Source organism: Ictidomys tridecemlineatus, chromosome Y (assembly GCF_052094955.1).
Source record: "Ictidomys tridecemlineatus isolate mIctTri1 chromosome Y, mIctTri1.hap1, whole genome shotgun sequence".
Lineage (NCBI taxonomy): Eukaryota > Metazoa > Chordata > Mammalia > Rodentia > Sciuridae > Ictidomys > Ictidomys tridecemlineatus.
This window is the reverse complement of record NC_135494.1, coordinates 14,572,842-14,644,930: the sequence shown is the minus strand read 5'-3', so window position 1 is coordinate 14,644,930 and position 72,089 is coordinate 14,572,842. Positions and strand designations below refer to the sequence as shown.

The 72,089-nt window shown below is 37.3% G+C and overlaps 1 long non-coding RNA gene and 1 pseudogene across 2 annotated transcripts; both read right to left on the bottom strand.

Annotated features, from left to right (window-relative positions):
- Nucleotides 1-28,662: 28,662 nt before the first annotated feature.
- On the bottom strand, nt 28,663-30,068 carry LOC144371840 (mitochondrial fission regulator 1 pseudogene; annotated as a pseudogene).
- A 7,920-nt stretch (nt 30,069-37,988) lies between these two features.
- LOC144371839 (uncharacterized) lies at nt 37,989-65,849 on the bottom strand. 2 transcript variants are annotated; one of them, XR_013431943.1, is made up of 4 exons: nt 65,789-65,849; nt 42,684-42,765; nt 41,960-42,048; nt 37,989-38,426 (listed from the first exon to the last, which is right to left on the bottom strand). It is a non-coding gene; the product is annotated as an uncharacterized LOC144371839 (long non-coding RNA). The 2 variants fall into 2 exon arrangements; XR_013431942.1 differs by lacking the exon at nt 41,960-42,048.
- Nucleotides 65,850-72,089: the final 6,240 nt, after the last annotated feature.

Genomic DNA, 72,089 nt, shown 5'->3' with positions numbered 1-72,089 from the left:
AAAGGAAAAGAACACTGTTTAAAAACTTCAATGACAATTTGTAGTTCTAACCATTGTGGATTTCCAGGAGCAAATTGATGCTGGACAGGGGGAGAGTCATTAATCACATAAGCTCCCATTCCAGACTTAGAGCCATCAGTAAAAATATTAACAGCCCCCGGAATTGGAGTGGGTGAAGTTACTTTAGGGAAAATGATAGGATGCTCTTTAACAAAATGGAGTAATGGATGAGAAGGGTAATGATTATCAATATCCCCTTGAAACGAGCAACATAGAATGGCCCAGTTGTCTAGAGTAGCACACAAAACATTAATTTGGACTTTAGAATAGGGTATGATAAGAGAAGAAGGTGCTTGTCCAAAAAATTGAATGCTCTGTTGAATCCCTCTAAGTGCTAACACTGCAACAGCATCAGGATAGTATTCTAAAGATTTTCCTGGGGATACATGTGGGTGGATCCATAGTAAAGGCCCATCTTGCCACAGTACTCCAGTAGGCTGCCGCATAGTGGCAAGCACACATAACTGGAAAGGTTTATCACTCTGGAGCCTGCATAGAGTAGCATGTTGTATAGCTTCTTCTACTTTTATAAGGGCCCCTCTGGCCTCTGTAGTGAGGGTATGAGGGGAAGTAAGATCTGGATCACCCTTAAGAATAGCATACAAAGGCTGGAGCACGATATTAGGAATATGTAAATAACCTCTGATCCAATTAATATCTCCCAACAGTTGTTGAAAATCATTTAGAGTCTGGAGATCTTGAGTTCTTATAGTAACTTTTTGTGGTTTTAACATGTCATATCCAATCGTCGCTCCCAAATACTTAATAGAATCCCCTGTTTGAACCTTCTCAGGTGCAATATGTAATCCATACTGAGCTAACAACTTCACCAAGTCTTTATAGGCCTCATTAACTGACTGTTCTAATTTGGCTGCCAATAATACATCATCCATATAATGAATAATCTTGATGGAAGGATATTGTTGTCTGAGAGGTGCGAGTGCCTTCCCTACATACATCTGACAAATCGTAGGACTGTTAGACATTCCCTGTGGTAAAACAACCCACTCAAACCTTTGATCTGGTTCCTCGTGATTACACGAGGGAAGGGTGAAGGCAAAACGCTGTGAGTCCTTAGGATACAAAGGAATAGAAAAGAAACAGTCTTTAATGTCAATAGCAATGATATGCCAGCCCTGAGGAACAGAGGAAAGCAGCGGCAGCCTGAAACACCCCCGCCATACGGAGGCGGATCGGGAGGCTGTCTGTTCTTGAGCCCTTGCTTATCTCTGTTCCCTGTACCTAAACTCCCTAACTGCCGGGACAGCATTCTTATCTCCTCCTCCTCAGCGTCTTCTGCCTCTGGCCCACTTTCGCATGGGGGCGTGCGCAGCACACTGAGATCTGGATACAGTCTCCTCCCGTTCTCCACACCCCGCACACTCCCCTCTTCCTGAGACACTTCGCTCTCTGTTGTTTCTGATTTTTCTTCATGTAATTGTTCTAAAACTTTTTGCCCTTTAACAAGCGCTTCTTGGCATCTGCCATCCGTAAGACAACTACGGACCATCTTCCAGAGGGGTATCACCCCGCCCTCTAGCATGCCCTGCTCACGAGCAAAATCAAGGTCTTTGCCTAATTTATCCCAGCTGGGTGTAGTGAGGCTGCCTGAAAATGCAAACCACGGTGCAGCGACATCTACTCTCTGTAAAAATTTTTCCAAGGTGCGATGCTTCACCTCCAGTCCCTTGGAACGTAAAAGGCCATTGAGGGCTAGAAGGAGTGGACTTGAAGTCACAGCTCCCATAACGCAACACAACACAGAAATCGAAAGTGAAAGTACACAAAACAAAACGAACATACACAGAAAGAGAACAAAAATTCAGAGTGCAATTGCTATAAGATGTAGCGCCCTCTCTTTACAGAGGAGCTTCCCGCTTTTTAACAGCGGGTCCCACGTTACCTGGGACTTACCGGTGCACCTCCCTGACTGCTGAAAGTTCTGGTTCCTGGGTGTTTCTTTGTTTCTTTTCTCCCGGGTTTCGGCACCACTTGTCGCGACCCCCTTGCCCGCAAGGAAGACGCGACTCAGGAATCTTTTTTCAGCAGTTTATTCAGGCCCTTGATATTCTTCTAATAATTCTTCTACTACTACTCTACCAAACTTCGGATGCCCCTCCCAGCCTTAATAAAGCACCGCGAACCCCAATGCAAAGCTGCCACGTGTACCCTTCTCACAGGGTGCTAGAAAATGACACGCCAACTTTCTCTGATAAGGAGCTGGGAACACGCCAACTCTCTTTGATATGGAGTTGTCCTTCACAGACCACAACGGAGCCAGCGCCATCATGTAATGGCGACCACAGTCCGCAGGAACGGCTCACCACACAGGATAATTGGAAATTCCCCCAAATCTCACAATTTTAAGGCTTTCCTAAATTTGACAGTATTCCAAAAATTTTACGACCATCAATTATGATTCTTGTGAAGCTGATAGAAACTTTTATATGCTATCAATACTAACAAATTTGGATCAGCTGCACCCGAGGAAAAACTGAGTTAATTTTTTTTTTTTTTGTCATATGGAGACACGATTGAACATACTAGTTAGTAGATGGAGTGTGTCAGATGATAAAAGTATTCTGAGCATTACAATAGTTTCTTGTGATTTTTGTAATATTTGTCTGATGTTAAAAGATTTTGATTTGTTGTGACTTTTTTTTCTCCTTCAAAATACATTTCCATTTTTTAAAAATATTTAACTTTGGATTCTTTTACTTTGATAGGGGCTTTAAAAACTATGTAAGCTCCCATCTGTACACATATGAATCCATTCTATTCCAACTCCTTTTAGTTCCTGCTAATGTCTGGTTATTTAACTTTCTGGTCTTATCTACATTCAGTCTTTTACCTTGTATCTCTATTAAAAAGGAGTTTTTCATATTACAAGCAGCTTTTTATTTTTATTTATTTTTTTTTATTTTTTTTTTTACTACTAGGCTTCTGTTTATGTTGTGCTCTCTCTTTCTCTCTTTACTTTTAATGCCTTTTCCATTCTTTTGGAATTACCTTTATGATTTCTACTTAGATGGATCTACAAGACACAGTTCATACATGTTCTCCCAAGAAAAGGGCTCTGAATTCTCCTTTAAACCTCCATGTTACTTCAAGCCGGCCAAGAATAATTTCTCCCTCATTTACAAAACATATCTTTATTTCTTTTGTGACATATTTCTATTACACATTAAATATATTTATGCATCTGTTATTTATCTTCTTGGTCTCTTAACTTGCTGATGAAAGCGTAAACCCTACCCACCTTTTGTCCCTTATAGTACCTAGCACAGTTCATTATTCGTCATAGGCAACCCATAAAAATGTGTGAATTAAATTAAAGGATACATGAAAGTTGTTTTACCTGGTGGCCACAGCATGGTTTTCTCTGCTTATTTATTTAATGTATTGGTCTTATATTTAAAATAAAATCTGTAACAATCAAAGACTCTTGGAAAAAAAGAAAAAGTATGTTTTCTTGCATGTTTATAAAAATTGTGGTTCTCTCTCAATATGGACAGTACCCCAAGAATGAAATTCCCAGAGAGGGCTGGCAGTTGAGTTTCTGTTTGCTGGAAGTATTCCCAGAATCTGGGGATATTCTTCCTTATATCCTAAAGGAAAATCTAGATGGTATAAGATAGCATCCTTTGTACCTATCCAGAGGTATTGATGGCTTGGATCAGAGACTCTGCCAGTGATTCTCCAGGGAGTTTCCAGAAGCCTTCAGTCTCAGACTGGGTCGGAGAGTTGATCCCTCTTGTTCTGAGACTTTAGCATCTTAGATTGTGCAGCTACTGGTTTCTCAGCTTTCCAACCTGCAGACAGCCATTGTGAACTATCCAGCTTCTGGTTGCATAAGATAATCTATTATATCTCCTTTTTATAATTTTACCTCCTATTGGTTCTGTTTTTCTATAGAACTCTGACTACTACAGAAATTGGTACCAGGAGTGGTTCTGGAGAAACAGAATTTTAAGGATGAATTTCCTTAGTTTGTTTTGTGGTTTCTGGAGTTGGCTGTCTAAATTGGTTAGGCCTAAAGTTGCTAAAGTCTTTCCTACTGGTACTATGGAGAACACTGGTAATCTATGGTGTGAACTTTAAACTTTTTAAAACTTTATAAAATGATACATTTGATGATGCTCCCAGTATGGCACTTGTAAAAATCAAGGAGTTTAATGACTCTATACATGATACTTTTGAATACTTCTGGAAGTCTAAGAAATACGACAATATTGGTTGGTTGCTTCTGGCTTCCATAGACAAAGTAACAAAGGAGAAGGATGAGCTCAGAAATTTAGTTTCTCAGCTGCAGATGCTTATAACTGATCTGAAAGCTGATCAGTGTGTTGTGAAGGAGAATCTTCCCTCTTGTAGTCATAGGGCTGAGGTTGCTGAAAACCAAACACAAACCCTCAACTTGCAATTGACTGAATTAGGATGCAATCTTAGCTCTCAGTCTCAAAAGGTATCTGTGGTTAAAGGGAGGCCGCTGCTTGGAAAATAATGGGATCTTGTTAATTGGGATGATGGTGTATGGGAGGAGCCTGAGGGGGCTGGGGACATTAAACTCCTACATTATGATGCATTTATTTTGCCAGAAGTTGTTGAGTCCTCACCCTTATCTATGGCTGATGCATTCCTATCCCCATTCTCTGTCACATTGGCTTCTCCACCTCCATTGGAGGGAACAAATCCTGCTTTGGCTGTGGAAATAGCAATGACATTTCATGATTTATTGATCAGCATTAAAATGTTGATACTACACAGGACCCACCCTTACTACCCATTTTTGCTTCTATGCCTATATCTAGATTCAAGTCTAAGCAGGCTCCTAGAGGTGAGATGATCCACAAGAAAATATATTATACTCCAAAGGAACTTTTTGAGTTTTCTAATTTATACAAACAGAGATTTGGGGAACATGTGTGGGGATGGATTTTAAGGGTGTGGGATAATGGTGGAAAGAATATAAAATTAGATCAGGCTGAATTTATTGATATGGGCCCATTAAACTGATTCTAGATATAATATAGTAGTTTGCAGTGTTAAAAAAATAAGGTACTAATAGTTTGTTTGGATGGTTGGCTCAAGTATGGGTCCAAAGATGGCCTAGGGTGAGTGAGCTGGAAATGCCTGATCTCCTTTGGTTTTCTAGGATGAAGGAATTCAGAGGCTCAGAGAGACTGGAATGCTAGAGTAGATCTGTTATGTCTGACCTTCTCCTCCATTCTGGGAGGATCCAGAAGATGTTTCCTTCACCAAAACCATAAGAAACAAATTTGTGAGGGGAGGATCAGCATCTTTGCGGAACTTTGCCATTGCTCTTCTCTATGTGCCAGACCTTACCATACAAACTACAATCAATCACTTGGGAGACTTAAATGCAACAGGAATAATTGGAACCCAGGGAGAGAGGAGCCAAGAGGCAGCACTCAATCCCCAAAGAGAGGGTAGTCATAGTTCCCATAATGGACAGCAAAGAGGAAGAAATGAACAAAATGTTCTGACTCGTGCAGATCCCTGGTGTTGGCTAATCAATCACAGTGTTTCTAGAAGCCAAATAGATGGGAAACCCACAAAATACTTATTTATATAAGCAGAAAAATTCTAGGGCAAAGGTACAAAAGTCTGCCTTAGAACATAACAGAACCATGGTCCCTCAACCACTTCCCAGATTTGAGTCAGTTTACAGATCCAGAACCCCTTGAATGAAGGGGCGGCTTTGTTCCCTTGTGGAAGGACCCACATACAGTACCAAAGAGCTTTACTGTTAATCTTTCTCTCATTCTTCTTCAAAGGGACCCAAGGCCTTCTATCAGGGTAACTGTGCATTAGGTAAAAGGCAATGATCAGAACTTTTGGGGACTACCAGACCCAGGCTTTAAATTGACATTGATTCTGAGAGATACAAAATGTCACTGTGGCCCACTAGTAAAAGTAGGGGCTTATGGAGGTGATCAATGGAGTTGGGCCAAGTTCTGACTCATAGTGGTTCCAGAGGCTCCCCAACCTCATCCTGTGGTTATTTCCCCAGTCCTAGAATGTATAATCAGGATAAATATACTTAGCACTTGGCAAAACTCCCACTTAGGTTCTCTAACCCATCAAGTGAGGGCTATTATTGTGGGAAAGACCGAATAGAAGCCTCTGGAGTTGCCTCTACCTAGGAAAATGGTAAATCAAAAGCAATACTGCATTCCTAGATGAATTGCAGAGATTAGGGCCACCATCAAGGACTTGAAGGATATAGGGGTGGTGATGTTCCCAGAACATCCCCCTATTAATCAACTCTCCTATTTAGCCTGTGCAGAAGACGGTTGGGTATTGAAGTACAATGGTTATGGTAATAAGCTGAATCAGGTAGTGAGCACAATTGCAACTGATGCAGCAGATGTGGTTTCTTTACTTGAGCATATTAATACATCTGATAACTGGTATGCAGCTATTGATCTGCAAATGCTTTTTTTCCTCCATCCCTGTCCATAAGGATCACCAGAAGGAATTTGATTTCAGCTTGCAAGGCCAGCAATATACCTTGACTGTCCTTCCTCAGGGGTTTGTCAACTCTCCATCCCTGTGTCACAATTTAGTTCACAGAGATCTTGATCACCTTTCTCCTCCACAAGGTATTACACTGGTCCATTAATTTGATGACAGTATGTTTATTGGACTAACTAAACAAGAGGCAGCAACCACCCCGAGCTTGCTAGTGGAGCATTTGTGATGGGAAATAAATACCACTAAAATTCAAGGGTCTTCAACTTCAGGAAAGTTTTTAGAAGTCCAGTTGTATGGAGCCTGCTGAGATATACCTTCTAAGGTAAAGGATAAGTTGTTGCATCTGGCCTTTCCTAAAAACAACAAAGAAGCAGAATGCTTGGTGGGCCCGTTTGGATTTTGGAGGCAGCACATTCCTCATTTGGATGTAACCTCTGCTCATCTACTGAGTGACTAGAAAAGCTTCTTGTTTTGTGTGGTGTCCAGAACATGAGAAGACTCTGCAGCAGATTCAGGTGCTGTGCAGGTTGCTCTGCCATTTGGGCCACATGATCCAGCAGACCCAATAGTGTTTGAGATGTCAGTGGCAGATAGGGATGCTGTCTGGAGCCTTTGGAAGGCTCCCATAGGTCAATCACAGAGAAGGACATTGGGATTTTGAAGTGAGGCCCTGCCATCATCTTCAGTAAACTACTGTCTCTTTGAGAAAGTGTCTACTGCTGCTGGGCCTTAGTGAAAATTGAAAGCTTGACCATGGGCCACCAAGTTACTATGTTACCTGAACTGCCCATCATGAACTGGGTGCTAACTGACCCACCAATCCATAAAGTTGGACTTACACAGCAGCACTCTATCATCAAATGGAAGTGGTTCATACGTAATGGGGCCTTAGTGTTAGAGTCTGTAAACAAGTCAGGATGGTGCCTAGCAAATGTTAGAGTCTGTAAACAAGTCTGGAGGGCGCCTGGCTTATTGCCAGAAGGAGTGGTTTGTGAAGTAATGCCAGCGAGCCATTGAGTGTGGAGATTCCTTATTGGTTGACTAATTTATCTAGTTTATGCTAATTAAGATAAGCTGTGTGGAATGTATATATACCCCTCCTGTCCTACAATAAATGGCTCCTACTCCTGCTGTATCAATCTACACAAGTTGTTCGTCACCCCCCACCCCCCGGGTTATTTTGCTGCAGCCAGACTGCGGCACCTTGGAAGGACCTGAAGGCAGAAATAGGTTACCTGAAGAATTGGCCCAAATGCCCATGGTTCCTACTCCTGTTACAATACCTACTGTCCTTCAGCATGACCCTATGGCTTCCTGGGGTGTACCTTATGGTCAATTAACAGAGAAAGAGAAAACTAGGGCCTGGTTTGCAGATGGTTCTGCACAATACATGAAAGTGGACAGCTATAGCACTATTGCCTTTTTCTGGAAGAACCCTGAAGGAGAGTGGTGAAGGGAAATCTTTGCAATGGGCAGAACTTTGGGCAGTGCATCTGGTTGTGCATTTTGCCTGGAAGGAAAATGGCCATACTTGTGACTGTATACTAATTCATGGGCTATAGCCAACGGTTTGGCTGACTGGCCAGGGACCTGAAAAGAACATAATTAGAAAATTGGTGACAAGGACATCTGGGAAAGAGGTATATGGAATGGGCAAAGGATTTTTGAAGATATTTATATCTCAGGTAATTGCTCAGCAAAAGGTGAACTCAGCAGAGGACTTTAATAATCAAGTAGATAGGATGACTTCATGTGTGGATAGAAGTCAGTCTCTTTCCCCAGCCACTCCTGTCATTGCCCAATGGCCTCATGAACAAAGTGGTCATGATGGCAGGAGTGGTAGTTGTGGATGGGCTCAACAGCATATACTTCCACTCACCAAGGGTAATCTAGCTAAGGTCACTGTTGAGTGCCAAATTTGTTAGTGGCAGAGACCAACCCTAAGCCCCTGATATGGCATTATTCCTGGGGAGATCAGCCTGCAACCTGGTGGCAAGCTGATTATATTGGACCATTTCCATCATGGAAAGTGCAGAGGTTTGTCTTTACCTGAATAGATACTTCTGGGTATGGATTTGCCTTTCCTGCATGTAATGCTTCAGCCAAAGTCACCATTCATGCACTTACCGAATGCTGCATCCATCATCATGTTATTCCATACAGCATTGCTTCTGGCCAGGAAACTCCACAGCCAAATAAGTGAGGCAGTGGGATCATGCTTATGGGCTTCACTGGTCATACTGTGTTCACTAGCATCCTGAAGCACCTGTTTTCCTAGGACGATAAAATGGACTTTTGAAGATGCAGTTACAGAGCCAGCTAGGTGGCAATACCTTCCAGGGCTGGGGCAAGGTTCTTCAGAAGGCTGTCTCTACTCTAAATTAGCATCCACTATATGTTACTCTCTCTCCTAGTGCTAGAATTCATGGCTCCAGGAATCAGGGGGTAGAAACAGGAATAGTACCCCTTACCAATACTCCTAGTTACTCATAGAAGTTTTTACTTCCTGTCCTGAAACCTTATGCTTTGCTCGCCTAGGAGTCTTAGTTTCAGAGGAGGAATTCTTCTGCCAGGAGGTATAACAATGGTTTTATTAAACTGGAAGTTAAGATTTTCCCCTGTTCACTTTGGTCTTCTCATATCTCTAAGTCAATAGGCTAAGAAGGGAGTTATGGTGCTGGTGGGGGTGAGTGATTCAGATTACTAAGGGGATAGTGGACTATTATTCCACAATGGAAGTAAGAAAGCATACTCTTGGAGTGCAGGAGATCCTAAGGGTGTCTCTTGGTATTACCCTGTCCTGTTATTATAAATGATGGGAAACTACAGCAACCCAATCCAGGCAGGATGATAAATGTCTCAGACTCTTCAAGAATGTAGGTGTGGGACACAGCTCCAGGCAAAGAGCCAAGACCTGCTGAGGTGCTTGTTGAAGGTAGAGGAAATACAGAATGGGTAGTAGAAAGAAGCCAAAAATACCAACTATGGCCACATGACCAGTTATAGCAATGAGCATTGTGATTGCCATTAATACTTCTTCCCTATTCTCTTAAGAATATGTTTATGCATATTTACACATGCACTAAGAAGACATGTTTGTTACCCTCCTGTTATTCATCATTCATCAAACTGACTTAATATCAGTACTTTAAGTGATATTTTTGTTTTCCCTTCTATTCTGGAGGAAGAATTAATATTTTTCACTTGTATCAAGGATAGTTCTGTTGTGTTAGGTCGCAAGAATTATGACCTTGTTATTGTTTTTATTTGAAAATTAAATATATAAAGAGTCATGTTTGGATATCAAGTTGACAAGGTATGGACTTCTAATGGTTAATTTGAATTGTCGACTTGATTGGATTAAGAGATGCCAAAGATTGAGAGGCTTCTGAGTGTGTCAGTGAGGGTGTTTCTAGGAATGACTGGCATGTGGTATAGCAAGATGAAGTGAAGTAGAGGCCTTGCCTAAGTGTGGGCAGCATCATCCAATAGATTGAAGGCTTGGATGGAATACAAGTTGAAAGAGAAAGGGAAAAGATGCAGATGCAAGCTCAGTCCTTCTTGAACATGTTCTTGATTGCTGCTGTGATCACCTTAGAACATCAGACTCTCGCTCCTTCACTCTTCCAAAGAGGACTCTGCCAGTGATTCTCCAGGGAGTTTCTAGAAGCCTTCAGTCTCCGACTGGTATAGCACATTTGATCCCCCTTGGATTGTGCAGCTACTGGTTCCTCCACTCTCAGCCTACAGATGACCATTGTGGACTATCCAGCTTCTGGTTGTATAAGCTAATCTAATAAATCCTCTTTTTATAATCATCCATCCTGTTGGGTCTACTCTTCTAGAGAAACCTGACTAATATGTCTCTCAAGGACTTTTTCTCCAAAGGGGAGGAATAAAATCATTCATTAAGTAGAGGGAAAAGTAGGGAAAAGAGAACATTAATTATGTAAATAAAAGGTATAATGTTTATATATTAATGAACATAATATAGCAGAGAAGGGAAGAATGATGCACAAGAGAGTGATTTGTTGATGCTGAAGTAAAAACTATATAATTATATTTGAATAAATAATATGGCTATTGCCACAAGAACACATATAGACCATTTTCTTACTGTGGCTTTCTCTGGAAGTATCCCTGAAGTAAGGGCTAAAGTGTGGGTGGTTTATTTGGAGGATGATTTCATCAAACAGAAGTGGAGAGAGCAAGGTGTGGAGTACAGAGAAGGAAAGAAGCTGGTAAACATGTGGTTAAAAGCTGTGAGCTCTTGCTATTAATCAATTTATTTCCTCTTGACTCCAAATCCAGCCTTTATTAATCGCCTTGCCTTAAGAAATTGGGACCTTTAAGTAGTATATTAAGTTTTGCAGTAGAGAGTGCTCAAGGGACCTGGAAGAAAAAGGAAGGTTCTCTTGCTGATTATACTGTGCTCCTATCATTATGTTCCTGTAGCAACACGTTTCCTTTTTCTGACTTCTTGGTGCACAACAACATAGCCTGGCTTCTTGTGGATAGTAGCTGCTGATAGAATTCTCAAATGGCTTCCTGGTGAAGTGACATTGTTAAAGAGAGGGGTGCCCCTGTGGAGTCTCCATGACTGGTTTCTCCCAGTATGCCATCATCAGGTGGCTTTGTGGAGGAGAGCATGCGTGTGTGTGTGGGGGGTACATTATTCTCTTGGATGGTTTCTATGATTGCCTGCAGGGAAGTTTTACAGTCAGTTCTGAAACATGACGAATGCAGCTTCCTTAGACCCTTCAGAAGGAGTTCTTCAGTGAATTCTGTTCATGTGGTGGGAACTTCTTGGCCATCTAGTGAGCCAGTCATGCCCTCTCCAATGAGGTCTGTGCATCAAACTTGGGAAGAAGTAGCCTCTTCTTCCTTCTTTAGTTCTAAGAATAGTGGCTGCCTCCCATATCTGCTCTTTTTCCTATAACATACCCAATCTGTCACTATTCAAGCCACTGTTAACTTTTTTTGGGGGAGGGTTGGGGGTACTGTGATTGAACTCAGAGGCACTTAGCCACTGAGCCACATCCTCATCTCTATTTTGTATTTTATTTAGATACGGGGTCTCACTGAGTTGCTTAACACTTCACTTTTGTTGAGGCTGGCTTTGAACTTGGAGATCCTCCTGCCTCAGCATCCTGAGCTGCTGGGATTACAGGCATGCACCACTGTTCCCAGCTCTGTTAACATTTTATACTGAATGTTGCCTGTCTATTTTACTGTGTGATTTCTGTCTCCTGATTGGACCCAGACTCATACTAATTCTCTAGGTTATTTTCATATGGAACCACAGTAATGGTCATTTATACTGGATGAAGTTCAAACAGTTTGGTAAAGTTCAGTATTTGATGATATGAACTTTCAGATAATCATAATTGAAACAAAATAATTAAATATGATGAAGAAACCCTACAAAAATGGTACAGACGACATCTTATTCAATGTTGAAATTTCCATAGCTTTTCCCTTGAAATTAAAACACAAAAATGTCCACTATCAAAATTTCTATTCAATATTATAATAGAGTTTATTTTAAAAGTTAGTAAAATACATTCTTATTGAAAAAATTAATAAAATCATTACATTGCAGAAGATATGGTTGTATGAATAGAAAAATAATAATCTATAAATAGATTAATAATCAAATTGAGCAGGAATTATGGAGTATTGATTATGTATAAATTGAACATAATCCCAGCTAATAAATAAGTGGGTGTTATGATTTAGATATGGAGTCCTCTCAAAGCTCACTTGTGAGACAATGCAAGAAGGTTCAGAAAAGAAATGATTGGGTTGTGAGAGTCTTAACTCAATCAGTGATTAATCATCTGATAGGAATTAACTGAGTGGGTAATTGAAGTTGTAGGGTGTATCTAGAGGAGGTGGGAATTGAGGGCTTGGCTTTGGGGTGTACATTTGTGTCTGGCAAGTGGAGATGTCTCTCTCTCTCTGCTTCCTGATCACCAAGTGAGCTGCTTCCCTCTGCCGTGCTCTTTTGCTATGATGTCCTGTTTCATCTTGAGCCCCAAAGAATGGAGCCAACTGTTTATGAGCAGAGACCTCTGAAACCACGAGACCCCAAATAATCTGTTCCTCCTCTATAATTGTTCTGATTGGGTCCTTTAGTCATAGCAGTGAAAAAACTGACTAAAACAGTGGGTTTTGTTTTTATCTTTTCTTAGGAAATGATATGCTGCCTTTAAATTTTATATGAAAATGGAAAGGACCTGGGTTAGCTTAGGTACCTTATATTAACAACAGAGCTATAAAATACATACTATCAAATATCAAGTTGTATTTCAAACCTGTGACACTTAGAATAATATAGAATTGTTACAAGGATACACAAATCGACCAATGGAGGAGATGAAAGAGTCTCAACAGACCCACACAAAAATAGTCACCAGGGGCTGGGGCTGTGACTTAGCAGTAGCACACTTGCCTGGCATGTGTGAAGCACTGGGTTGGATTCTCAGCACCACATATGAATAAATAAAATAAAGATGTATCAACAACTAAAAAAAAATTTAAAATATAGTCACCAGATTTTTTAAAAAATTGCAAACCAAAATTAGTAGAAAAAGGCATTTTCAATACTTTGAATGGTATCAATTGAATATTAATTTGAAAAAAATATTCTAACTCATTCCTCACAATAGATAGCAAAAAATAAATTCAAAATGCTTCATAAATGTTAAAGAAAAAAGGAAGTTGTGGAAGAAAATTTAAGACAGTATTTGTATGATATTGGCTCAGATTAAAAGGCAACTATCGTGAAAGGGAAGGTTGATAAAATTGGACTTCATTTAAATTAAGAATTTTTTCATCACAAGACAGTATGTATAGGACAAGAAGACAGACTGGGGCAAGATATTTTCCAAGATAAAAGCTCAATAAAAATGAAGAAAAGACTTCACATATATATCCAAATTGCCATTATGCTCATGAAAATGGACCCATATAACACTAGTCATCAGGAAAATGCTAAAACAACCATAATAAGACACAGCACCATGTCCATCACAATGTCTATAATAAATAGAATTTATGGACAATCATAGCTGCTGGGAGGATATGGAGCACCTTTGCTGAGTGGAGGGTAAATGAGTACAAAAGTTGAAAACCATTTGTCAGCATCTTTTAAAGAGACAGATAGATGAAAAGATGGATAGATATTGCCAAAAAGTTTTTGAAAAAACTTATTTACATTTTGGTTTATATCTCCAATATTTGTCAGTCTATCAATCACATTCTATTATCTATCATCTATCATCCATCTATAATCTATTTTCAATAACTGAGCAATCAACTCCTCAAAATATATCCACAAATGTCAGTTTAAATCAGAAAATTATCCAAATATCTTCTGTAGAAGAATGGATGAGTATATTGTGGTATATTCACATAATGGTGTCTTAAATAGTAAGAAAAAGAACCTAATACCACCCCTGGCAATAATCAGAGTAAAACAATGCCCATATAAAAGTATACACTATGTGATTTTATTTACATGAAGTCTAATCCCAGGCAACATGAATTTTTGCTGATTAGAGATTAGAGCAGTTTATTTGAGGGGATGAGGAAGGGATATGGTAACAGTGTGGTACCTGAGGGAGCCTATGTGTGCTGACAAAGTATATCTTGATTTAGATGCCTATCACACAGGCATGATCAATGTATAAATAGTTGAGCTATAGACTATTTGTATGGTGCACGTTAACTATACTTCATTTTAAAATGGTAGAAAGAGAACATTTTCTGAGAATGAGAAGGGAGTAGCAAGGTAGAAGCTTTTTTGAGACATATGCAGTATATTTGAAATGGTTATTGTGGAGCATGAAAAGAAAAAGCTAGCCTGAGCAAAAGGGCATTGGAGCTCAGTGCAATTGATGACCATAGGATTTTACAGTAGTCCTGTCAATAGCTTTGGTATGAGCCTAGAGAAGGTACATGCTTGAATCTCAAATAGATTTAGTAGAAAAACAATATGGAGTAAATATAAGATATTTGCAAAAAGAGGAATGAAATTCTGGAACTTGGACTTTCACTGGGATAATGGAGATAGAAAGAATATGATGGTCAGTGAGGAAGCATAGCCAAATAACAAGTGATTAGTGTAAATACCAGTGCAGGTGAACATCTGGGAGCAGTCAGTGGGTAGAGGTCTGTAGTTAGAAGGACTCTGACCAAAATTGCATTTCAGCTCTGCAACTGTTTGCTGTTGATATTTTTTTAGGTGAGATCCTCTGAGATGCAGTATCTGAAAAAGATATTGGAGTATAGACCACGTATTTGGGAGAACTCTGGGAAATAATACCTGAGGGATAGTGAAGGAGGCATGATTATGCAGAGAGAGAAGTGTAACTGTTAGAATGAAAACTAAAGATTCAGTTTATGTATAGGCAGTTGGGGTTGGATGGTCCTTCCACACTGAGACCAGGGGTCTGGGGTATTTTGTTCTGATATTGAGTAGTTGTTGGATGTGGGCTTGGGTGATAGGAGGGTGGTGTGATCTTGGATGAGATGGCTCACTTGAGCCAAAAAGATGTACCAGGGATGGTCTTAGTCAAGAGCTGTCAGTCACAAACACTTTCAGGAGCTGGACAAACGACTGTTTCAGAAAGTCCTGAGAAAGGAAACCTAGGTGGTTCACCTGTGTTTACCTCAGGTAGGTTCCAGGGTTGTCCATGGGCTGAATGGCTAAAAAGAAGTGAAAGGTGAAGCTATCTGAGAACCAAGAGGATGGTGGGTGGGAGAGGTTATTCACATAGATGTTTACATCATGAAAGATGCCACCAGGGAAAGGCAGAGTCTGGAGAAAGACTGAGAGCTGGGTGGCAAACTCCTGCCTTGAAGGTGCTTATGATTCTCCCATATCGCCTTTGCCTTAAATTGTGATGTGGTTAAACACTCTTTGTTTTTTTTTTTTCCCCAGAAGTGCATTTAATGGACCTTGATTTTACCAACTTCAGCTGTAGTTTATTCTTTTTTTGAAAAAAAAAATTTTCATTCTAGATAGACACAATTCTTCTATTTTTTTTATTTATTTTTATGTGGTGATGAGGGCCTCACATATGCTAGGCAAGGGCTATTTCACTGAGACATAACCCCAGCCCTCTAGTTTATTCTTTTAATTTAACTTTGACGGATGCCTAAAAACTGTACATATTTATGGAGTACCATATTATGTTCAGACACATGTATACACTGCACAATGCACAAATCAGAGTAAACTTATCTATATCCCCATTATTTATCGTTTCTTTATGACAAAAACATTCAAAATACTTTCTTGTAGCTTTTTAAAAAAGTAAACAGTACATTATCTGTGGTCAATACATCACATAATAGAATACCAGAACCTCTTTCTACCATCTGACTAGAACTTTGTACCTATTAATCAATCTTTCCTAACCTCTTTCTTCTCTCTAGTCCCACTGGCCTCTAGTAACCACCATTCTAATCTCAACATCTGTGACATCAACTCTTTTATATTCCACATGTGAGTGAGATCATGTAGTGCTTGTTTCTTTGTGTGTCTGGTTTACTTCACATCCATGTTTTCACAAATGACAGGATTTTATCCTTTCTTTTTTTTTGTAGCTGCACAGTATTCAACTGTGTATACCCACTGCATTTTCTTTCTCCACTCATCATCAAACATAATTTGTTTCCCTTTCTCAGTTCCCATAAAACGTGCTGCATTGAACAAGGGGATGCAGCTGATTTTATTTCCTTTGTCTCTAAACCCAGAAGTGGGGTTGCTGGATTGTATAGTAGTTCTATTTTTAATTTTTTGAGGAATCTCTAAACTGCTTCCCATGGTTATACTAATCTAATTCTTAACAACATTATATAAGGATTCCTCTTTCCTACACTCACCAGTACTTACTATCTTTAGTTTCTTTGATACTAGCCTTTCTTACTGGGGCAAGGTAATGTATCACTATGGTGTTGATTTGCTTTTCCTTGATAATTAATGACACTAAGCAGCTTTTCATAGACCTGGTGGCCATTTGTATGTTTTGGAGAAATATCTACTTAGGACTATTGCCCTTTTTAGCTGGCTTATTTATTTTTTATAGTTATTAGGTTTTTGGAATTCTTTATATATTTAGGATATAAACACCAGTCAGGTGTTTTTGTAAATATTTTCTTCAATGTAGATTGTTCTTCACTCCTATTGATGATATCCTTCACTGTGCATAAGGCTTTAGTTGTTGAAGCTTCATTTGTCTACGTTTACTTTTGCTTTTTGTATACTTTTGAGGTGTCATATAGAAGATCCTAGCCCAGTCCATGTCCTGAAGTGATTGATGTTCATGTTTTTTCCAAGTAGTTTCATAGTTTCGGGTAGAGAAAATTCTTTGGTCTGAGAGTAATTGGTGTCTAATCATATAGTTCTTGAACATATTCTGAGTTGATTTTTATATTTGGTGAGAGGTAGGGGTCTTTTTTCAGTCTTCTGCATGTGGATATCCAATTTTCCCTGCACCATTTATTAAAAAACTTCTCTTTCACCAGTGAACTTTCTTACCACATTTGTCGAAGATCCACCAGCAGTAGATATATCGGTTTACTTTTAAGCTCTTGTTATGGTTTAGACATGAGTGTCCCTCAAAAGCTCGTGCGAGACAATGCAGGAAAGTTTAGAGGTGAAATGATCAGATTATGAGAACCTTAACCTAATCAGTGCCTTGATCCTCTAGTAGGGATTAGCTGGGTGGTAACTGTTGGCAGGTAGGGTATGGCTGGAGAAGGTGGGTCATTGGGATAGAGGCATTTGGAGTTTATATATTGTTCTTGGTGAGTGGAGTCACTTCCTCTGCTTCCAGGTGCTGTGTCCCAAGCTGATTGTTCTCTACCACACCCTTCTGCTATGATGTTCTGCCTCACTCAGGCCCAGAGCAATGGAGTTGGTCATCTCTGGACTGGATCTCTGAAGCTGTGAGCCCCCAAATAAACTTTTCCTTCACTAATTGTTCTTGTTAGGACTTTCGGGCACAGAAGAAAAAAAAAAACAGCTTTCAATTTGGTCTCACTGTTCTGTGTGTCCATTTTCATCCCAATACTATGGTTTTTAAATCACCATATCTTTGTAGTGTGTTTTTGAAATTAGGTAATATAATCCTTCCTGCTTTGTTGTTTTTGCTCTAACAGCTTTGGCTATTTGATTTTTTTTCCCTTGTGGATCCATATGAACTTCTGGATTGTTTTTTTCTAGTTATGTGAGGAATGCCATTGCTATTTTGCCAGGGATTATATTAAATCTGTAGATCATTTTGGGTTGCTCAGCTCTAGATTTATGCGAAGCTGCGAGGCTCATTCAAACTCTTCCTCATCACTGATCATCTTGTTAATTGCTGGCCTTTGGGCCATGATGTTCCTGCACCAAGTTCTCAGGTTGTAAACTCCATGTGAATGAACCATCAAAAAACCTGGCAGCTTAGATTTTTGGATGACTTACTTCTCTACCCTGCTGCACTTCAACACTCATGTTCCCATAGCCAAAAGAATGCAAGAATGAGAAAAGCATTCAATTTTAACAATTGGTGGAAAATATTGCAAGCCATCTGAAATTGAAGAATGTGCTTTCAGTGGTATAAATTAGCAAGATCTTAGATTTTTTTTATTTTTAAACCTGTAGCATGATTTAATATAAATAAATGAAAACCCGAGTTTGGTGGCACATTCCTATTATCCCAGGAGCTTGGAAGGCTGAGGCATGAGGATCTCAAGTTTGATGCCAGGTGTGACAATTTTAGAAGAACCTATCTGAAAGAAAGAAAGAAAGAAAGAAAGAAAGAAAGAAAGAAAGAAAGAAAGAAAGAAAGAAAGAAAGAAAGAAAGAAAGAAAGAGGGCTGGTATGTAGTTCGGTGGTAGAGCACTTTTAGGTTGAATTCACAGTGCTACACACACACAGATAGACACACACACACACACACACACACACACACACACAAGGTAGAGGAAAGGTTTTGCTGTATGAGAGTAACTGGAACCAAGGACGCTAAATAATTCAAAGTGTGGGAATATTCTGGGAGCCTATGATATTTGAGAAATTAGGGAGAAAGAATTTGTACGCTGGGGGCACATGGAAAGATCAAGATTTCTCTCTGAAATCACACACTGGGAGGCAGTCTTGGATCATGAGAGGGCGCTAATGACAAGAGTATGATCAGAGTGGACAACTGGAATTTCACATTTCTTTAATGGACAGATGCTAGTCTTGACAACATCTAGGAGGTCTCCTGAGAAGAGCTGGAGTGGGAATGGACGTGAGAGCCCTACTCTGGGAGGGGATCCTCAGTCAGCATTTGGATAGGTTGAAAGGGCTCTGACTGCTGTCAGGACTTCCTTAAGACTGGTGGAGGAGAAAGAGTGTCATTGAGTGTGAGAAGTCTCTCTCCTAAGGAAACACATTCACTAGTCTCCAAATCAAATTCCTCTTAATCTTTCAAGAAGTGAATTCTTCCAAAAGACTGTTAACTTGATGTTTGTTTGTTTTTTTTAAACAACACTTGAAATTTTTATATAGGTTCAGTTTGGCATTTAATTATATACACTCCTGAGATGTTTTAAAACTGTTTCTTGTAATTCCATTTTTATCGTCCTTCAGACAGTACACTGCTGGATGGCAGAAAATTTTGCTTTTATGTTCAAAGAATTTTAAAAATTTCTCTGGTGCTCTTGATAAAGGTAAACCCCAGGGATAATATGCAACAGAGCCACAAAAATATGGTAATTTTTGTTGATTTTAATACAATTTTGGCATATACTATATATGTGTGTGTGTGTATTTGTATACACATATATGTGTATGTATGTGTGTGTGTGTATATATATATAGTTTTTAGAATTGACTTTAATCTTCCAGGGACAATTGGTCTGAGTCTTCTGGGTCAATTTTATGGTGTCGTGAAGTTTAGAGAAGTGAACTGGTTAATCTAAAGGCCTTGTTCCTAATGTACTTCTACCAATCCATGTGTTGCCTTTTCTGAAGAAAAGAATTCTATTTTCCCCCAGCCTACCAATTCTTTCTGAAGAAAAGGTAATACAATAATACCTTCAGAAAAGGTAAATACAATTCATTTATTACCTTTTCTTCCTTTCTAAGACAGTAATACTGATGACATCACTTAATGCTGACTGTTTCTTTGCTCTCTTGCCTCTTTACTTGTCTAAACACTTTCAGTAAAACCTTTAATTTCATTTATTTATTTATTTATTATTATTTTTTTAAATTGAGGAGTCCTGCAGTGCATTCTTTATTAGAATTTTTTTTTTAAAGAGAGGGTGAGAGAGAGAGAGAGAGAGAGAGAGAGAGAACTTTAATATTTACTTTTTTAGTTATCAGTGGACACAACATCTTTGTTTTGTATGTGGTGCTGAGGATCGAACCCGGGCCGCACACATGCCAGGCGAGCACGCTACCGCTTGAGCCACATCCCCAGCCCCTTTAATTTCATTTAATATGATTTAAAATTCTTTACAAATGATTGCTTATTTGCCTTCTTCTTTGAATTATAGATTGTGGGCTTGAAGCTTCATTCGCCTTTTATATTTTTGTATAAGTGCCAGGTAACTTATAGTTGGAACTTGAAACAATATTGAAGAAAACTTTCCCCCTCTTTTTTTATAAATATGAAAACTGATGCAAAGAGTAGAGACTTACCTATTTTCACATAGCATATTAATAAATTTATCTTGTGTGTCCAGTGTACATTCTAGGACATCCCTATAGTCATCCTGCACTCTGAAACGTGTCATAGTTACACCTTAGCAAAGAATGGAAGGGAGACAATATAAGCATCAAGTACCTGGATGGAAGAAAAAGAAGATTGATTTGGGGAAGCAGTTCTAGAAGGGGGCCAGAAGGAACACCAGAAATGAAGGCTGAGCTGTAGTAAAAATGGCCCAGGCTACAGAGTCTGAGAGCTAGTCTCTGCCGAATGACAGAGCCTGTGAGTTTGACTGGACATTAGAGATGAAGAGCCACTGGGTTCCAAAGAAACAAGTGGGACATGACCTCAGTAGTGCAGAACAGGGGAACTAAGGGTCTTGAAGTCACTGAAGGAAGGAATCATGGTGACAGATGCATCATGTACGTGGATACTGAATTTATCAATGATGGTGGAATGTGATGATGATTAATATCCAAAGTACAGCTATGAAGAGATGAATGGATGTGAATATACTATGTATACAACCAGAGATACGAAAAATTGTGCTGTATATGTGAAATAAAATTGTAATGCATTCCTCTGTCATATATATATATATATATATATATATATATATATATATATATATATATATAAAATCAAAGTCAGATAATTAACAAACAATAAATAAAAAAGAATCAGGATAGAGATGGGATTAAGAGAGATGCTAGCATCCCCACTAAGAAAAGAAGAAGGGGGTCTACAGTACCGCAGATCATAGCAACAAGGATGGGTGGAAGGTGGTAAGGTCTGATTAATGGACACTTCAGACTATTTGGGGTTTTTGAAATAAGAAGGATAAAGGAAGGGAAGGTATGGAGGTGAAATTGGTGAGAAAGAATTCTACATCAGCCAGAATGTCCCCAAAACATGAGGTATGGTTGACAGGCAGCCTTTGTGTGTGAAGACTTCTGAAGAGAATCTCAGTAACAACCCTGAGAGGTGACATGCCTGCATTAATTCAGATGAGTGTAAAACTGCACTTAGCTCTGAGAAGCACGATTTATTGAAGATCCAGCCTTCATCGTCGATCTACTGCCTCCCACTCAGGTCTAATGGCAGTGACACAAAATTGAAGTTACTGCTTTTACTACATGAACCAAACATTCCACTTAGTCTCTCAGAGCTTTAACTTTCAAGTGTATCCAACATGAAAACTAATGTGTTTTTTTTTCTCATTACTTAAAATGAGGAACATTTCATTTAATTTAAAATTTTGATCCTTTGGTGTGTGTGAATAAACACACACTTGGGGGAAAAACCTCTGGCTTTATACAAATAGGACTAGAATAGGGGTTTATGATTCTTCAACTATTTCAAAATTGAGACAATACAATAGAAAAGATGGAAAACTGTTGCATAATGAAAGTCCCTCTCTCTTTCTCTCTCTCTGCAGTTGGCTTAGAGGCAAGACAGGATGGAAAGAAGAATGAGGACAAAACGGACTTTACATTTTATGCAGTGGACTACTTCATTCTTCCTACCACTCAACAATACCAGATTATGAATTTTGTAAGTTTTTCATAATGTAAGTGCCTGTCATTAGATGTATTTTGTTTTTTGAATCACTAAGAACATTCATTCTTATTTGCTTAGTAGAATCTCACTAACTGCACAAGAAATAAATCATCGAAACTTAGACTGTTTGTTGTTAGCTATAAACGGTTTCAATTGGCAATGATATCTACAGTGCTTAGTGCATACTTACTATATATTAATTTTTTTCTTATGTTTAGTGAGGCAGAAATCTCAATCTTAAAATTCCTTCATATTTCATCAGAGTTTATAGTACTTGTAGGTCTTTAATGTGTAAGAGTTGATTTATATAGCTATGAAAGATAGGATATGTTCAAATTCATTGATAATCTCAATTGGAAAATTTGAGATCCATTGCACACGAATGGCATAATGGACATTTACAACCGAAATATCTGGTGGATAATGTGATAATATTTCAGCAAAAAAAATACCTATTTTTGAGAATTGGGCATTTATTTAAGCAATGAGACATTTACAAAAATGATGATATATTTCAAAGCTTATCTTCTAACTTTGCATTTTCAAAGTTAGAGGAAAATATATATCACAGATTCATTTGAGTGTTAAACATGATTTTTATGTACAAATTCTATTGTAACTGAACATAAAAACTCTGCACAGACCCTTAGTCATCAATTTCTTCTTATTGATGGAGACAGTGACTCCTGACTCTTTTCTTGCCTGCAGTTTACTGCACGTGTCAGTAATACGTTTTCTCTTCTGTGTGCTCCATCCTGGAATAGAACTATTTGTGGTTCTCTTTGCTTTTTGATCAGATGTAAATGCTTCCCATTCTGATATATTATATCAAACATTAGAGTTGTTGTGAAACATCAAGAAACAAATGAAATCCTATGTGATGGGGATTTTTAAAAATAAGAAATGTTTATTACCGTTTTATAGGGGGCAATACACAGCCATTTAAGTCTTCACTGAATATAAAATAAATGTCAATAAGCTCAAATTGCTATAAAGTGCACTTCAAGCAGGCATGAACTAGGATATGTTAAAGTCTCCGAATGGGTGACAAATGTGGTTTGCAGAATAGATTTTTCTTATTAATAAATTTTGGTCATCTTACTTATGACTCAAATTATCATGGACAAATATATAATTCTCATTTTAGAAATAAGAAGCAAAACCAGAAATTCTCATTAAAAATGAGAGCTGGTGATAATCAAAGGATATGAAATAGATCTCATTGAAGACTGTGAACATTGCCACCAAAAGATCTTCAGTGTATTTTGTGAAGTGAAGAAAAGCCAGGTGCAGAACAATGGCCTATTATGGTTATGAAATAAGTACCTATAAATTCATAGACATTCTGAAGAAAGATACCCATGCAATGTATAACTATAATTTACCTGAAGAAGAGAAACCAGGTGTTAAGGCCCAGGGGTAAAGGACATTTTTGATTTTGAACTTTGTGCATATATTATTTAATGTGAATGTTACAGTTTGGATGTGAGGTGTCTCCCAAAAGCTCACATGTGAGACAAGGCAAGAAGGTTCAGAGGGGAAATGGTTGGGTTATAATAGTCTTAACCCAATCAGTGATTTAGTCCTTCAATAGGGACATACTAAGTGGTAATTGAAGTGGTAGGGTGTGCCTGGAGAAGGTGGGAATTGGGGCATGGCGTTGGGTAATATATTTTATATCTGGAGAGTAGAGACTATCTCTGCTTCCTGATCCTGGTGTGAGCTCCCTCCCTTTGCCACACTTTCCCGCCATCATGTTCAGCCTCACCATGAGCCCCAAGGAATGGAGCTGGCCTTCTGTGGACTAAGACCTCCGAAACTGTGAGCCCTCAAATAAACTTTTTCTTCATCCCCTACAATTGTTCTGGTTGGGTTCTTTAGTCATAGCATCAAAAAGCTGACTAAAACAGTCAGTATTCATAAATGTGACAAATTTAAAAAATTCTGTGTTACTGAGCATTTTCCATGTATTTTTTGCCCTTTATGTACCTTCTTTTGAGAAATGTCTCAATGTCAATAGCGATCAGAGAACTGCAAATCAAAACCACAATGAGATACCATCTTACCCCAGTTAGAATGGCCATCAAAAAAAAAAAAACAAGACAAGACAAAACGAAACACAAATGGTGGTGAGGATGTTAAAGGAAATTTTTATTCACTGCTAGTAGGAAAGTACGTTAGTATGGCCATTGTAAAAAATAAAATGGCAATTCATCAAAAAATTAAAAATAGAACTACTATATGACTCAGCAATTTCACTATTGGGTATATACCCAAAGGAGTTAAAATCTTTGTGCCAAAAGGATATTTGTACTTCCATGTTTATTGCAGGACTATTCATGATAGCCAAAATGTGGAATCAACCCAGATGTTTTTTCTCAGATGAAGAATAAAGAAAATGTGGTATATTGACATAATGGAGTACTAATCAGTCATAGAAAAATAAAATCCTCCTATTTCCAGAAGCATAGATGTAACTGTGAAACAGTATGTTGAGTGAAACAAGCCAGACATTGAAAGACTAATACCATGTTCTCCTTTATTTAAGGCAATCAATAAGTCAACCTTGAAGAAGTACAGAACAGAATAGTGGTCACTAAAGATGGGAAAAAGGATGGGGGACAGAATATAATTAAGAAGAACTTACAGGGACTGGACAGTATGCTGGGGGGAAGGTGAGGTTAAGAGTAAAGAGGACCCAGATGCTGGGGTTCACACCTGTAATCCCAGCAACACAGGAGGCTGAGTCAGGAGGACCACAAGTTCAAAGCCAGCCTCAGAAACTTAGTGAGACCTTAAGCAACTTAACAAGACCCTGTCTCAAAATAAAAAATAATAAAAAGGGGTGGGGATGTGGGTTAGTGGTTAATCACCTTTGGGTTAAATCCCTGGTTCAAAAAAAATAGAGGAGGTTGGATAGATATGTTACATGCAGGATTTATGCATGAACAGAAAATCATAGTGTCAATTTGTATAATTAATGTGTTAGTAATTATGATTAAAATGTTCCAAAAAAGTTCTGTTACTAACAAAACAAAACACTCCCCTCCTTGAATCTACCTAAGGTTTTTCAATAGAAGAATAATTAGATACCCCCCTCCTTGAATCTACCTAAGGTTTATCAATAAAAGAATAATTAGATAAATTATGGTGCTCCTTGCAATGGAATATACGCTGCATCTGTTTTTTTTAAAGTGAGGGAGAAGGGTATAGGTAACTTAGTAAGAGAACAAAAGCAAAGAATAGCATGTGCCAGGTTTCATTTCTGTCACTTTTAAGTACCACACAAAGAACTAAGTACATGGAAAATGTACATAAAACGAGGCATGAGTGCAGGGGAAAGACCTGTTTATCATTTTATACATTTCTGTAGTACTTACATTTTAAACATGTGTTTGTATTATAGTGAACTCTTTAAAAGTCAATTAGGTTATGATTCTCTGACAAATATTCAGTGTTATAAAAAAATCTATATTTTTCTAAACTGATGTGAATCCCAATGGATGGATTATGCAAATATTACAGCAAACTCTCATAAACATTTTAGAAGTAGATAGATAGACAGAAGCTGATCAATTTTAGAAACTTTCTTCTTTTCGTCACATCCAGTCTTCAGGGGTAAATTACTGGAAATGGACTGGATATGACATCATTAGCAACCGTATGATGCAGTGGAAATAACAGTGGCCTGAGGGCCTCACGGTGGCACTTCTACTTATCTTCAGCCTAAACTCAGCACTGTCCTGTGTCAAAAGAAAGAAGTGGGGGCTGGTTTGTGGCTCAGCATAGAGTGCTCACTTATCATGTGTGAGGTTCTGGGTTCGATAGGAAAGGTAGCAGAATACAACAGTTACTAATAGGGCATTATGTAAAAATGTGGATATGTAACAGATGTGATTCTGCAATCTGTATTTGGGGTAAAAATGGGAGTTCATAACCAACTTGAATCTAATGTATGAAACATGATATGTCAAAAGCTTTGTAATGTTTTGAACAACCAATAAAAAAAAGAAAATAAAAAATAAAAAAAATTAAAAAAATAAAATAAAGATATTGTGTCCATCAACAACTAAAAAAAAAGTTAAAAAAAGAATAAATGACACTGGAAACAAATACTTTACAAGAACTGGCTTGCTCTTCTCCAGGTGTCTTTCTGTTACAGCTCAGCACTTCTCTGCTAGTTTCAAGTTTAAATGTCAAGCACAAGTAGAACTGATGGAGAAGATAATTTATAAACATGGTATATTATAAGTACCATGTTTTCCCCAGAATTAACTGTGCTTTTATTTCTCTCTGAACAGACAGGGAAATGGTGTTTGTGAGGGAGTTTTGTGGTCATGTTAGGACCACAGTGAAGCCAGAGGAGGGATCATTCTAGTCTCTTTTTGTATTACTCTCTGCACAATGGCCCTTGTTATCAAGAAATTCCATTTCTTGTTCAAATTGAGTGTTTCTGTGGGAGGAGAGAGTGGGAGTAGAATGAGCAGATGTTATTCCTTGAATAGGGTAGAATTATCAATTCTGAGTGAGTGAGATTGACATTATTCAAAGAGATAGGGTCTCACATTCTAAAGAAAAATGTAGCTACTTATATGTGCATGATGAACTACTTTCTGGACATTTCATCAGAGATTGGAATTGAAGAGTTGGTGACAGAATAACTAGGTTTAGAATTTGGGTCTTCCATTTAGATGTAGCAACCATGCAGAATATTGTATGGGACTTATTTTATACTTAATAGTATTATCTTACGTTGCAGGAAATTAAAAAAGAGAAAAAACATAAGGGGGCTTTTGCACATTAATGTTTCCAAAGTATATCCACAAAGAAAATATGAAGAAAGGAGTGCAATCTTCAGTTACACAAATATCAATTTAGTCATTTGACATCTCAATTCAAGTCCTTATAATTAGTTGTACTTTTTTCTTCATGCTTTTAAAAAACAAATCCATCTTATTTCAAATGCATTGGGCACATACTATGATTAACTTAACACGTCTTATTGTATAATTTTATTAAGGAATAACCCTTGTTTGTTTTAAATTCTTTCTTCAATTTACATAGATTTACATACCCAGAATTGCTTTGTTAAATTTTAAACATGGCCACATGGTGGTGCACACCTCTAATCTCAGTGGCTTGGAAGCCTGAGGAAAGAGGATGGCAAGTTCAAAGCCAGCCTCAGCAAAAGCAAGGGGCTAAGCAGCTCAGTGAGACTCTGTCTCTAAATAAAATACAATAGGACCAGGGATGTGGCTCAGTGGTTGAATGTCTCTGAATTCAATCCTCAGTACTTCCCCTCCAAAAAAAATATTGTAAGTATGAAATGTTAATATCTATGCAATATAATGAATTTCAGGTATCCAAATAAAATCTCTTTAATAGAGGTGTAATAAAAACATGACTGATTTTTCATGTAACCAGAGTTGAAAGTTTTGAGCCTTAGTATACAAGGTATTCTATATATATATATATATATATATTTTTTTTTCTTCTGAGATGGGGATGGCAGCACTGGAGATTGAACACATTAATGTGTGTGTGTGTGTGTGTGTGTGTGTGTGTGTGTGTGTGTGTGTGTATTGTATGTGTATATATGTATTGAGGCAGAGTTTTATTAAATTGCCCAGGATGATCTTGAACTTGCAATCCTCCTGCCTCGGCCTCTGGAGTAGGTAGGATTACAGGCATGTGCCACTGCACCCAGTATATTGGACGTTTTGGAAACATAATCATTCATCATTCTTAGGAAAGCATCCCAGAACTATTTTCACTAACAAGTGTAATATGTTAGTAAAAAATTGGGGACAAGGATGAAGTGGCAGTAGGTGTGGAAAGATTTGCTCTTGGCCTCTCCAGCAAGCAGGACTGGCTTCATGGACCTATGATGTGCAGTTGCACGTGGTCCCCATTCTCAGAAGATTTGGTACTTCATAGATCTGTTCATGCAATATTATTTTGAGCATGAAATGAGCAGAGAGGATACACAGGCAAATGTTTGTGATCCCAGTGACATTGCTCAGGGTCCTGGGTATATACAGTGTGCAGACCAATTGGTCTTGTCACCAGGCATGAACACATGGGCCTCTGGGCAGTCCAGGGAGCCAGTGGGCTGAGCAGGTGACTGGGGAGGAACTGGAGACCAGACTGGCAGTGGGGACAGAAACAACAACAACACAAGCAGCAGCTGAATCCAGGGAATAAAAGGGACCCAAACTGTTTGAAAACATGAGAAGACTGTCAGTTTCCCAGGAGAGTAAGTCCTGCAGCTCCTGCTCAATTATTCTCTGGTGCTCAGGCAATAGACTACGTCAGTAAATTATTACAAAGTAAAAGCGAACTCATGCATGTGGCAATAAAGCATGTCAGAGAGTTACTAGAATTGGTGAAAGAGTTCAGAGTCTCTAGTTCTAAAAACTACTGCAACACTGCAATACAAATATCCACAGCCTTACAAATAGAAATTAAACCTACACAATGTAGTTATAGTGATAGAAAAAATTTCATCATCATATGAAACTTCAGATAAACAACTTATTCGTGAGGAAGACAAAATATTATTATTATTAAATAATGTATAAGTAAATAAGTTATTAATGAGGAAAACAAATTATTATTATTAAATTATTTTTCTTTCTTTTTTGTCTTTCAGTAACAATTTTTAAACTGTTTTAGATCCAAATATCTGTATATAAAACATTTATACAGATAAATTAGTGTTAAGAAATTTTAAAAGGCATAGTAAAATTAAAAAATGTCCTTTCTATGTTTTGAAATCTTACAAATGTTTTTGAGATTGGAAACCTCCACATCTTGGCTAGATGTGAAAAACATGTGAGAATTCAGTAGGTTATGGAAAGATCCAGAACTGACCATCTCATAAAAGCAAAAACAAAGTTATGGTGCTTCTATTATTGCTTAATCCCAAGGTTAAAAGGGAGACCATGGAATACTAAAGTCAGGTATTTACTAAAGAGTGTTGATGTCTACTAGCCAAATTCAGCCCTCACCCACCAGTTGAAACAGGAGTCTTTCTCAGTTCATTGTCTAGTAGGAGTTTGAAACATTTCAACTAAAACCTTTACTTTTCCTTTAGCCTTCAACATGTGTGGTCCCAACACTGCTGTCTCTGAGGTGGCCTCTGATTCAGACCTTGTAGCTCCATTTTCAAATTCACCTTGCTTCAATATCCATAAGTACACTTCTTTTTCAGAGCTTCTGCTATGTGGGCAGCAGGGCCAGTAGCACCCACTGGCTTGGGCTATACATCTTCCTCTGACTCTTGACTGACTGAAGTTTTACACTATCCATCTTTTTAAGGATCTCTAGCATATTTGGCACATCTGATTTCTTGGGATTATTCTTAGCCAAAATCTTTCCAGCATTGGCTTTTTGCTCTCTTCACTCTTTAATCAGATCAATATCAGATTTACTTTGCTGGAGCTCTAGTGGAGTGGTGGATGGGAGGTGGTGGTGGTGCTGGGGCTGTGATAATAGATGTGGTAGAATCCAAGTCACCTACTGCAGTGAGATTCTGTTGCTCTTGCAGGGTCACTTTTTGCTAATCCGAGGTCTGAATATAGCAAGTTCATTGTCAAGTGCATGGATCTTCTCTGCAGGGCTTCCTCATTGGTTAGGGTTGCAGTCTTCGGTGGAGGCTCTTCTGGACATAAGTTTGGTAAGGAAATATGCCTACTTGGGGGCTTCTCAAAGAAAGGAAGGTCATTTTGAAGGGGTGGCTTTGATTTTACCTCTGTCCTTAGTCTTACTGAGTACTCTACTCTCCTTCTTCTGTGGCTACCCATGCAATATCAGCAAAAGACAACATTGCCTCCTTTCCTGGATGGTTGAGACTCCATTCTGTTGCACGGCTTTAAGTTGAAATTGAACTCCAAGACACTGAATTAGAGATAAGTTAGTAACAATTTTCCTTATGATACTTCCAGATGAACTCATATGGTTTTTCAGACCAAAGCACTGATTGCATGCTTACTCCAACTTGTTGAAAACCATTCTCATCAGATGCGTAATCCAGACAAGCATTCAGAGGGCAAAGTCATCCTAAATTTGCATTTCAGGTACTTCAGGCATACATAGCAGCACATGGTCCGTTAGAGCACGCTGACTGCCTCCCCGACCCCTATTCCTCAGCAGCCAGCATATTCTCCAGCTACTCAGGTTTTCAGATTCAAATTATTTTTCTTGTAATTGAAGAATCATTGATAGAATATATAAACAAGTATTTTGAATTATAAAAAAAATCATGAAGCCACTTTCAGTGAGTCAACAAATAATGAGAAATCTCAGGAAAAACACTAATATACCACAGAAAAGGTTTTTATTTGAAATTAAATTTAAATTTAAAATCAGAATTCTAATGAAATTTCATTAAAATACAGATGATTAAAAACTTAAAAATAATTTAAATATTAAAAATTAAAATTTTAACTTTAATTTTAAGTGACTTAATACAAATACAAAGTAGTGATAATTATAAAGCAATTTTTAAATCTGAATTTTAATGACTAATATTTATGAAAAATTAAATCCTTTTAGGAGAATTGTGCCATGAATCTTCAGGTATAGATGACTAAAATTTATATTCAAAATTATCTACATAATTATTTTAAAAATAATTTACTAGAAATATGTCCCAATATTGTCAAAGTCTATAAAACATTTTAACAACTCCAGTAATAGTTACATCCACAGAAAGATACTTCTCAAAAGTCAAAATAATAAAAAAAATTAATTGAGGTGAATTTGCCAGGAGTGATTTAAATCAACTTCTGTTACACTGATTGAAAATTAACTTGCTAAAAGTATACATTTTGATGACTTATTAATAAAGTTTTAGAAAAATAAATCAGAAAAAATTCTTATGATCAATCAAGATATTCTATTAATAGAGTATTAATTAAATTAATACTATTAATAAAATTATTACACTTCAACATTCTTTTTATAATTTATAATTCTGTGTTGTGATTCATGTATTAGTATTATACCATAATTATACTTTATAAGTAATAAAATATTGTTAAAGAGAAATGTGTTGTATTTGACCACCTTTATCAGTACTTTTTTCTTAATTTTTGAATGAGGGAAACTCACATTTTTAATTTTCCCTGGGTTATGTAAACTCTGTAACCATCCTTGATAGCAAGATTTAGCATGAATTTCCTCTCCAGTTTTTTTCTTCTTGGATATTATTATTTAAAATTAATTGATTTTAATTTTGTATTTGTTCTAAATAGTTATACATGAAAGTAGAATGCATCATACATAAATGGAGAATAACTTCTCATTCTTCCAGTTGTACAGGATGTAGAGTTACACAGGTCATGTAATCATATATGCACATAGGGTAATTATGTCTAATTCATTCTATTATCATTCCTACCCCCATAAACCCTCCCCTCCCTTCACTCCACTCTGTCTAATCCATCGTACCTCTATTTATCCCCCCAAACCCCAGCCCTTATTGTGAATTGGCATTTGCATGTCATAGAAAACATCTGGCCTTTGGTTCTTTGGGATCAACTTAATTTACTTAACATGATATTCTCCAGATCCCTCCATTTACCAGCAGAGCTATAATTTCATTCTTGTATTTGTGATAATTGTCATTTTTACTAGAGTGAGGTGGAATATCAGTGTAATTTTGATTTGCATTTACCTAATTGCTAGATATATTGAACATTTTTTCATATATTTGTTAATCAATCACATTTTTTCTTCCGTGAAGTGTCTCTTCAGATCCTTAGCCCATTTATTGATTGGGTTATTTGGGTTTCTTTTGTGTGTGTTAAGTTCTTTGAGTTCTTTATACATCTTGGAGATTAATGCTCTATTTATGATTTTCTTCCATTATGTAAGCTCTCTCTTCATGTTATTGATTGTTTCATGTTATTGCTGTGAAAAAGCTTTTCAGTTTGATTCCATCCTATTTATTGATCCTTGAATTCACATTTTGTGCTTTAGGAGTTTGTTAAGGAAGTCAGTTCCTAAGCTGGCATGGTGAGGATTTAGGCCTACTTTTTCTTCTAGTAAGTGCAAGGTCTCTGTTCTAGTGCCTAAGTCCTTGATCCACTTTGAGTTGATTTTTGTGCAGAGTGAGGTCTTTTAATTGACAAGAATTGTGTATATTTATGGTATACAGCAATATAAATTTTTAGCTGTAGGTATGTATTATTCAATGGTTAATTCAAAACAATTAATATATCCATTACCACACATACTTATTATATTTATGCAGTAAGAACATTTAAAATTTATTTTCTTACCAATTTTTAAGTATAGAGCACGTTGTTATTATAGTCATTGATATTATAATTATTAGCTGACTGCAGTCACCATGTTGTGTCACAGTCTCTTGAACGTATTTTTCCTAACTGGAATTTTGTATACTTTAACCAATATCTGTAAATTCTCCCTACCTCCCAGACCCTGATAACCTCCATTCCACTCTCTGATTTTATAACTTCTTTTTTAGGTTCTACATGTGAGATTTTGCAGTATTTATCTTTGCTTTGCCTGGCTTATTTCATTTAACATAATGTCCTTCAGGTTTGTCCGTGTTGTCATAAATGACAGGATTTCCTTTTCTTTTAAAGCTCAATATTATTCATATATCTATATTTATCTACCTATCACATTTTCTTCATACTTCTTTCTGTTTGATGGACACTTTGATTCCACATCTAATCTATATTACAAATGAGAGTACAGTTTAACACACTGATTTCTTTTCCTGTGCATATGTACCCACAAGTGGGATCACTGGACACATATTATTAGTTCTATTTTTGATTCAAAAATGTTCCCACAATGGTTGTACTCATCATCTACATTCCCACCACCAGTGTACAAGGTTTCCATATTTTGGCACATACCTCACCAATCTTGTTTTCTTTTTCTTTCTTTCTTTCTTTCTTTCTTTCTTTCTTTCTTTCTTTCTTTCTTTCTTTCTTTCTTTCTTTCTTTTTTGATAATAGTCATTCTAGCAGATGTGTGGTAGAATCCTTTGTGTCTATGAACTAAACTGACAGATGATTTGGCCCATTACAAGCAGAAACATTTCACGTTGAAGAATTTTTGTTGGTATCTAAAACTACATGATCCCTGAATGTGTCCTGTTTTACCATGAGCTGTGAGCATAGGTCCCAGCTTCTCAGAGTGGTCCATCTCTACCTGTCTGTTTTTGGAGATGGGAGGTCATCCATAGTAAGGCTGGTCCCACAGAATGGAACACAAGGTGGTGACATCTTTATGAATGAAAGATTCTTTTTTTCAGCCTTTAGTCAATTTGATACTTCCCCATCGATGACTACTTGTAAGTCAGTGTCCATTTGTCTGACTCCAACCTGAGATGGTCTTGGTCAGCTTGAAATAACAATGACAAGAGGCTCAGGTGTTTTGGTGGCCTCTATTTTGAAGTTTGGAAGATCTATGTCTGGACAGCTGTGTGCAAAACCTTCTGCACATGGAGATCAGCATATCCCCCAATGATATAATGAGTAAAGCTAGAAGAGTAATGAAGAAAAATGACAGGCGCCTGGAAAGGAATAAACGGGGTATGCCTCTGGTAAATAACTCCCTGAAGGACTCTTAGGAATGACTTACTGATTAATTGAATCAATCCATCATTCTTGGGGTGACAGCACCAATTTGCCATCTTTTTCTGGGAGTTGTTTAATTCCTTTGTTGTTATAGCTTAAATTCATATGAGGGTAGAAGAAGTAGTTAAAAATATAACTGTTTTATTATTAAGGTGCCACATTATTAAGGCACTCTCAAAGAAAAGCTTGACATTAATTTTAGTAACAATTTAGCCTGTGCAAGATCATCAACCTGTGGCTTGTAAAGGGATTTATTTCCTCTATGAATTTAACTTACCAATATCACTTTTCATTATCCCCCATCAAAATTTTCTCATTGCTTCTAAATTCCATAATGTTTAAAGATTTTTTAAAATGATCTTTGTTCTCATTCTAGAGAATATAAAAATACCTGCTTTCATCCATTTTAATACAGACTCACCTTTATTTTCTGTGTTGTCACTGGCAACCATAACTCATAATACTTAACGCAGATTTCAGTTGCAAATATAATCCTTGAAAGTATTAATCTGGTTTAAATTTTTGCTGAATAAAAAGGCGTAGAATTGATGTTTCTGATATTTTTCTCCCGTCGCTATCAAAAGAACGATTGTTTCAATATTCTAATTTGTTGTAAATTACATATAAGGTCGATTATGGATTTTGTTCTTTTTTTTTTTTTTTTGGTTGTGGGTGAAAGGTAGATGTAATAAAATGAAAAGAGAATTGGACAAAAATCCTAAGCAAAGATTTACATGAGATGAAAATAATTTTGGGGTTTATATTTTGAAATGTAAGAATCTTAATGCCAAGGCTTCTTGAGGATATGTCTTGAGTGTTGAAATTTTAGGAAAGATAGATAAAATGTCTGAAGGAAGAATTTTCTTGACAAACAGAGAAAGCATCCAAAATGAAACTGTTTAAATAATCCTAATATTAGTTATTTTTAAATGTACTGTAAAAGAAATTAACAGAAAATCTTCTCTGTAACTAAATAGAATTGATAAATACATAAAATCATATATCCACATGTTTACATGTGGGTAGAGATTGATGGTTTTCAAAAGAACATATAATAAAATATATTTTAATATTGAACCTATATTGAACATAACACATAATAATTCAAAAGCATTTTATGATTTAAAAATGTCTTAAGGTCTTCCTTTTCATGGTGTGTTTCAATTTACAAAGTCCAGGGTCAATTGATAATGCCTGAGATTTGATTTATTCTTTTCTGATCAGATTGCACACAAGAATTTGCTGTGGAATGTGAGTTAATTTTGCATTTTTAAAATACATGCTCACCTTGTGTAATTTCTTAATGTCTCCAGGCCTTATCTTACTGTCTGTATAATGAATAGATTTTGGATTCTCAAAGGTTTATTCTAAACATGGCCTATTTTAAAAATGGGTTTATATTTCTGAAAGAAAAGGAGCCATTCATTCATGATATCACAGTGAAACAAAGTGGATGGGCTTCACTGTATCAGAGGGTCTTTCTTTCTTTCTTTCTTTCTTTTTTTTTTTCAGTACTTACCAAATGCATACCTTAGTTCTGCCTGTTATGAACCACGCTCATGATTTATTTAACTGAGACCTGCAGAAGAAGGAATCTTTTCTTTAAGGTAAATACATATGTATATTTATGATTGACCCATTGATTTTGTCTTTTTCTAGGCAACTGAGATGTTGTGTGTCTTTGACGGCATGGCGGTCATCCAGGTCAACTTTAATGAACACCGTCACAGCAGTCTTTTCACACAGGGAACAAAAGTAAGATCAGGCTTGATCATTTACAAGGCTCTCCCCATGCAACTGACAAATCAAGGATTGAGAGTTGATCTTCAGCTCCTTGATATACTGCCTCAAAGCTGTCCTTGTTTTGAACCCACTTGAGTACTTTGACTTGTAGGGGCTGCAATGTGTCTGCATGCAGCGGAGGGGGACGCCCACAGCCTCAGTGGCCCCTAAGCCTGAAGCAGGTGAGCCAGTGGCTCTCTCTCCTCTTAGTGCCTATTGTGAACCTTGGCTGAGATGAAGGGCTACAAAATCAGTTGCCAGGGCTTCATCCTTTCTATTTGTCTCTCCTACCCCATAGCATGGCATTACATTTGTCTTCTGTTGAGGGGAATATCAATTTTCTAATAACACAGTTGATTATGTCATTGAAGGGGCAATAAATAAGTAGTTGAAATTATTTTATTGAAAATAAAATATATTTAATGAAAAACCCCCCAAAACTCTACGTATAATTTAATCAAATATATATATTTTTTAACACAGGGTCTTAACACCTTCATCAATTATTATTTTGATACCAACTCTAAATCTGGAAGGTTTCCAAAAGACAGTAGGTCCATTGCAGACCGTCTTTCAAAGTCAAGGCCTCAGTGTCAGGAGGTAATGCAAGTACGTGTCACCTGTGACTGAGCTGGATGGTGCCCCAACCAGGCAGTTTCTTTTCATTGCTGACACATCCGTGCACTGCAGAGATGACAGTGCCTTCATGTAAATTTGATAGGGTTTCCCCTGTCAATGACATAATCAAATACACTGTGAGAAGTAACAGGGGTTTTCAGGGATGGCTCAGAAACTTAATTGTTTTTCCATTTATTTTTAAAATGCAAATTACACTAGTAAGTCAAAAAAATCACTCTGTTAAAAATACATTCAGAATTAACAAATGAAAAAAAAAAGACACATCAGGATTGTAACTCTTGCCTTCAGAATATTAGGTTTATAACAAAAGCTCAGCCTAGAAAAATAGCATTCTTCACCGGATTTTTGAGGAGGATACAGCTGTACAACTTAGATGTTTTCCCAGATAGAATCACACCACTGTGCTTACTGCTCCTAAAAAAGGCCTGTCCACTGATTACTTTTTAGTAGTCAACAACTGTTTTTGAAAATTTTGGTGGTGGTGATAGTAGTGATTTGGTTATAAGCTGGCTGTAACTTAAAACGGGAATATGAGGGCTCATTGTCTGTATCCATATACATGTACTATAAGGTTGAATCTCTTCACAGCATGAATGTACAGTGAAACCTCATTTTAATAGTTACATCAATAGTCACATTAGAATAGTTTCTGGCATGTATAGTATGTATATTTTAGGAGTCAAAAGACAGTACATTGGTAAATATTTTTCTTGTACATTAAACATGCATGTCACTATAAAAGCATCATATGAGGTTTCACTGACATGTTTGCAATTGTATATTTTATACATGTACATATGGACAAACATATGCAAGCCACTGAGAAAAATCCAAGCACATGTGCTGGAATGTATGTTTGTGGTTTATGTTCTAATGGTAAACTTTTGTTCCTTTATTATTTTCAAATGTATATGCCTGTGTACATTACAAACATTCATGCAACACAGTTATGGGACCATTTTTATCTGAATGAGCTAAGGTCCAAAGGAGGTTTACCCAATAACTGAAACTTCATAAAAATCAAAGAGAAAAGTTGCTCCATGACAATTTATAAATTTCCAGTCTGGATTTCACCATAATTAAAGATGGTGTTAGTTCAACAAAATTTGATTTTAGTGTCTCAAGTGGATCCGAGAAAATCATGACTCATCTGAGTTACTGATAAGCCTGAGCTAATTATATTTTCCACTAATGAAAACCAAATAATGCTTGATAATATAAAACAAAATTTCCTAGGAGTTCAGAATATTCCATAGACACATTGACCTACTATTAAGTTTCCAAAGGCATCTTGTTTGCCAACTACGTAACAGCACAGTTTTTCTGCCACGATACTACAGGAGGATTGAAATACACTCTAACACACAACAGATCCCCCAAATACCACAAAGAGATCTCAAATATTTCACCAAGGTAACTATTGACCCCCCCACCCACCCCAAAAATAATCTTGTATGCCGAAGTTAGAAAAGAAAGTTCACCTACATCGGGTCTTCCGTTTGAATTAGATATAAAAGAGTAAACATAGCTAATACATAGTCAGTTGGCCTCGGTTGATAGAAATCCACAGCTGTTTTCTGTGTTAGTAAAAGACATTTGTAGATACTTATAAAAGCACCTAGAGTGCAATAAATAAAATCAGTGAGTTAAGCCATTTTTGCTTTCTGCTCCCAATAGATTAATGAGTTAGTAGATTAATAAATTTTACTTTGTCCCACCCCCAACCCCATCAGAAGACCATACCTAATAATTATAAAGATGACTATTATTGTTCTTGTTATTGGTACTTGTCTCTTTTTGGCCATCAGGGAGGCTCAACGTTACATAATGCACTTTGCTGACAGCTGGCAGTTTTCTTACACAGACACACTGGAGCTGCTGAGTTATTCAGTCTTGTTTCTCGACACGAAACACACAGACTCGAACTCATTCGGAATGAATAGCAGTGTGTTAGCCTAAAGGAATTGACTCAGGGATGTCTGCACTGAGATTCTCGGGCACACAACGCAGGTGGGTTAAGGCAAGTATGTACGGTACAGCCTTTAGGGCAAACGACCTGCCATTTCAAACTTCAGGTACAAGGTCATCGTGGCATGTTTTTGTTTCTCTTTTTTGCAATTACATTGTCTAAGTAGCTGTGGTGCTATCAAGATGTATGGAGTGCAGAAAAGGGGGCTCTCAAACTAATGTGCCCCATGACTTCGCAGCTCACAGAGGTTGACTGGCTGGGCTGCCGAGGAGTTAGTAATGGCCAGCAGGGGGCACCAACGCGTCTCCTTTTGAACTTTAAAGGCCTGGGAGAAAGGAGCCTGCTTTCAGGAAATCCAGGATGGGCGTGTCCTGCATATTTGTCTGTTTCATTTAGAAAGGAGGTCAAGTGGAATTGGTTTGTGCGTGGTTGTGTGGTGTGTGTGTGTGTGTGTGTGTGTGTGTGTGTGTGTCCTGTTAATATGTATATATATTTAAATTCATCTGCTTCTTGCTCTTCATCAAATGCAGGAGGCCATTGCAAAACAAGTTCTTTGAGAGGTCCATGGGCTGACAAACTGAAGTCATCTGTATTATTTTGACCTGAGAGAGAGAAAAGATGTTTTTAATCAAAGGGGAGAGTGCTAGGTGCCTGTCCCTTACCACCTTTTCTCACCTCTCCAAGCACAAGTGCAAACAAAAAAGAAGGAAAGAAAAGAGAAGAAGCCCCAATTGGGTTTTAGCTAGATAAATTTCTTCTCCTTTTCTTTTTCCTTAGAGCAACTACCTGGAGAGAGAGACCCACTTGTGGTCATTCAAAAATCTATTTCTGGGGACGAATGAAATGAAGATGTATTACTGTACAATTGGGCTGCCCAATATAATGCACTGTTTTCACATGCTGCCTAATACTCCACAGGATTATCTCACTGGGCGGGAGCAGGATCAGATCTATGCTTGCTACTGTGGCAGTCCATGCAGTTACATTGCTAGAAAATTGATCTGTGGACATGGAAATTCTTTTTGCTGTAATTTCATAGTTACCAGTTGGTTTCAAAGAGGTTTATCAAAGTGTAAGAGAAAACATAAAAACCTTTTCTTTTAGATGGATTATAGATAATCTGAAAAATTGCAAAGCAAGAACATTCACAAAACCTAACTAAAAATAACAAGGACTGTGCATTCTTTGGCTATGGGCACTGAAACAGGGCTGTGACCGGCAGGCAGGATTGGCAGTGACTTCACAGCTTTGTCCAGAGTCCTGGCCACAGAAGGTTTGTGGGGTAGAATGAAAATCCCACAGCTAAAACTTCACATTACTTTTTAGCATTTGCTTTCTTTCAAAAGGACAGCTTTTATTTCCAGTTGCTCTATAATATTGTTAGGGTGCACAAACTGGCCCATGATGATAAATTACTCTTACTTTACAAGACATATTTATGGCAAGTTGACAGGAGAAGGCACACTCCAAATGACAAAGACAGAGGAGATACTCAGGTCTCTGCCTCTCAGCAGGGAACAAGGTTTGTAGGTGAATCAGTTTTGATTTTTCACAGGATTTGAATAGGCAGTTGCTCTCAGATGAATGGTTTTGAGGGTTACAAAGTTTAAAAGGCCCTTCATTCAACATAGCATAGTGTAAAATCAAAAGGGAATAGAGGGAATGTACAGAAAGGGGAAGGTGCAGACTTTTATGGAAATAGGGCCGTTAAGTCAGTGTAAGCTACACCAACAAGAAAATAAAATCAGGGAATGTAACATGAAGTCGAATTCACAGCCCACCTTAAAATTTGTTGAGGACTGAATTAAGGGGATAGGAAAAGAGGTTGATAATCCTGGCTGTACCACCAACAAGTTGTGTGACGGTTGTTTTCCTTTCTCTTGATCAGTTTCCTCATCTATAAAATAAAATCTTTGTATTCTAGGATCCAAGGTTTCCTATGGGATGCTTTGTGGAAGAGGTGATAGTAGGATTTTGACTTTAATATTTTATGTACCTTAAGTATTCCTGACTTCTTAAATTTGAATTCCATTAAACATGTAAATTAGTTCCTAAGCAACAAAATTTGAAGGGTCTCATATAATTTTACTATTCATGGGCAGTATTTTTATTACTTCCACTTGGCTTTTAAACTATTTTATTTAACATAATCATGAGAAATTTTGTCTTCAAGGAATTTAATCATTGACAAAGATATTCATTTTTATAAAGTCCCTGTTTAAATATCAACATTAGAATTATAAATGCCTGGTTTGAAACAATATGCTGATTATGTATAATTAGCATTATATATAATTAGCCTTCTCATGTTATTATTATAGATAGCTTAAAGTTAGATGAGTTACATCTAATTTATTATGGCTTGGTGATCTTTACTGATCATTTATATTGACCAACACAATGCAATGTTATATAATATAGTCAATATCAAGCAATGCATGCCTTGTAGATATTTGATCTACTCTTTTAAGTTCAAATACACTGTTATTTGTTACATGAGCTAATATTATATGTCATATGTCATATACAGAGGATATCCTTTGGGAAATGAGATATCTGATTTGACAAGGCTTTTCATGATGATGTTGGTTGACATAAGAATTATTTTCACTGTTAATAAATACTGTTTATTAAGCACTTACTATGAGACATATCCTATGTCTCCTATGTTTTACCTGGATTTTTTCATATAATTTCCAAACAATTAAATGAAGTACATGTGTTGTCATTTCTATTTTTCAGGTGAGGAAACTTAGGCTTGGTGAGATTAAAGTTTTTCAAACAAAGTTATATGATCAAGGTTATAATGAATTTAATCTCAGGCAGTATACTACTCCTAATTGCTTTGCCCTTTTAAAATAGCACACCTTACAGATGTTTACTCTAAAATATTGAGAAGAATGGCAAAGAATTCAAAAGATGTATAATTTTGTATTTTTGTTCTTGGAATTTCATGGAGGGTTACTTTACCATGGGGCAACATCCCTAGTCCATTTTATTTTTTATTTTGAGACAGGGTCTCTCTAAGATTTCAAGGCTGGCCTTGAATTTACAGTACTCTTGTTTCAGCCTTTCAAGTTTCTGGGATCACAGGTATACACAACCTCACCTGGCCTAATTTTATTTTTTGTTGTAGCTATCAGATTTTTCTGAGAGGTTTGGGTAGATACAGTATAAAGAGTATATTGCAAAAAAATAAAAAAGAGAGTATTAGAGGAAAATAATGTTAAGAAATATTTTATATAGAAAGTATATTTTAAAATAAAATTTAAAGACAGCGAGGTTTCAAAGAGCAAAATTTGGGAAAAATATAATATCTGGTGTCAAAAGAACAGCAGGACAATTGGAAATAACTGTGTCCTTTTTTTGGAGAAGGCAAGAGTTGAATTTGGTTGGGAAAAAATGACTTGAAGGAAGATACCAGTCTATTTATGAATTCACTGGATTCAAAGCATAAGGAGGCTAGGCCAGTTTTTATTCACCATTACATTTACCCTACCAACTCCCAGCATCATCTGCAGGTGGTTGGGACTCAGACATTATTAGCACTTGAAGAGAAGATATTTAAATAAAATATTGAGGCCAGGTCAGGTTAGACTTGCAGGCTATGGCAAGAAGTTTGGATTCTCTTCAGTAGGTAACAGGGAGTAACTGATGGCTTTTGGGCAGAGAGGTGAAATTCTCAGAATAGTACTTTGGGAAGATTAATTTGGCAGCCATGTGGAGGATGGGATGGAGGTTCTGAAATAAGGAAGAAGCTGGAGTTAGGGCAGTGGTGGTGGGCATGTAAAGAAAGGCTTAGAGACGCAATGCTTTGAATGACATATAGTATCCTCTAACTTCTGAATCAATAAAGTCTCTTCTATAAGTGATGATAGCAAATGCTTGCAGAGAGCTACCAGGACACAAATAAAAAAGGCAGGCACAATGCATGGATCATTCTCTTTTTAAAGAGAAGCTTAAAAGGATTGTCTACAGATTAATCTCTTTGGAGGAGAAATACCTCCCCAATCCATTGATTATCCTATACACTAAAGATATTAAAAGGTAAATGATTTAATGGTGGAGGACAAGGACAACAAACACATATCTTCAAAGAGAGAAGTTCACATTTTAAAATGAATTGGAATCTTACTTTCTATTTTGATCTTCGCTTGCAATTCAGCATATCACTTGATGCTGATATATAGAATTTGTTATCAGTTGTTATCCAAGGGAATTTGCCTAAACACAGATATAAAAATCAGGCTCTGATTATATGTCTGCTCTTTTGAGTGCTAGAGTTCAGGGTTTGATAAGTTTCAGTGTTATTGTCCTAGTTTCATTTGCACTTTCACATTAGAAAAATGATAGAGAAGGAGCATTGCTCTGTTTTTAAAATTTCCTTTTGAATACTATGTATAACCATGGTGAATTATAATTAAGCATTTAAATGAGAACTCTTTTGAGAGTAATATGGAAAGCTGATAATTATACCAGGACAACCAACGTAAACTGGGACTAACCTCGGAAAAGCAGAAAATATGGTTTATATATAGATTTTATACAATAGTGTACAATGTTATATCATTTTCAGAATATATAACTTTGTGGTAATTCAATTCTTGGAATATAATATACAAGATTTTGAGTCATGTAGGTGATATTTATGTAGGACTAATGGCAGAGATGGCATTTCTGTTAAGGTAAATTTTAAAAAAATTATAAATAAAGTATCAGAATTATTCCATTCAAAACAATATTAATAGTGAAAATATATAACTGAAGAAGAGCTTCATGCCATCTGTTTTGTGCCATGATACATTTTCTTGATCATTTTTTGGTATCCCAGAAAAATACCTCCAAAGCAAGGTACTTACATGTACATAGGCTGAAGTTGTAAGTGAGACGTCTTCTGGGGCCCTTGGTAGCCATAAGAGTCAAAGCCACCTATGAAATCAACTAAAAAGGAACAATTTCCTTCATTAGTTAATTTCACAGAAGAACCCACTCCTGGTTAAGGTTCACACAGATTACAACATAAGACTTTTATTTATTTATTTTTTTTATTTTTATTTATTTATTTTTTTACCATTATCAAAAAACAATTTTATTTTTTAATTTTTTTGTTTGTTTTTGTTTTTTTTTTAATTTTTTATTTTTTATATTGGTTGTTCACAACATTACAAAGCTCTTGACATATCATATTTCATACATTATATTGAACAACATAAGACTTTTAATAATCTGTTAAACTAAAAATAATTGTGGACAAAAAGTAAAAATAAAAAATTCTTCAAGGTAGTCATTTCCACTCCTCGAATGGTGTGAAATGCAATTATTGTCTTATAAGACTGTATTCACTTGGGAGAAGAAATTATGAACATTTTTTTCCAGCAATTTTAAAATGCCATATGCCTTTTTGGCTAATATGGAGATTTTATGTATTATGTTATAAATGTTATGTCATAAAAATAATGATTGCCCAAGGGCATGTATCTAACATTAGTTGCACACGAGCAGTAATATGTACTCTGATTTTTGAGTACAAGGTGCTGTGGTGGAGTTCACGGAAGTTAACTCAACACGGATTTTCCTGCCATCATGTGTTTTACAATCTGAAACAATAAGAGTGAAGTATTCAAAGGCCATACAGACCCAGATATTTAAGATACAATGAGATATAACCAGAGTTACTGTGGGACATGATGTTTTACAAAATGGCTGCAACAGTATCTCCTATCCCACATGTTTTCACAGCCTGATCTTTAAACCCGTCCCATCCAGTGGTTGGAGCTTGTGGTCCTTTCCTCTTAAACATGGGCACACCTTTGTAGTCATTTGAAAATAGTAGAAATGATACTATGTGACTTCCAGTGGCAGATCATAAAGGTGTCATACACTCCTCTCGCTCTTTTGGGCAACACAGCCACCATTGCATGAGGAAAGGCAAACTAGCCCACATGGACAGAGAAATGCAGAACCATCGATAGGTGCTGAAGCCGACAGGCTAGTGAGGTTCCAACCTATAGCCAGCATCAACATCCGGACATAGGAGAGAAAATGCCTCTAAGTGATTCCAGACCCCAAATGTTGAGTCAGTTCTGTTTTGAAGTCTTCCCAGCTCAGGTTCCTGACATCAGCGAAGAGACATAATCCATTCCTCTGGGCCTGAGTTATTAACATACAGAATCTATGAGCATAATAAATGATTGTCTTATACCTCAAAGTTTTGACAGAAATGGTAATGGAGACAGTAAATAGTAACAGTGACATGAAAAAGTTTATAATTTTTTCATTTTTATTTCTGGATATAGAGGTTGTATGTGAAGATAAAAGGCAAAACAACAGGAGGCTGATGAGCTAGATTACAGGAAAAAAAGGCACAGGGAAATAGAGGTTGAATAAGGATGCACTAAGACACCTCGACTTTTTCTAGTATTGTATCCTATTGGCTTACTTTGTCTAGTTTGTGTTCTCTTGTCAATATCCTAGGGTGCTCCATATGGAAACTAAAGCAAGGGGCAATGTAACATAAAGTCTGTGATATCTGTGCTTTGAGGAAGCCTTTTCCCATTAAAAAAAAAGATCATATTTTTTAGAGCATTTTAGGTTAATTTAATTTGTGCTTTAGCAAAATTTAGCAAAAATACAGAGATTCCTCAAGGTCCTGCCTTATATATGCATGGCCTCTGTTACTATCAACATATCTATCAGAGATGGAGTTACAAGTGATGAATCTATGTTGACACATGATTATCACCCCAAGCCCATTGTTGACATTGGTCTTTACTCTTGGTGTTGCAAATTCTATTGGTTTTGGCAAGTGTGTGGCATGTATCCACTATTATACTATCAAAATAGACTTCTTGCCTTAAAAATACTCTGTGTTGGGGCTGGGGATGTGGCTCAAGTGGAAGCATGCTTGACTGGCATGCGTGCGTCCCCGGGTTCGATCCTCAGCACCACATACAAAGATGTTGTGTCTGCCGAGAACTAAAAAAATTAAAAATTCTCTCTCTCTCTCTCTTTAAAAAGAAAACAAAAGGAAAAAATACTCTGTGTTCTATCTAACCATGTCTCCCTCCCCATCATCCTTTGGTAATCACTATTTTTCACTGTCTCCATAATTTTATCTATCACAAGTGTCATAGAGTTGAAATCATATATATATATATATATATATATATATATATATATATATATATATATCTCACAAGATAATATACATTTAAGTTTCCTCTAAGTTTTTTATTTATTTCTATATTTTTTTGGTACTGGTGATTGAACCCAGAGGTGTTTGTTTGTTGTTTTTTTTTTTTTTTTTACCACTGAGCCATATCCCTAGCCTTTTTTTTTTTTTAACTTTTGAGACACAGTCTCTCAAAGTTGCTGAGGGCCTCACTAAGATGCTGAGACTGACCTCAAACTTGGAATTCTCTTGCCTCAGCCTCCTGAGTTGTTGGGATTATAGGCATGAACCACTGTACCTTACTACTTGTTGGTTTCTTTTAATCATGAGAAATACTTTTTTAAAAAATTTATTCTGATTTGTTATACACAATGGCAGAATGCAATTCATTTCATATTACACATATAGAGCCCAATTTTTCAAGACACTGATTGTATACAAAGTATTTTCACACCATTATTGTCTTATACATGTACTTAGGGTAATGATATCTAACTCATTCCACCATCATTCCTACCCCCTTGTCCCCTCTTTTCCCTCTTCCCTTTGTTCTACCTGAAGTTCCTCCATTCATCCCTTGACCTCCCCCCACACAATTGCCATTATGCATCTACATATCAAAGAAAACATTTGGCCTTTGTTTTTCTGGGGTTGGCTTGCTTCACTTAGCATTATATTCTCCAACTTCATCCATTTACCTGCACATGCATGATTTTACTCTCTTTTAGTGCTGAGTAATGTTCCATTGTGTATATATACCAAAGTTTCCCTATCCATTCATCTACTGACGGGCATCTGGGTTGGTTCTATAATTTAGCTATGGTGAATTATGCTGCTATAAACATTGATGTGGCTGTGTCCCTGTAGTATGCTGTTTTTAAGTCCTTTGGGTATAGACTGAAGAGTGGGATAGCTGGGTCAAATGGAGGTTCCATTCCCAGTTTTCCAAGGAATTTCCATACTGCTTTCCAGATTATCTGCACCAATTTGCAGTCCTACCACTCCAGTCAGAGTGGAAGCTATTAAGAATACAAGCAACAATAAGTGTTGGCGAGGAAGTGGTGAGAAACACTTTTTGTGAAGTAGATAGCCTCTTTTTCCTTATCAGAAGTGGAGAGATCCTGATATTAGGAGGATATGAGTTTAAGTACTATTTGGTCTACCTGATGGTTGTGTTATCTTAGGCAGGTTACAAATTCTAAATTGGTGACAGCTTTGGAACTTTACCATGTATTTAATTTTATAGAAGAAAAATTTTGAAAGTGAATTTCTATTTTTTTCTACATTGTTCGCACTTGAATTTTAGCTTATATAGACAATATCAGAAGAGCTGTACAATAATTAAATGGCAACACTATTGACAGTTTGTACTTTGAGAAATTTTTTTTTAAGACTAGTGCTTTATTGCCTGAATTCCCATTTTTAGGGTGAGCTCTTGCCAAACAACGGACTTCATTATGAACAAGATTCCTGAGAATTATTCCCAGGGTTAAAGCTTCATGACTTTGGTGCTAGAAAATAGAGTGGGCCACAGTAGATGAAGGACAGAAATAAGCAATAAGATCTCAATGAAATTGAGATCCAGATTTATTGTGTTATTGTTATTGTTGTTGTTTTGAGATATTTCATTAGCTTGTTCCCAGAGACTGCAGATAAGCCAGACGGTGATTATGAACCAAAGATTTTGGAGTACCCCTAGGGATGGAGTACCTGAGGAAATAAGATAAATCTTCAAGTTCAAAAGATGGAAGTAGGACCAAAAGTGGGGACTAAATCTGAGTAAGACACAATGCAGACCTCCCTAAGACACAGGGGGAGGCCAGGAAGGACTTAGGGTGTGTCCTGAACATGAATATCCTGAACACTAATAGTGCCTAAACTTTAATGTAGTTTGAATCCTCTGGGGCTTGCTCTTTAGTTGCCATGATCTGTATGTTGGGAATGTGGGTAGAACTGGCTCATAGCTACCCAGTTGGGGAGGAGAACACAAACTCCAAAGGAAGGAGCCCAATTTTCCAGATTCTTCTGAGTGTTCAGTTGGACTGGATCATGGAAAATGTTCCAACAGTCAGAGATCCACCATGAAGATGAGAAAAAGAAGATGCTCTGAATATAACCAGGGTGATTTTCACTATTTAACCCTGGAGGGGACATTCAAATTTAAGCCAGTAGCACAGGGCATATTTTCTATAGTTTACATGAAATATATGCCAGAGTTCACAGCCTAGGAAATTGTGCATGACCAATTTTCATGTGCATTTGGTTCTCAGTAATTGTTTGGATGCCTTTCTAAGTGACTTTAGGGAGGAATAGAAATCAGCTGTAACCAGTTGACCACCATTAAGACCAAAGTGAATCAGCTAGGTAAACCTGATTTCTGAACCCTTTTACAAAGGGTCTTTCAGTGCCTTATGGAATGCTTTAGGATGCCACATGGGTGGTGAGCAGAGGTGGATGAAATGGCCTTATTACTCTCAAAAAATTGAAATACTGGGGTTGGCTTACATTTTAAAGATATCTTTAATACCACTTTGATCTGTTCTCAATTTATTTTAAATGTTTCTTCAGGCTTTATAGGAGCTACTGCTTACTGTAAAATTTTTCTGAGCAATAGGGATTATGAAACAGCTGATAGATCCTTCTCCAGGTAATTATGAAAAGAGTTACATGTGGGGTCATAGCCCACCTCTGCATTATTTTGAAAAAGAGTATCTTTTATCAAAAAAGATCTCTTTAATTTCTGAAAAGAAAAATAAAATACATTCCCAACAATTGTGAAGTGTTTAATAGTGCCTAAAGCTCTTTCAAGAGATATCATTTATCTTTACAATATTACTGTCAGGTGGGTAGGAATAATTATCTTCATTTTACAAATGAATACAGTTTTATTGCTGGAGGTAGTAAACAGCAGAGGACAGGACTAGAAGTCAGGTATTTTCTTTCCTTCCAAGTATATTCTGCTTTCACTCTTGCCATTCTAGTAAATTCCTGGAACGTTTTCAAAGATGATCCAAGGTTTCAAGTCACACATTGGATTAAATCTAAAATCTTTAGAATTTTATTTTCTTTCCACATTATTTGCCAAAAGTTTTGAGTATTTCTTTTGTGTTCTCTACAGATTATAGGGTCTTCTTTTATTATTTATTCTCCAGCATCATTATTTGTGTTCCTGGAATTTTTTGCTCTTTTTGTCTCCTCCTTATCTCCAATCTAATATTCTAGAAATATTGTGATGTGAACAGTGACTGGCCCAGTTGCCACTGGGGTGTATCCACCAGTGACAGTTACCAATGACGTGTTGTGAGTTCTGCAATATGTCTCGCAAGGCGATGAGGCAGGTGCAACTAAAGGCTTAGTTCATTGGCTTTTGTCTAATAAATGATGCAAGCCACCACATAAGCACTCAAGTAGTCCTTCCTTCTGAAAATTGTTTGTTTATTATCAGCACCATCTTGCATCACTCTTATTACAGTGAGGTTTTTGCAAAGTAATAAGGGATGTTTTCTTTATTTCAATGTGTCATATTGTCTGTGTTACACTTCAATGCTCAATAGAAAATGTGAAAGGGGAGTTGCTGAAGTCCTGAGTTAGAATTAGGAGGATGAGAAAGAAAAGATGTCAATGAATGCAAAATAAATAGACAACGAGGTAGAACACATGAAACATATAGTGTTTGAACATGAAGAAGGGGAGGGGAAGGAAAGAGTCAAGGTTGATTCTCAGAAGGTTTTTTTGTTAGGGTAATGTTGCCTCTTTCAACAGAACAAAAAAGAATGTCAGGAAGAAGCTGGTGTCTGGTGTGGTGAGCCGTTCCTGCGGACTGTGGTTGCCATTACATGATGGCGCTGGCTCCGTTGTGGTCTGTGAAGGACAACTCCATATCAAAGAGAGTTGGCGTGTTCCCAGCTCCTTATCAGAGAAAGTTGGCGTGTCATTTTCTAGCACCCTGTGAGAAGGGTACACGTGGCAGCTTTGCATTGGTGTTCGCGGTGCTTTATTAAGGCTGGGAGGGGCATCCGAGGTAGGAGTAGAAGAATTATTAGAAGAATATCAAGGGCCTGAATAAACTGCTGAAAGAAGATTCCTGAGTCGCGTCTTCCTTGCGGGCAAGGGGGGTCGCGACAGTCTGGCTTCCTTTTGGAAATGCAGTTTTTAAGTTATAAGTGGCACCCAATTGGCAAAGTCCAGGAAAAGGGAAAAAATAAATGTAATTGGTGCAAGGTGAATTGGGGACTTGCTTAGATTTTAGAGATGAATTTCTGTTTTCTCACTTAGCTTTATTTGCTTCATTGCAACCTATCTCTACCTGACATATTATAAATCTATTTGTTTGTCGATTGCCTCTGCCACTATGATGTAAGCTGCACATGATTTACTGTTCTTTGTTGTTTATTGTTTACGACAATAGCCTGGGAACTCAGAACAATATTTGGCTCATGGATGACACTCAATTCATATTTACTGAATGAACTCCATAGACCCTTTATGCTGCAAAGGAAAATAAGGTACTTGATCAGTGCATGGAAGATGCTAGCAAAATTTCCAGATAAAATTGGATTGAGTGTTTTTATCCTTTCTTCCACAAGGTCTTGAATGATGTAAGAAAAGCGAAAATATTTCATAGAAGATTTGGACTGTTAGTTGTCAGTTAAGTGCTTTGAGATAAACAATAGAATCTTTTTGGATATCAATGGTAAGAAGCCACCTCTGCAACTTTTCTGGTCAAGGATGGTGGAAGAAAAGAGGCTAGGATGTGCTTTAGCATTAACATGGCTAGGTTGAGATGGTCATTCATTAATGAATGCCATACAGCATCACAAATGTTAATCATTGGTAGGAAATACATGATTCTCTTTCTGGATAGTTTGTGGCATCCTAATCAGAGACTCACAACTAGGCAGAGAGTGACAAGGTAATAGAGCTTGCATTTGTTCAATCATTGCCTCATTTTATCTTTGGAGGAGTTTATCTTTGACCCTTCAAAGACAACTCAGGATTTAAAAAAAAAATAGCTTTTTTGAGTTGTAGTTGATATAAAAAATCCACACATACTTTATATATACAGTTTGAGGAGTTTGGTATTTGCATACCTATGAAACCATCACCACAATCAAGGTATCAGACATATCAATCATTTACAAAAGACTACTCAGGAATGTTATCATTTTCTTTGCAAGTGTGGCTACAGGGTTTTCTCTTAGCCTTAGTTTTCCTATCTGCAATCTGGGTATGTTCATATCTACTGACCTATGGAGGCACAGGAAAATCCAATTATTTTAAATTAGTAAAATGCCATATCAGTTAAATTGCTACAACTTAATCATGTTAGTAATCGTAGAATTCAGAAATAATAGAATAAGAGAAAAATGTTTCATGAATAAATATTCTTTAATAAAATATATTCCCTGTGGTGAATCTCTGTTTTATTTAAACCTTTAAATCATGAACACAGAATTCAGCAAACCTAAAGCTGCTTTTTAAAATACATGTTGGCAGCGAGGTATTGTAATATAAAATTGTCCCTTGGTTACTAATGACAAAGCCACTAGTCAACACTCTTTTAGAGACAGGGCTGAAAAAAACCACGAGGGAAAAATTGAAAAGGCAGTTCACAGAAAACTAAGCCTAAATATTTAGAAGAACTCATTGAAGGACGTTAAAGAATTTGTGTGGGCCTATGAAAATAGAGTGTCTATCCATTACCTCTGCAGGTATGAATTTTAATGGTACTTACTCAACTTGCACAAAAGGAATTTAAAATACAACTAACCATAGGCCAAATGGAAAAAAATAGCCTTCTTCCCACACAGACGTGGTGGCAGCAGTTAAAGCTGACTGGGTGAGCTTGGGGTTTTCAGCCTGGACTAAAATCTCCTACTGGAGAGTGAGTTCTCCCTAGCCCCACCATTAGGAAAACACAGTCCTTTGTAGGAGCACTTAATCTTGTAGTTGTCTGAAAGATCACTAAAGTGTGAGGCTACTAAGGGTTTCTAGCAGATAAAGTACACATTGAATGAAATGAGTCTGATTAGCTAAATCCGGCAGAAGCTTCACTTCCTAACCATCTTGTCAGATATGTTTTTCAAGGTCTTAGGATCTTATTTTCCATGTTTCCCTCTTAGTTGTCTCAGAATCAGATCCTTATTATTGTAAACTTGGTAATACATATGCACATGTTGAAAAAAATGAAGGCCCAAAACAGTACCAAGGTGTCATAGTAAATAAAATATTTATTTAGTTAAAATATCTTTGAAAAAATGCTTTAAGCTTTTAGTTCCAAAGACCTAGTAAAAAGGAAATATAATTTCCACTAGGAAAAAAAAAAAGATTTTGTCAGGTTGTTCTTGTCTCTGCAAATTCTCAGGAAAAGCAATACCTAGGGATTGTAAGAAATACATGAGAGTTTTTTGTTGAGGACAGAATCTTAATATTAGATTGTCTTCTAATAATAGAATGCTATCATTGGATATATCACAGGGAAGCTATGAGGTAGCAAAAAACTGGAGGCTTTGGAGTCAGTTATCAAGAATATATGTAACAATAAATGTTGGCGAGAACGTGGGGAAAAACTTCACTCATACATTATTGGTGGGACTGCAAATTGGTGAAACCATTATGGAAAGCAGTATGGAGATTCCTCAGAAAACTTGGAATGAAGCACCATTTGACTCAGCTATCCCGCTCTTTGGTTTAAACCTAAAGGACTTAAAATCAGCATATTACAGTGATACAGCCATCAGTATTTGTAGCAGCTCAACTCACAATAGCTAAGCTATGGAGCCACTAAATGAATAGAGAAAATGTGGTATATATGCGCAAAGAAATATCACTCATCTATAAAGAAAAATAAAATTATGTCATTTGCTGGTAAATCAATGGATCTGAAGACTATCATGATAAGTGAAATAAGCCAATCCCCCAAAGCCAAAGGCCGAATGTTCTCTCTGATATATGGGTGCTAACACACAATAAGGAGTTGGGAGGGAAGAATAGAAGTTCATTGAATTAGACAAAGGGGAATGAAGGGAAGGGAGGAGGGATGGGAATAGGAAAGACAGTAGAGTGAATCAGACATAACTATGTTCAATGCTCATATATGAATACACAACCAGGGAAATTCCCCATCATGTAAAACTGGAAGAATGGAATCCTAATTAGAATAAGTTATACTCCATATATGTATAATAAATCAAATTAAACTCTATTGTCATATGTATATAAAAAGAACTAATAAAAACATATTATGGGGGCTGAAGCTGTGGCTCAGTGGTAGCACACTTGCCTGGCATGGGTGAGGCACTGAGTTTAATTCTCAGCACCAGGTATAAATAAAATAAAGGTCTAGCAACAACTAAAAAATATTAAAAAAAAACATTATGTTTAGATTCAGGGTCCCATCTTTTTTGGAAAAAGGATTTATACAAGAGGGTTGGTTGGAATTATGCTTTAAAATGTATATTTAGGCTATTTACTAATGTGATTAGAATTATGTAGTCCAGGAGACTAGATGGAGAAAAAAAAATTAAATGTAAGAACTCTGTACTGCTAGGAATGTAAGAGAGGAAGCCATCAACAGAAGCTGAAGAGAACTGAGCAGGTCTATGGAGATCCTTTAGACACTACTTAGTTGGTTAACTATATAGTCTGACAAGCAATAAAATACCCCATGTGGCCTAATGTAAAAACAAAAACAAAGAAAAAAACAGAAAGATATTTTATACTAAAACCCAAATACATAGAACTGAGTTTCCATATTTCAAATATTTTTGGAAATCACCTTGCACATTATCAGAAAGGACACAGAGAGGGAGGACCAATCTGGTGTTTGGGTCCTTGAAGCCTAACAAATATATCAGCAAAGGAAGCTGTCCAAAGGAGTAGTTGAGAATAAGGACACGGAAAGACCTGCATCCTGGATTAGGCAGGCAGAAGGTCAAGTTCAGTGGATGAATTACTTTGCAGGGGAAAATCTTACCTGTTCTTCTCAGATTTGGGCACAGTTTTAAAGAGGCAAAAGAATAATCATCAATGTAGAGAAGTATTGAGTTCTGGAGGAGAAATTGAAGGAGTTTTTGTTTGATAGCACTGACTTTCTCAGATTTGAGTATTTGGTTTATGGAGGCTGGAAAGGTTAGGAACAGGTCCCATGGAGAGTGTGGCACACTGTGGGCCAAAGAGTAGAAAGCACTGTTAAGTAGGACCAGCGTCCAGCTGGGTGAAGCAAGTACACATAGGCAGTGGGGCATAGTGACTTTCCAGCATTGGGAAACTACCCAGGATGAGAAGTAGAGAAATGGAATCTGAGCCTTCTCAGGCATGGATGTTGAAAAGCCAAGCATGGAGGTAGGGTTATGGGAGTACCACCACTTTTGCCAACCCTGGGGACAGATGAAGGGTAGAAAGATGGGAAGCAGGAGAAAGCCCAGGGTTCTGGTGCAAGGAAGCTTCCAAATAGCGGTGAAGACACCTCTTTCAGGAAGGAGGCAGAAGAATGAAAGGAAAAGATGGGAGTCTACAGCTGGTTGGAGAATTTCAAGAACAGGTGGTCTTAGATAAACCTTCTACCACCATACTGAAGGTGATCCCAGTATATCCTTCCATGATGAAGAACTTGAAGCGGGTGGATGAAGTGAGTGGTATGAGGTGGGGTAGAGCTGAGAAGCTGAAGAAATTGTAAAGCAAGAGTTGAAAGATTGCATATCCAGATATCTTTGATACTTTCCATAAATGTGGAGAAGCATGCAGAACAGGATGAAGCAACTAAGTCAACTTCACCTTCAATATGTCTGGGCTCACTTTGTGTCACACCACTGGGATGGATTGGATTCTCTGTATTGCTCTACCCTGGTAGAATTGCTTCCAATTATATATGACATGACTTTCAGACAAAATTGGAGGGAACAGCAGTTATTACAGTTATAGGTGAGCTACTTAGACAGGACTTGGCATGTCTTCTCAGCTGACATCCAGGATATATTTAGAATGCACAAACCATTTAAATGTAGCAGTTTTAGTTAAGATCATGGACGCATTAACATATGTATATTTAGGGGAATAAAAAAATAAACATGCATGCTATAATCACTCATTAGAGAAATATTCCTCACCTTGTAATTTTTGCTGACATTATCTTTTTATCATTTTTTTCAGCCTCCAGAGTAGAAAAATCACAAAACGCCTGAGCCTAAATGAATCATAATCATCTTAGTAGAACAAGAGTAGCAGTTTCAGGAATGAGAATGTCCTATGATTACTCTTAGCATTTTATTGATACATGAGCGGATTGAAACTAGATTTGTTATTTTGAACTCATTAAAAACATTTAAAATTGTACTTGTGTGAAATATGGTGTACATCTAGTCAACATGGGCACAAACAGTAAAAATGTAGTTTTCTCTTAAAAAGATGTGCCTAGTTTATTAAAAACCTATATATCTTTCTGACTTGTCCTTCAGTTTTATCTGAAGTGTCACTTCCTCAGGAAGGAATGTCCTCTTCTTCTAAACTACATGAGATTCTCTTGCAGTGCATTCTTATGGTACCCTACTTTCTTTGTCTGCATTTCTGTGGTTTCTTTTTTTTTTCATTCCTCTTTCTATTGGAATTGTGTGCTACACCACAGTCATTATTAAGGCAAAGAGTGTATCTATGTGGTTCTCTGCTTCATCCCTGATGACTGCCACAGAGTAGCTGCTCAATAAATATTTGTTGGAAGAATCTATCTGGATATTCAAGCAAAGTACATAGGAAAATATACTAATAATTGGGAGGCTTATAATAATTCAGGCCACTTCTGCCTCTAATGGTTGTTTGACTTTCTGCAAGACAACTCAAGTTTCCTGATCATCAACAAAAAAAGTAAGAGATTGCTAAGATTGTTCATAGATCTATGATTCTGCAAATTCTATATTTATAGGATTGGTTTACATATCAATGGTAGCAATAAACTGTTTAAAATGAGCATATCTGTAAAAACATAGTGAATGGGGAAAAATCGTGCAAAGGAGTTATTGCCATCTGGCTGTTACTATCATGCATTGATTTTACTATGCAAATTTTCTGGGAGTTGAGCTGCTGAATAGAAGATATGTATACAGTCAGTCCTCCAGATCCAAGAGTTCTACATTCATGGATATTACCAATCATGGAATGAAAACTTGGGGAGAAAAAGTTGTGTCTCTACTGAACATGTAGAGATTTTTCAAAATATTTATTTATTTATGTATCTTTAGTTTTAGGTGGACACATTATTTTGTTTTTATTTGGTGCTGAGGATCGAACCCAGTGCCTCATGCATGCTAGGCAAGCACTCTAGCACTGAGCCACAATTCCAGCCCCCAAGATTTGTTTTTTTTTGTCATTATTTGCTAAATAATATAATACAGCAACTATTTACATAGCATTTACATTTTATTAGGTATTATAAGTATTCTAAAGATTATTTAAAATATACTAGAGGATTGTGTAGGTTATAGGCAAATGCTATGCCATTTTATATAAGGGACATGAACATCCATAGACTTTGGTAGCCCTGGGGCCAGGGGTGTCCTGAAAGCAATCCTGCATGGATACACATGAATGAGTGCATATGACATTTGGAACCTGAGGCATGACAATTCCCAGTGGAAAAAGAGTAATTGAAAAAAATGTCAGACTGGGAAGGGAGAGTAGGATTTGACAGGGTTGGGGCCCTCAGAAGTACTGTCCCCCATCCAATTTAACTCAGTGATGATGGAGTATGAATGTGGGCCTGGGTGCTTCCCTTTGCAGCCCCACTCTTGGGGATTCCTTTGACATCAACTTCATTAGTTACAAAGGCAGCAATCCATATCCAATTTTCTTCTTGTGTCAGGATTGTTCATGTATAAACTAGGCTTCTTTGTTGGGAACATTTGAAATTAATCCTATAAACAAACAAACAAATGCAAATTTTACACTTCCTGCCCTAGCCAACCCTGCTGGCTCTGAGGTCTGGCTACCACCTATGATACATAAAAATGAATTGAAATTCCTACTCTGGACCTAACCTAATTTTCATGTGATAATAGGCATGGATTCCCAGAAGTGTTGTATGCCTCTTGATAGTAACATCCTAATTTCCTTTCCTGGTAAATGTTTTAAATAAGATTTTCGCACCAAAGGAAATTAACCTTTAAATTAATCGTAATTATAAAATGCCATCACTGATTTTTGTCTTCACCCTAATTACTTTCTATTATTTAAACAAATCACACCTCCTGTAAGTTTTAAGTTTGTTTCTCTTTCATTCCCTGCCACACGATGCCAACCAATCATCGCAGAGGCCTTTCTGTGTATCCTCTGCTGGAGTGACCTCACTTAAATGTCACACAGGATTGAGGGTTTGCGCTGGCTTGCTGTTGACAAATCTCCCTTTCAGCTCCTGCATGTAAGGCTAAGGTGTTTTCATTCTGCCTGCCTGAGGACAGTATTTGGAGATTGTGTTTCTCTGTCCTCCAGATATTAAGAAGGAGATAGCCAAGCCCAGCTTTCTTTTCTCTTAGATGCCAAATCCCAAACTAAACACACCTGGTGTAACGAAGTGGACACCCACCAACATCATTCATCAAAAGACTGAGGTCATCTTCTCAGCCTGTTTCTTATCTGGAGGGCTTTTAGAGAGCATTCTATTTCCTGGGCTACCTTTGTCTTGTTTGCATTTTTTTTTTCTTTGAAGAGGAGATCTTATTTTGTGAGCATGTTTATCAACATTATGGTGCTAAAAAAAAATCCCATTTTTCTGTAGCTTGGCTACTTTCTTCCTTGTGTCATTATCTCTGTGAGTGTAGAGGGAGTTGGTGAGGTGACAAGCACAGAACAGCCACCACGGGTGGGTGGTGTCTGCACAACTGGAAGAAGTGAAATGATCAAAATGAAAGATTTTTCTATCAATCATTCCTGTAAATGGCACCCCTTCTCTTTCCATCACAGACTCTGGCTTTCTTTTCTATTGAGGCTGATCAAAACGTCGTGAATATTTCGCATCTACAGGATAATTTCAGTTTACCCTGACAGGTATCTTCTGCATAAAATACCTCTTTTATACAGCTCAGTTAAGAGTCCCCCTTTGCTTATCTGAATAGTGTCACCTCGGTACCAGTGCTTTAGAAGCCAAGCCCTGATTATTCTAAATCAACAGAGAATAAATCAGTTTCTTTTCCTTAATATTTTTGACTTGGAAAGATTAGATTTATTTAAAGATGAACATGGTATGCATGCGTATGTTTATGTGTGTGTTTGTGTGAGTGAAAGCAATATGGTATCATGGAGGAGATATTATGAGAAAAGAGAAAAAAGAAATGATTGTTGAAGAACCATCCTCAAATTGAATGGACAAATTTAGACATAGAACTCATGTGTTTTAAGGGACCACAAGAGGGAGCAATTTGATAGAAGGCTGAAAAAGAGACCAGTGCTAGCTAATTTTGGAGACAATATAAAAATGATGTTTCTCTTTAGAGAACACCATTATCACTGATAGGAACTTGCGTGTGATTGGCAGCAGGGATATGCATGTGTAGCCATCTACAGCACATATTTCTCCCTCTTTTCTTCCATTTATGCAGAAAATGAAAAAAAAAGATGCTTTGCTCTAATAGGTTGTTCATTTAGTTTAGAATAAGCTGAGATCTAAGGAGAAGTCACATTTTCTTGTCAGTTTCCATACAGTCCAAGAAATGTTTGTGGAGAGCCAAGTGATTAATTCACATGTGGCCCAGAATCTTACTGTGTCTTCCTCCAGGTTGAGATGTGCTCGTTACTGAAGATACAGCAGAGAATGACATGTGTGTATCCTAATGGCACCTCTAATACTTATTTATTCTGAGGAGTCAGATGTACTATGGGATGTCAGAAGTTCACAAATAAGCTCAGTGACTTTGGGAAAGTGACTTAATCTTTATGGGTCTATAAAATTAAGGCTTTGAAAAAAGAGTAGAAGGCCATAGTTTTCTATCATTTTAAACCCTGAAGAATTCGTAGTTCAAAAGAAATGTTATGCAGAACCAAAGGATATAAAATTAAATGCAGAACTTCAATCCTTGTGATAGGCGAGTGGAAAAGGTGACATCTCCTTGCATTGTGATCCCACTAGGTTTCTGCAGAGAGTAGCTAGAGGTTAGTGGCATTTAAAGTCTGGACCAATATGTGATCTTGTTCAGAGATGAGGAAAGAAAAGGCAAGTTTGAGTTTGATGGGAAACTAGTGGATATGGATGAAACTGTTTCACTCAGTCACCTTGAAATTCCTAAAATAGTTGTTTTAAAGAGATATAAAACAATAACATAAAACAATACATGTTACTCCTTCATTTGGTTGTTTGAGTATAAGACTAGTATGAGACTCAATAAGTGAAATAAACACATTATTTTTACAATCTACCTATTGACAGCGCCATGAGAATGAAGAGTGATTTATAAATAACCAGAAAGCAAGCTCGGGTTACCAAACAGAATGTAGTAGTCCTAACAGCCTGATAGGAGGAATGACAGGTGATAAATAGGGAGGCAACAAGGAAGGCAGCTAATCAAAACCAGGAGAAATACGCTAATGTGTTAACTGAGAATCAGGACTGAACTGGATCATCTTCATTTTCTTTTCTCCCCCTTGTTCTATCTTTATTTTCCGTACTTTCTGCATTAAACCTACATTACTCTGTAACCAGGAAGAAAGGTTATTTTTACAGGGAGGTACAGATCTCCTTGATCTCCTGTTCACCCTTTCCCTAGGCAGTGGTGAGTGACTGTTCAAAGAACAGCATTCAAATTTAGTGATTCTGAAACTGGAGAAATGATCAAAACATACAGAACATAGTTCAATAAGTAGATGTGTTGGCCAGCACGTTTCAGAAGAAAAATCAGACAAAAGTAACATAAAATTCTTATCCCAAGAGAAGTGAGTAATTTTCTGTGTTTTTTTTTTTTCCAAATGAGAGATTCTATAAATTGCCTTTGACTTTGATCCCTAGGCCACTTGATTTCAGATAACCCCAAGACAGGTTTTCATTTATTTGTGCTTGGTGTGTGGTTACATGTACCTGTCTAATTCTAAGTCTAAACATCCGGAATTCATTTTTTTTTTAAATATTGCTTTGAAAACTATTTCCCGAGTATATATTTTTAATTGAAATTTCATGTCTTTTCCTAGATGATTTCAATAGTTAGTAACATTTGCAAATATGTTGAATCTTTTTTAGAAAAGATAGTGATTACAGTCCCCTCTCAGTAGCTCTAGAACATTGGCTCCAGGACCCTCCTGTGGATGCCAAAATCCATGGATGCTCAAGTCCCTTAGATAAAGTGTGACAGTATTTGTATATAATCTACAATAACCTCCTGTATACTTTGTCATCTCTAGATTACTTATAATATCTAATAAAACGTAAATACTACATAAATGCTTTTTATTCTGTGTTATTTGGGGAATGCAGCATAGATGGAAAAATTTTGCCAAATATTTCTGATCTCTGGTTGGTTGCAACCATGGGTATGGAAGACAGACTGTACTTAGAAAACTGAATTCATTTGCAAGAGGACCAATCTTGAGTTTAACTATTAAGAAAAAATTTGCTAAGGAAACATAACAAAAGTCGAGAAATAATATGACAATGAATTTTTTTCCTTTCATGAATTAGGGACATTTTCCATTGCTGTATGGATTTTTTTTAATTGTTAACAATGCTAACAAAGCATAAAGACAAATTCTCAATTCTATCACTGAAGTGGATATCCCACTGGTGCACAGAAGAGCTGGGGATGAAGTGAGACAGAAGAATTACATATATGATTAAAAAACATACCAGACCAGGAATCTCTGAAAATTTCTTTTTTTCAAATACTGTAATAAAAGAGAATAAGTAGAGAGGAATAGAAAAGACTGGGAGCTACAAAGAAAACTCATCACGCCTAGTGACAGATTGGTGCAGTGAAGATCTCTGCCACAAACACAGTAGAGCATGGCTGCCTGGTGTCCTGGAGTAAGCTTTTCCTCCCAAGATCGATTGCTGTCTTGTCATAAACAAATTTATAAAAGTGTGTTGCAGGGTTGCCCTGCTCAAATAAGATTCACTGGTTACAGCACCCCTGCCAGAGCAGGGGTCTCTTTCTGGTGAGTAACTACTCATCTGAAGGCAGAACATCCCATAGCAGGAGGTGTTAGCTGGGGGCTCCTGTAAGTAACTATTCTCAGTGGGCAGTGGGCATGCAGGCACTGAGACAGCATTACAGTTCTGAAGCCCTGACCCATTGGCATTTGATACATCAGCAAGGGGAGGCTAGCTCTACAGATATTTTCAAATGTCCAGGAAGCACATGGTATGTGTGTGTGGGGGGGGTAGGCTATGTGCTTGGATGTGGTTTTATGAACTGCAATATGTATCCCCTGCCTCAATTCATAAATTGGAGACCTAGTTCCTGGTATGACTATATTTAAAGATTGAAACAATTTTGGAGAGGTGATTAAAATTACATAATTTCACAAGGCTAAAACTGAGTTGCTGTTGTTCAAATTCCTCAGACTGGAGTGTGCAGTTATGGCAGCTCTACTGATCACTAGCCAGGCAGTGGTGGAGGTGATATCCCTATCTTTCTATTTGGAATCTGTGCTTTGAGGGTGGGTGTGGTATTCTGGCAGGCACAGCAGATGGCAGTGGTGTTCCGTGATTTTGCACACTCAACTAGCTTGCCAGGCTACAGCTCTAGTTTAGATAACTCAAGGGTCAAAGATGAAAATGTCAAGGTCCAGTCCTTTTCATGGGAAAAAGAAATTACCTTAAAGTATCTACTAAATGTTTGCATTTCCCTAAGATTCATATGTTGAAACCTAATCAGCAACATGATGGTGCTTTGGGAGGTGATTAAATCATAAGGGTTCATGAATAGGTTTAGTGTCCTCAGAAAAGAGGCCCCAGAGAGCTCCCCTTCCAAAATGTGAGGACATGGCAAGGAAGTATGATCTGTGATCCAGAAAACAAGACCTCACCAGACCCCACCAAATGTGCAGGCACCTTGATCTTGGACTTCAGTCTCCAGAACTGTGAGCAAAAAGTTTCTTTTGTTTATTAGCCATCTTGTTCATGGTGTTTTATTATAGTAGCTGATGTGGACTAAGATGGTATCTACATAAACAGAAATTAAACTGGGATCTAGGAAATTAAATGAGACACTGTTTAAAAGGAGAAGAAAGTATTCTCAGGCATCTGTGTGTCTGTGGTCTAACTCTCTCTCCAATTTCAACAGTGATTTATTGCTATTTCAAGTCTAAACTTGAATCTTTGCTCCATGGCTCCTTGAAGTTTTCTCTTTCTCTGAGGCTTCCTGGGTGCATTTGCTGCTGTGAGCCTGGATATCAGAACTAAGGACAAAGCAGGTTAGCCTCAGACTGGCTTCAAGGCTATTATTTATACAGCTGTCATAACTGGCCCTTATCTCTGCAGCCCACTCTCAGCACAAGGCACATAACCCAAGCTACGCTCTGCTCCTCATGAGGTGCTTAGGAAGGGAAACTTAACTCCTTTAGAGAGCAGGTAGCTGGCACCTACTCTTGCCAGTACACTCCTATCAGGATGCCTCATTGCAAAAGCACAGCAGATAAGAGTAGACACAGAGAATAAGGTCCCTGAGCATTTACACATATATGAAACATCTCTCATACTGCAGGAGTTGCTTTCTGAGAGCACTATTTTATTTTTACTTTCACTAAGAATTTTATGGGTCAAGGTAGTGTAACTACCAAAAGTTAGAAAGAAATTTCAAATTTTTTTAGAGCATCAGAAGTCAGATGTCTAGGCAATGTCTGGAGGTGAACACAGAATAGAGAACTTGACCAGAACAATATATGGTAAATATAACCTAAAGCAGGGTACTCAACAAATACTCCTGATTGTCTGTCCCTTTATGAATGACTACAAGTAAATTAACATACTATTAGTCATCAAAAGTTAGAGGACATAGAAAAGCCCTAATTGAGCATCTCTTCCAGGTTGTTCACTAGTCCAATGAACATTGAAAATGTGTGTTAGTCTACTTGGATATAAAAATTAAAAAAAAACCCAAACAAATAAACAACAAAATGACTTCATATCTTGCCTGCAAATCAGTAAGACTAACATTGGGAAACTTGTCTATGTGAAGTTTTTTTTTTTTGTTGTTGTTGTTGATTAGTAAAGAGAGATAAGCAATTGTTGCCAAAATATGTAAAAAGACATACAGATTACTTTTTTGGAAATTTTTGCAAAGTTTCTTAGGTACTTGAGCAATAAAATTGATATTACAAAGTATATTGATGGTGTCTTATCTCCCTGTATTTACATGGTTTTGGCTAAAATTTGACTTAGGGAGAAATCCTCTAAGATGCATTCCCAGGAATTCTAATTTTGTGGAATATTAAGATTTTTAATGAAAGAGCTCTATGTTTAAATACAGGGGAGACTTGTATTCACCAGGCTTTTAATTTCTGTAAATTGAAGCTGTAACATCTACCAAAAGATAACTATTTCCAAGTATCCCTGGCTTGCTCTAAATCATCTGGAGACTTTAGACAGCTCTAAACTCTATGCTTTAATAGTCACAGGGAACATGAGTTTCACAGGGCCACCACTTTCAAAAACAGTTGGTGGATCCTTCATCTGCCTACCATGCTGTGCCCATCCCTTCGTGCAGGAACCAAGATAAAAGTTCTACTCTCACTCTCTGAGTCGGGGCTGACCTTGCTGCTTCCCCTGGGTGGCCCTATCTGTGTTCTCTCCAGGTAACTGTAGGTATAATAAAACTATGAAACTCCTTCTGGTTTCTCTCTTTTATATGTGTCTATCCTTACTCCTCTGCCTCACCTAAAGTAATAACGAACAGTAAAAACAAAACTGAATTAGAAAATAGTTTAACTTTTTTTTTTTTTAGTACTAGGGATTGAACCCAGGGTTGCTTAACCAATGAGCAACATTCCAACCCTTTTTATTTTTTTATTTTGAGACAAGGTCTCACAAGTTACTTAGGACCGACCTTTCTAAATTGCTGAGGCTGGCTTTGAACTTATGATCCTCCTGCTTCAGCCTCCAGAGTCTCTGGGATTACAGGTATGTTCTACCAGGCCCAACTGGAAGACTTCTTCTCTCTCTCTCTCTCTCTTTTTTAAAAATATATATATATGTTGTAGTTGAACACATACCTTTATTTTATTTATTTATTTTTATGTGGTACTGAGGATTGAACCCAGTGCCTCACACATGCTAGGTGAGCATTTTACTGCTGAGCCATAACCCCAGCCCCTGGAAGATATCTTTAATGCACTACTCTCACAAATGTATATAAATAAATGAAATAAAAGAACCTTCTAAATTTTTAGTGTTGATCTTTCTTGGCTTTGGAATTTTTTTTTTTTTTTTTTGGTGGGGGAATATATCTTGTGCAACTGGAATTTCTGGGATCCCCTTTGAGAGGTGCTGTTCAGGAATTCTGGAGAGATGCTGATTATCTGTATGGGGGGAACATGGTGAGTCAGTAATTGTTTTCCAAAGAAATGAACCACATCATTGTGAAATGTAGTTAAACATTATAGTCCAGGGAAAGCTCAATTTCCAGCTGAACACTCACCTGCAGACTTTTCCTCTCTTAGGAATTAGTATATAGACACTGAAGAGTAAAATCTGAATGAACTTTACATAGTTTGTGGAGCCCATATATTTTAAAATCCATGTATCTTTTACTTTCTAATCTTTAAGCAAACTAAATGGCTTCTCTTAGGCACTACAAATACAACCTGCCCACGTTGAACTAATTATCTTATCCCCACTCAACTTCCTGCAAGTGACATTTCCATCTACCCATTCATTCACACCAGACACCCATCTAAGAATCTACCACTCTCCTTCTTTTCCCGTACCATAGTCCCCTACCATACCCTACCAATCACATCATCTTAGCTTGTGTCATTTGTATCATGATGTAGTTCCTCTCCATCTTCAATATTTGTTTTAGTTCAGATCATCATCATCTCACATATCAATCAAATTAATTATGTCTTAAGAAGTTTTCCTTTTCTTAACATTTCTCCCTCCCAGTCTCTTATCCATGCTGATAGATTTGCCATTGTACTATATGAAGCAAAGTTCAAATTCCTTAATCTTTCATAATTGCTTTTCTATTATCCCATCCATGTTTGCTTTCTAATTTTCTCTGGTGTCCACATCTAGCACAGGATACAATTTGTTCACATTATTTTCTCTGTGATGTACTAAGTGTTTTTCTACTGTTTTCCTGGGCAACCTTATTTATACATCACTACCCAACATATAACTCTCTTTCAAGATGAAGTTCAAGAGTGTTCCTCATTTATGGAAAAAAAATCTTGGTATCTTTCATTTCTTCCCCTACCAATCGGGAGTTTTATTATATTTATTTGTTCACAGGTTTGCTTTTCCCACTAAATGACAAGTTCTTAGAGGTAAGAGTTTGTTACCCATCTTAAAATCTCCTGAGATTTTAGGTAACACTTCTTACATCAAGGATAATTTTACAAGTGCTTATTTAATGAAAGGATCATCATTTCCTTTTGCACACAAAATATTATAAACTATGTACAGTATAAGAATCCTACCTGAGAATGATTGAAAATTGCCTCCCGTAAGTTAATCATCTCATACTCCCTCTTCCTTTCAGTATGATTGGAAAGTGAAGAAGAAGTAAATTCTCTTTGGATGTTTCCCCTCAAATCATCATTTAAGAAAGAAGTGGATTCTCATCTTCCCACCTCCCTACCTTTCCTACTCCCAACTCTGATTTTTCCTCAGAATGCATATGGCGGCATTAGCAATTACCCATGATAGGACCCAGAGAGCCTAGAAATACCTTTCTCAGGTCCTTCTAATTCAAATCCTTAGGGTTACTTACCACTTACCATGTTTGGAAGAGGAGAGAACAGTGGAGCCAATATGAGGTTTGTGTGAGCAGACTACTACCTTAACTCAGGATTAGGCAATCAGGTTCAATGATGAGATTCTGACATAAAGTTCTAGTCATTTGTATCAAATTGTAGAAATGAAAAGGATATTTGAACATTAGAATTCCCAGAGACAATTCTCTAAATTAATCTGAAGTCAATTCTTCTAAGAATCTTAGTAACTATTGAAAATTATTGATTGTTGAGAATTGTAGTCCTGGGTGAAACTAACAAGTTATTAATATCTAATAAGTTGTTTATTAAACAGAAGACAGTCAAATTAATCACATTAAAATTCACTTCCATTCCCACTCTCCCTTCTATACTCTCTCTAGAATTGTTATAAGAGTAGATTTAAAAAAATTATTTTGTAGTTGTTGATGGACTTTATTTTATCTATCATCTATCTATCTACCTATCTTTCTATCTATCTATCTATCTATCTATCTACCTATCTATTTATCTATCTATCTATCTATCTATCTATCTATCTATCTATCTATCTATTTATCTATCTATCTATCTATTGCACTGAGAATCAAACCCAGTGCCTCATACATGCTAGGCAAGTTCTCTACCACTGAGTCACAACCCCAGCCCAAGAATAGATTTTTAAAATACCTTTCAATGAAAAGAAAAAATTATGTTTGCAAAATAAGAGATTCTCCATTTGTTCAATATGCTGATTTCTTTATAAAAATATTTTAGCCTGTTAGGCAGCAAAAGCTCATTCCCTTTTCTAATGGTCTGTTGAGGGGTATTATCTCAAGACCAGGAAGATTAGGTCAGAAGCAGTAAAGAAGCTTTGAACTTGAAAGAAACAGAATGAGCTTTAGTACTTACAGCTGTCCTCCTCTTCAGTTATACATTTCACAACATAGCAGGCATAGATGAACCCTGCCAGCTGAAACAAAACAGACATGCTTTAGACATCAGGCAAAAGCATCAGACAGGACCACAGCACTCAAGGGAATGGTTCAAAGACCAGCAATTAACAACCACATTCAGGGTTCCAAAATGGTTCATCAGACTGAATCTTGACTGCAGTGTGAATTCTTGATTCCAGGGATGTCTATCTGCCTTACAAATAAATATATTGCTCTATTTTTCCACTGGTGTTTATGTATAAGATTTGTTCAATTCCAGGCAATCTAAAGCTTCAAGTAAAAAAAAAATGTCCATTCATTAATTGATTTAACATGTACATTTGTGCCAGTCAGTTTCTGCTTTACTTTTCTTTAGATCAGGGCCCAAGATTCTGAAACTGATCTTTCCTCCTGACCACCAGAAAAATACTTAAGAGAAAAATATTAAGGAGATTCCATGGTATGTTGCATATACTTTTTGTAAGCAAGAAAAACTCTTATTTAGACCTGTAACAGGAACCAGGGCATATTGAACATATGAAGATGATATGTTAAAGGGATGAGATGGACACCTGTAAGGAATGAGTATCATAACAGTGCACTGAATTTGGGATTGCATGTATGTTATAATCCCTTCCAAAATATGTTGTAAAAAGACCCCAGTTGTCAGAAAAGCCCTTGCTTACTGATATTGGTGCCTTAAGGGAGTGCAGCAATGTCATTTGGTATCTATCCCATCAAATAGAGTTGTTTCATATTATTATGGTTTGAATTGGTGTCCCCTCCCCCAAAAAAAAGCTCACATGTGAGACAATATAGGAAGGTTTAGGGAAGAAAAGATTGAGTTATATCCTTAACCTAATCATCGAATTAATCTCTGATAGAATTAACTGGTAACTGGAGTCTGGTGGGGTGTGGCAGGAGGAAGTAGTTCATGGGTTGCATGGCTATGGGGTATGTATATTTGTATCTGGCAAATGAAAACCTCTCCCTCTGCTACCTGACCATATATCGAGCTATATCCCTCTGCCACACTTTTCAGCCATGATGTTCTGTCTCACCAGAGCCCTAAGGAATGGAGACAGCCTTCTATGGACAAAGATCTCTGAAACCATGAGCCCCTACATAAACTATTCTTCCCTAAATTGTTCTAGTCAGGTTCTTTAGTCATTGCAGCGAGAAAAGCTAACTAAAACAGAAATTGGTACAAGGAGTGGGGTTGTTGCTCTGACTTGAACATGTGGTTCAGAAACTTTTGGAGCATTTTGGAATTGGTGGGAGGAATTTTGAGATGCTTTGCATTACAAGCTAGAAATGCTTTAGATTGTTGTAAGGAGAGCTTAATGGCCAATTCTGGCAGGAGCTCAGAAGACCAGAATGCCAATGGGACTGTGGACAGTGAAGACAGGACTAGAGAGGGTTCAGAAAAGGAGGACTCTATTGGAATTTGGACTAAAGGCCATTTATGTTGTATACTGATTGAGATGTTGTCTGAATTTTGCTCTTGTCCTGAGACTTTCTGTGGAGCTGATTTTAATCTGGTAGAAGAAATGTATAGGAAGCATAACATTCAGGAAGTGCCATGGGTATTGCTGGAAGCTTTTGGTAAAGTTTATTGTGATATTCAGAAGCACAGAGCAGAGCAGAAAGATTTGAAAAACTTGGACTTGAAAGCCAGGAGTAAAACTGGGCCTAGGGAAGTTGCCATTGTTAAAGACATTACTGCCACTAAAGAAATCCTGAAGATTTTTCCTGAAGAAAATAAGAAAGATGGCTTGAGGGCAAGGCCACATCTATCTCAAGCTCAAGGGAGTAAAGGTGAAAATTCTCTTGAGACCAGTGGGACATGCTTCTTGCACAAGGGGGCCTACAAAGTTTTTTCAACATGCTCAGCCACCCAGATACTCAGAGGCTGCTACATCCAGGGCTCCTGGAGGTTTGGCTACTGCTCAAGATAGCAGCTGACCTTGGCATCAACCACATGGTGCTAGTTCTGCAGAAATGCAGGATGCTGGATTTAGGGGCCCATGGAAGCTTCCACCAAGATTTCAAAGGAAGGCCTGAGAGGCCAGGCAAAGTGCAGCAGGGTCAGAGTTTGTGTAGGCACCCCCTGGGAAGTCAAGGTGTGAAGATGTGAGGAGGAAGCTGAAGCAGCAGTGGAGACCCTGAAGAGTAAGAAATGCCAGTTATTTGGGACATGGTCTTAGGAAAGCTGTAGAAGTCAAGCAGAGAGACGCCAACAGAAAGGCCACTTGGGCTGTAACAAACAAGCCCATAGGGGAGGAGCTCCACAAGTCCTTTGGAGGGAACATTAGGATGCCATGTGCCTCAGATGCTGGATATGGAGCTACAGGACTTGTTTACCCAGTTGGATTTTGGTCTTGCTTTGGTCCTATCCCTTTTTTCTATGCCTCTAATTTTGTCAATGGAAATGTTTACTCTTTACCATTATATATTGGACACTTATGAACTGCTTTTAATTTTATAAGAGCTTACAATATGAGATTGCCTTGAGCCTCAGAAAGGACTATGTACTTAAACTTTAAGCACTCTCAGAACTTTTGATACTATGAGGACTCTTGGGAATGGGCTAAATATATTTTTCATTGTCAGATGAGTGTGAGGTTTTGGGGGTAAGGGACAGATATATTATGGTTTGGATGTGAGATGCCCCTGAAAGCTTAAATGTGAGACAATTCAAGGTTTGAAGGAGAAATGATTGAGTTATAGCCTTAACCCAGTCAGCAAATCAATCCTTGATGGGATTAACTGGATGGTGACTGGAGGCAGGTGGGGTGTGGCTGGAAGAAGTGCTTCATTAGGTCCATGGCTATAAGGTATGTCTAGCAAGTGAAGACCTCTGTCTCTGCTTTCTAACCATCATGTGAGCCACTCCCTCTGTCACACTCTTCCATCATGTTGTTCTGTCTCAACCTGAGCCCTGAGGAATGGAGCTAGCCTTCTATGGACTAAGACCTCTGAAACCATGAGCCCCCAAATAAAGTTTTCTTCCCTAAAATAGTTCTAGCCAGGACCTTTAGTTGCAGCAGTGAGAAAGCTGACTAAAACACATATTCTATCATATGAGGAATATCTTTAATTCTGAGCTCCAATAGAAATAAACTAATGATATAATTTTCTAATAAGTAAAAAGAAAGAAAGGAAGAAAACAGTTTTAAAGAAAAGTGATTCAGTTTGGGAAATTTTTTTAAAGAGAGAGAGAGAGAGAGAGAGAGAGAGAGAGAGAGAGAATATTTTAATATTTATTTTTTAGCTTTTGGCGGACACAACATCTTTGTTTGTATGTGGCGCTGAGGATTGAAACCGGGCAGCACGCATGCAAGGCGAGCGCGCTACTGCTTGAGCCACATCCCCAGCCCAAGGGCAAATTCTTAAAGAAATATCTTCAGAGGTGATGATTACTTATGATGACATTTTAGCTAGGTATTATCTGCTGAGTACTGACCCCACATCATCATATTTAGTTGGAGAATAGGACATTAGGAAAGGCTGTAGTCTTCAATCAGGGAGTTCAAGCACAGGGGGAAAAGTAGCTGTCATGATAAGCTTAATGAAGATGTTTTACATTAGCTGACAGAGATGATCTGCAGGATGTGAGAAGAACATTTGAAGCAAGTGTTTAGAAATATTTGGAGCCAAAGAGGGTCATTAAAAGTATGTTAGAAAAATCTTCAATTTGGATTTGAGAGAGAAAGCATGTTTTGGAAGATTATTACTGTCTACCGAAGGGAACTGGTGTGGGATAAAATAGAGGTGGTCATCCTGGGAGAGAAGAGGAAGCAGCTTTGACTGGACTTGGGAGAAATAGCTGGAGAAAAAGGCCTACAACATGTCTTTACTTTTCTTTTTGGATTTTGGAAGAGAGGACATGTATGCTTCCTGTCCTGATACCCCTCATGGGATGTCAGAACCAGCACACAAAATAGTGATCTAAAGAAGAGAACCAATGATGCTATATGAACAGAATTAGCTTTCTTTTTGAAAAATACATTAGAAAGTTTATCACATTTGCATGTTGCTTTGTAAATTATGTGTTGCTATTGGCAATAACATGGTAAAGGCAAGAACTACTCCTTTATATAATAGAATAATCAGAATCTTCATTTTTATGGTCAAAAATATTTTTAGAATACAGGATATTAGTTGAAAGTAGGGTCTTCTATTTTGCTTTAGTAAAGATTTAGTTGCGCTAATCAAAACTGCCCAGTGATTTTTGAGCATTTTCATAGAGACTACAGGAATATTTCTTAATCTTTTATCTACCACTGCCCAATACATTCAGTGGAACAGTCTCATGGGTACTTTGTCATTGGGTCTTGGATCTGGCTGTGGTTTGGTAAACAGGCTATGGATTTGGTTGAATCCCTTGAGTACTACCTGTAACTCTGCTCCTTTCTCCACATTAAATTCTTACTATATGTGGCTTAGTGTTACCAGTTAATCAATAGGTTCTTTCTTCTTTTCAGTTTTAAGTACTTGTTGGATTATTTGTAATTTTTTCCCTAATCACAAACTTTTTTTTTGATTCTTACTCATTACTTTGTAATGACAATCTAGGTAATAAGTATTGATAAATTCTGAGATGCAGGGCCAATAAGTTTAAACTCCTCATTAAAGTGTCGCTAGTCTCTAGATTATTAAGTGTTCTCTCCCTGAATACAGCTAAGGAACTGCACTCTGCTTATCAGTGATCTTTTAATTGTATTCAGTTGCATTCTTTAACTACCAGGGGAGCTCCTTTGATATAAAAGTAAGTCCCGCTGCATTTCATTACAAAAGCTTGCTGATTAAGAGAACTTTAGCTTTTAAATTGGTCACCTCTAAATAGAAGTGGAAATTTGTGTCCCCCAAATTAATCAAGATTCATAAACTCTTCTGTCTTATGTTTTTTCCTACACCATGTGCATTTCTAATTTAGTTTCAACTTTCCAACAGTAACTTATAAATTCTACCAATACAAAGGTATTTCATTTCTAACAAATTTGAATGCTTTCTGTCATGTGCAATGCTAATGGTTAGCTGAGTGACAAAGATGAAATAAATGAAGATTTCTAAACCTTGGCACCATTGGCACTTTGGGTTGGGCAGTTCTTTGAAGAGGCTGCTGTGTTTTAGTATGTATAGCCAGTAACACCATATGATCAAGACAGAGATGATAAAAAATATCTCCACGTATCACCATATGTCCCTTAATGGACAAAAATGCCCCCCCCACTAGAGTACTGCTTTAGATTTAGTCCTAGTCTTAAGGAGTTTGCCATCTTGCATCAGGGCCACACATAATTCAGGGCCACACATAATTAGGTAAATCATCAAGAGGGAAGGAAAAGATTGTATGTCTACCAAGTGAGAAAAGATAAACTGGATGGGTTCAGGAGTCAGTTCATTAATCCCATCACTGCCCTTGGAAGAATTTCATGTGTGTTTTTTCAGACTAGGTAAACTGGAACTTGCTTTTCCAGAGTAAGATCATCAAGCAGGAAAGATGTGGGCTATGTTCAGGAAAGAATGAAAGTTTCTGATGAAACTTTCTAATGAAAGTTTGTGGACTTCATGTTAGAAAACTGGAAATTGAACCTAGGAAAGCAGATTAGGCCCATCATCAGTGAGCTCTGAGTGTGTATTGAATTGCAAATCTAAGTATGCCATTTTCCTTCATAATATTTTCAATGAGCACTCCCTGAAAAAAAGCGTATTTTTCACAGAATACAAATTCTTCCTGAAGTGATGTTCAGCTTCTTTTCATTCCCCATTTCCCACCACTCCTAGTCAGAACTGGTGCCAGTAATGAGATGTTGGTAGTTTGTTGACAAATGCAAGGTGGTTTCTCTCCCCTGTTTCTTCACTCATTTCCTCTTGCTGCCAACAAAGGATGCTAGTCCCCTGCACTTCCTCCTTCCTGGCCCCTCTCAGGCTAGTATCTTGAGTAATACTAAGTCAATCTTTAATGAATTAATGAATTTGAGTGTTGTTCTCTCCAAGAACCAGCAATCCTTTCACAGAGTAGATTGTAAGTTGGTACTTTTGAGATGGATCTCAAGAGACTGTAAGTCTTTGAGATGGAACAGAGAGGGCAAAGGGGAGGTGGACAGGATATTGTCTAAGAAGAGCTCCAGAAAGAGCTGGAAGATATGGATTTGTTTAGGTAAGGCTATTTAAGAAAGTAATGGGTACAAGGCAGAGAATAGTAACTATTGAGAGAATGTAATAGTATGGTCATTGGGAGGTCTGAACTCCTACAATTAAAGTGAAATGGT